Source organism: Mercenaria mercenaria, chromosome 13, assembly GCF_021730395.1.
Source record: "Mercenaria mercenaria strain notata chromosome 13, MADL_Memer_1, whole genome shotgun sequence".
Taxonomy (NCBI): domain Eukaryota; kingdom Metazoa; phylum Mollusca; class Bivalvia; order Venerida; family Veneridae; genus Mercenaria; species Mercenaria mercenaria.
In genome coordinates this window covers 46,314,147-46,380,180 of record NC_069373.1, presented here as the reverse complement: position 1 = coordinate 46,380,180, position 66,034 = coordinate 46,314,147, and the positions used below count along the sequence as shown (strand labels likewise).

Sequence of the window (66,034 nt, the reverse complement as noted above, 5' to 3'; positions counted from 1 at the left end):
AACATTACATGAAGATTCATAAGTGTAATTAACAGAAGTCCGACGTGACCTCAAAAGTGAGTGTGTGGCTTTAACAATCAAAAAGTAGACATTAAACTTGATTTCAAACGTAGATATTGACTTGATGAATTTTTACCGTGGGAATTTAAAAACAGTTTATATTTATCAACCTTATAGACGGTAAAAACAGCTTTCAAGGACAAATTCAATGTCATTCGCTCTTATTCAATTTTTTTTTAAGATTGCTAAATACATCTTAACTACTGTATGAAAACATTTTAAACATAAAAAAAATGTGTACATAGACCAGTATACAGAGACAAACATATAGATGGTTGGAATAAGTCCAGAAGGGGTGAGGCCTTCTACCCTGTAACTGCTTAACCTTCATCGGCTTGTGATTTTGCCTTTGCGACCAGTGCAGACCAAGGCTGATCATGGTCTGTACTGGGCGCTATTCAGTTAGTAAATTTTCAGTGAACACCCATTTGATAACAAGTGGTACTGCCCAAACTGAATATTGGAGTTTAGAAATTTAGCAGGTTAAGGGTTAAACAGTGTAATTAGATAAAATTAAGTCCATGGAATTTTACAAATAGTAGTTATCCTGTGGCTCAGAGGCTACGTTTCGAATTTCAAGGTCTTTTTCGTCGTCGGTTCAATTCCCGGACTCATTTGTTTTATATGAAAACTGAAAATGTTTCATTTTCTATGTTTCGTCCATCAATGTTAACAACTATGGTGCTGGGCACGACTGATTCTGCCACTGTGACATCAAGATCCGCACTGTTCGCTATTCAGTCAGTATCTTTTTGGTAAACACCCTTTTTAACAGTTAATGTTACTGTCCAAATAAAAGATGAACACATTCATTATAGAAATTTAGCAGGGTAAGGGTTAAGTGTGAAAATGATTAATCGCTATCTTGCTTTTTATGTGTTATGACTTTGTTTGTTCATGTTTAAATTGCTTTAAGGTCACCTGAACAAAAGGTCTTTAGGATAGACTGATGGTCTAGCGGCCGTCGTCAACACTTAAAAACCTTCTCTTAAACTTATGTTCACAATTTCCACACTTGATTACCTTTCATTCTAAAAAGTGTGGGCCTAAATACTAGATTTGCGGGTTTGTTAATGAACAAAACGTTAAAAGGTATATACAAATGAATTTTGTCTTGCTGAAGTATACGACCAGTCAAACTACGACGCTTTTGTAAGTCGTACTATAAAGAATTTGAGGAAAAAAAAGTTGAATACGGTTTTTCAAATTTAAGGGCTGCTTCAAAGTGCATAAGGATTCCACTTAAAATATATTAATATACAGACAAGACATGTATCTAGTATCTATATTCTAAAATAAAGGCATAACTTAAGAAAAAATAATCCAACATGGAAGTCCCGGCAATATGCGTGTACAAACTTACATCTGTATTGTATTAAATCTATAGGAGGAGAGGAATACATAAGGTACACAATCATACAGTATTGTGATTATTTTAAAAAGAGGCACAACGCCAGAAAAATAGATATGACTAGGTTCATGGGAAATGAAGGGAAAATGAGAGAGGAACTGAGTACACAAAGTACAACTGAAGCTGTGATATTTAATTTATTAAGTCCAAAAGGGCCATAACTCAGGAAAAGAATCGTCGGATATAAAAGTCACGACAATTCCTCAGAGATTCATTTAAATCTCATGGAAAGGGCAGGAGTTTTAATAACAAGGTATCAATGTAACTATGATACAATAAAGTAAAAACGGGAATATTAACTCAAGATATAAAAATCAGACTTGATAGTCTCGACAATATGTGCATGTCCACTTCAAGTTGATGGTGTGTACCAAGTTTCATTTGCTGGATAAAAACTGTATGAGGTGTTTAGAATATATTTTGACTGCATTTTTTGTAATTTTAGAAGAAAAGCAACACAAAGCTATCATGTCGTTTTTTGAGGCCTACTGTTCAATGCCTATCGAAGGATGCATTGAGGGTTTTATTTGTCATATCATACTGTAACAGAAATAAAAGACTAACGTATACTCATTCGGTCAGTTACTCAACATTCGTGCATTCATGAACTCACTCAACATCCGTACATGTATTATGTACTTACTCGGTCACTTACTCAATATCCGTACATGTATTATGTCCTCACTCGGTCACTTACTCAACACCCGTACATTCATGTTCTCAATCGGCCAGTTACTAAACATTCGTGAATTCATGTTCTCACTCAACATCCGTACATGTATTCATGTACTCACTCGGTCAGTTACTCAACATTCGTGCATTAATATACTAACTCAACAGCAGTACATGTATCAAGCACTCACTCAGTCAGTTACTCAACATTCATACATTCATGTACTCTCTCAACTTACTCACTTGATTTGCAACTTTCAGCTTTTAGCTAGTTTCATCTTGAACAGAGATTTTATTCATCTGCGTTGTATAAAAACAAATTCTAATATATATATTGTCTCTTGTAGTTCTATTTAGAACGGTCATTTACAATTGTTGTATGCTGCATGTAAATTTATATGTTTGTAAATGAATGAGAATTAAAAAAACTATAAAACTAAAACTACACAAATCGTACTTTCGCGAATAGCGGCATTTTCTCTTTAAGATTAAATTGCTGACACAGGGTATTAAAAACAAATTTGAAAAATATAATAATTCTGAAATTAAGTATTACCTTTGTTTAATAAATGAAAAATGTCACATTTATAACCTACCTTTATAAAAATGTTGATGGAAAAGTAAGTCTTGTGCTTGGCCATCATAACATAAATTGTCCCATTGTTTCTTTGAATAATTTTACATCTTCATCTGAAATAAGTACAGTACAATCTAACACTATATGTATACAGTAAGGAAATATACGAAAACATTAGTTTTTTTTTTAATTTTGACAAATTTGAATTATAAGCATTTCAAAACTATTCATATCTCTACAATTCTTTAGTTAATAAAGTTTTGATTATTATAGAAGTGCAGGAAGTGCTAAAAGTTACTTAGTATATCTGTAGGAGTCTGCATGTTCAAATGTAATTGAAAAACAAATTCATGCATGACCTGAAAAATGATTATTATACCATTTATAGTCATTCAGCGTGAATTTGTTGACATTTTAGTGAATGATCAGCTGCTTCGTTCAGACCCTTGTCCTCTTCCAGAAAAATTTGGCTTACTTAGGAAACACTGTTTTCCGAAAGTATTATTGTTCATAAAATGTTGACATATACCTTTCTGTATTGTTGGTCGCCTTCATACGTTCCTTGCTAAATTAGAAATATTCGAGCACTGGAATACGCCAAGCACAGGTTCCAACACTTTACATATCTGAACCGTTATTTCCAAGGTGTATATTTCTATTCATCTGAAACAAACACAAACATGAATTCAAGTTTTTTAAACTATTCATTTCTCCAAACGTTTTGATATCATTTTTAATAATTTAGATGTTTCAAGTATCATAGAAATATTGTAGTTAACAAGTATGTCTGTAGGTCTACTTCACATAGATCTGTTGATGTGTAAATGTAGTTGAAAAATTAATGCATGGCATGAAAAATGATAGCAAAATTGTTTATGAAATATTGACATATACCTTGTTGTACTGTTGGTCGCCCCCTTACATTCCATACAAAACTAGAAATAAGCGAGCACTGGAAATACGCCGAGCACAGGTTCCAACACTACAATTCTAAACTGGATTTTTACATTCATCTGGAACAAAAGCAAGATTACTTTTTTTGTGTAAAAATGAGTTTTTTAGTGCTGACCAGCTGATTCGTTTAAACTCTCGGCCAGTCATACATATATGCAGAGGTTTTCTTACACTCTTCTTCCCTGCAGAATACTGCTTTTTCAGTTGTGCATGAATAAACTATACATGTCCTAAAAATACGTCCTTCTCAACCCAGGAAATGCTTTAAAACGGTCACGAAGGAGTAGGTTTCAAACGACTGATTATCAGCCTTGTTACTAGACTAGCTCCTAGGCTATGATATATCTTTTTTACATTTTATGATTGAATATAATGAACTGAGCCAGTCTATATCCTATGTCCAATATCATAGCCTGATAATTTCAACTTCATTTCCTGTTAAAATCTCTAAAATAGACTGGCTTTTTTTCTCTATGAAATTGAATTCGTCAAAAACAGGGAAATATGTAGAAATATATTTATTATCAGTTTAGTGGCTAGTCTACCTTTTTACGAACTCATATCAGTATTGTGTTGCAAAAGAATTGAACCACTTACCTTCATTCTTAGAAGAGAAAGATGACTTGTCAAATATGTCAACACATGCAAGACCTTTTGTCTCATAAACATCCGAGGAAAATAGTTCAAATTTGCAGTCGTGCATTATATTCAAATACATAACCTATTGCAACAGTTTTACGTTAAGCGCCGAAATTTACGTACTCCATAAGAAGCCTGATCACACAACTACGCCCAGAAACAACATTTCTGGGAAAATAAATTACTGAAATTTACATTTTATTCTGTGAATTACTTTGTGAATGGGACCATTTCTAAAGATAAAATTGACACATCTGACTTTTATGTGCGCTGCCCTTGTAATGAGATTAAGGATTTTTGTTTTATTTACACATGTATGTCAAATCAGTGTAGAAATGATGATATTTACATGAAAAAATGAAACAATATAAATTGTCTTAATGATATGTGTTAATGGAATTTATTTTAAAATTGATTGCTCGTAGGAAGTATATATTTATTTAGGTAAGTGCTGGCGTGTAGTAGCTGTCGATGTTGAAAAAACATGACCTCCTAAAACCATTTTTTACTGTCTTTCGTGCGAATTTTCAGGTAAAAATTGACCCTTTTTTAAAGATAAATATTGCAAAAGGGCCTAGATTTATATATTTCAGTGACATTATAGCTATTGCTATATATCTACTAATATAATTACAAAAAAAGCCATAGTGAAACGAGGTATATATATTATTTCAGTTTTTAACAAAGCAGAAAAATAGCTCTCTTTTTTTCAATAGACATGTGATATTGTGTATTTAAGTCAAAATAAATAACAAAGAAAATGGTTGACCTCAAACTTTGAGTTGAAAAGAATGCTGATACTAATTATACCGTATGAAATAATTCAAAACTTTTGAAATTGTGATAAATTACTCGCTCTTGGGGAAGAAATACTAACAATGAATTCAGTAGGCGGAAAAATCTCAATGTTTGACATTAAAAATTTAGGTGATTTTATACGAGCCACTCTTTATCTCAAAATCTTGTTCAGTAATTTTGAAAAAAAAAAAAACAAACAAAAAAAAAAAAAAACTTCGAAAAAAAAGTACATGTAAGAAGTAGCAAGTCAAAAATACAAATTTTTATTCGATTATTTTTTTATATTTTATTTAGATTTGTATGATGAATTAGAGATACATTTTATGCAAAATCGTATTTGAAAACAAATTCAAGTGTAAAATCATCATTATCAATGCAAAATAAAATTTCCGAAATTTACCAAAACTTCAAACTTGTTCAAACCGGAAATTACAAAAATATATTTAGCTTGGTCCTTTGAATAACACATCTATCATGATGATACTGCATATGATCGAAAGAGACGGATTATGTATTTGATCGAAAAACGACTATTTCATCGAAACACGTAAAACAAACAAAATTACTTATAATTTTGAAAACCAACATAGTTGCTTTGCGACCAGCATGGGTCCAGACCAGCCTGCGCGTCAGGGTCCATGCTGTTCGCTTACGGTTTCTCTAATTGCAATAGGCTTTGAAAGCGAACAGCATGGATGCGCCAGCTGGTCTGAATCCATGCTTGTCACAAGGCCACAATGTTGGTTTTCTCATGGCGCGGCTCATTTGAAATCGTGCCAACTTCTAAACGGGTATACTAGACCCAGATTTCATGCATGTATATGTTAATACGAATAATTATACAGTAGTTCGGTTTGAAGGTCAGCGATGTTTTCTTGTTTTTATTTACTTTTGATAATTAAACGGTTCATTATTTATGTAATGTTAACAAATCAGTATGATTCAATAAAAATATATATACATTTATATGTGTAGGAGTTTATGATAAATTTCAGCAAAACAAAAATAATTACTGCCTTATTAGCCGTGATAGTACATGTAAGTATAAGCATTGTTATGCGTGTGTGTGTGTGCGTGCGTGCGTGCGTGCGTGCGTGTGTGCATGTGTGTGTGCGTGCGTGTGTGTGTGTGTGTGTGTGTGTCCGTGCGTGCGTGCATGCGTGTGTCATGATCTTATTTTTTGTAGAATTTTACTCTATAAATTTTCATCTTTAACATAACATGTGAATCCATATAGTCTCTTGGGAGACAAGATAAAGTTAAATAATACGGAAGTCGGCTGCGTATTGTTATATCATTTTTGCAAATAAGTATAAAATATTTTTGAAAACACAGTCAATGTGTTGTATATATTTGCAAATTAAATAATAACATTCTATCTAATGTTTGACTGATAAAAAAACATGGTTAAATAACTTTATTACTTTCATATAGGCTACAAAACCCATAATAACATACAATTTACATAATACAAGATATAGCAAAGCAGTGGTGGACATGACACTATGCGAATTTTTCTTTAAATCGGAATTTAAAATTCTGTTTTGGAGAAGGTCAGAAATAGAGATGACAAAATTCTGTCCTCTGACCTTTTAGGTACTGATAATATGTGTGACACTGTTTAAGATAAAAAAGTTGTAAACGTTTTTTTTGTGTTTTTCTTTCTTTTCTTTTTCTTTTTATTTTGTCATTTGTTTTTTTTTTTGCTTTAACTAAATACTTAACTAATTTGAAAGATGTAGCGCAAAGTAATAATGCAAAAATTAACATTAACAGTAAATTGTTAAAGATTTGACACTCCTTGCAGTAACTACTTCTACTAAGTGTTTGTTTTACCTGTACCTCAGTGTCATTTTAGTTTGCGTGAAAAAACTCATAGATATTTCTGAAATTATCAAAATACTGTTACTCTTTCTGAAAGTGTAAAGTCGGTATATAATATACACATTTACACACATGAATCAATATTCTAACACGACTTGCAAAATAACCTACATATATATAGAGCAAAATCTATCTCGAGTTATTCTGCAATAAACCACTCGCGTGCAATGACGTCATCCGATCCTGGTTGCGTATGTCGGTCGTAAAAAGTAGTTACCAAATTTTCTAACACTGTTGATACTAGTATGTCGTGTTAGAATCGAAATAATAAGTTCCCAAGTGTGATTTATCGTAGAATAACCCGACTTTTTCGTTCTGATGCGAAACAATGTATCACTTAGGCCTAAGGCCTTCGTGATATATTCTTACGCATTAGAACTCAAAACTCGGGTTATTCTACGATAAACCACGTTTGGGAACTTATTATTTCTTAAACAACACATATTACGTCTGTCTATACATATTTACATGTAACACATATCAATATATAATTACAAAGACTACGAAGAAAAGTATACTCATTCATTCCACATATACTTTTACATATAATGATGTAACACATATAGTATAATAACAAAGAAGATATGTGACTAACAAAAACAGAACAAAACAAAACAGATAACCTTTAAGGAAAGGAGACAAAAGAGAAAAGTTAGCTGAATGAGTTTCATTCCGACGAGATGGTACGAAAATTCAGCATTTTTTGTTTCAAAATTTTTGGTAACTTTTACCGAAAACCGAAAGCGTAAGAGATTACTTAGTTTGCCGAAATTCGATGCTTTAAACAAAAGTCATGTCAGAATGTTTGTATAAAGATGAAAACAAAATGTTTTGAAAATTATATGCCCTACAAAATTGTTTTTCTAATTTCAAAAGCATTATGTATGAATTTTCCCAAATTTCGTACTATATTTTGATTTTCTGAATTTAAAAGTTCTACGAATTTGAACATTTTCGGTTTGTGCCAGTAAAATTTAGGTATGAATTGTTTTCTAAAGTCCTTATATATTTGACACTCTATTACAAAGTGTTTTACATACAGTACATTTTTATCATCTACAGGAATACTAACTGGTCTAACCCACCTTCCGGTAACCTGTAACTTGTGAGAAGAAACTCCTAAACGCGTAATTGACTGGCAAAATATATTAGAATTGAAACAACTAAGATACGGTTGAAACCTTAACGTCGAAAGTTCTACTTGAATTATTTAATCTTGAATTCCAGTTTTGAATAAACTAGTCACATAGTAGTTGTTTAACTAAATACAAGAAGACATCTAGATGTCTCACACCTTGAAATGTCCAAGAGAAAAGCTAAAGAACACAGTAAATCTTTAACCAAAGAACACCAATTACGTACATTGTTTAAATAAAGATCATCCTTTATAAAGTTAAATGTCATAAAAACATACTAATTATGACTAAGTTATAGTATTTTAACCAGTATTTTATTACACATATGAACTGTTCTAAAACAGACACGACCTAATTCACCATTGTGTACACTTTTTAACGCCTAAAAGTTTCTTACAAAATTGCATGTGTACTCTTTCAACTGATGGATCATTAACAAAACAACGGACTTCACTTGAGTTATTTAATATGGGTGATACAAGCTTATCAAATAGGTCCAAGTATGAATGTATTTTTATGTAAGTATATATTTAACTTAAATATCGCTTTTTGTGCTTGGCCAGCAAGCGTAATTTGCGTTGTGCTAAGTGAACCTCCACAGATAAATATAATCCCCAAATACCAATTTTTTTAACAATTTCTATGGGCTGGCCATCATATAAACACTACGTATTTCTAGAAATAACTCCTCCTTTACTAAAATAAAGACTTTTGTTTTTTCAACATTGACCTTAACTTTACAAGTCCTACAATAATTATGTAGTAGGCTGATATTATTTTGTAATTCTTCTGATAAATTTGCAAATACCATTATATCATCTGCATAAAACAATAAAATACTTTAAAATATACTATCATTTATTCCACTGGCGTCACTATTTATAAATACATTTTCTAAGTCGTTGATGAACATAGAAAATAAAAAGGGAGATAAACATTCCCCTTGTCTGACGCCTAACATACAATTATATTCTTCATTTAAATTATTATTAACTCTACATTTCACTGATTTATAATAGATTTTACTAAGTCTAAAATTTACCTCTTAAACCTAATTGTATTAATTTGTACCATAAGGTTTTCCTTACGACATATTTAAAGGCCTTAGTGTAGTCCACAAATAATGTGTACAATTGCTTCCCCTGATGCAGAGCATGTAAAATTAAACCATTTTCATACAGATATGTTATCTACAGTACTCATTTTATACAGCCTCGATTAAAACGTTGTTATTCTCCCCCCAAGCTTTCAATATGTTACTTATTAATCGAATAAAAGTTTTCCAATACAATTTAGCAGGGTAATACCACGATGATTTTCAACATTATTTATGCTCCCTTTGTATAACATATCCTTCTGACCATCGTTCATTTCATATATTTTGTAAAACAAAGAATACAAAACAGATATTAGAATATGCTTGCCGTGCATAAAAAACATTGATAATTATATCTGTTAGTCTTTAGCTCTTTAACTGCCACATGTAGTATTTCATCCATGGAAATTTGACAATGCAGTCCCCGAAAAAGATAAAATGTAAGTGTAGATTTCCCGGAAGCACAGAGCACCCCAAACGCAGCCATAGAGCCACGCATCGCAAAGTACGCCTACAATAAAAAGAAGCTGTAACGGAAAAATATTGTAGACGGGTTGCTTCAAAAATCCAACAATAAGTACATTATAAATAAATGAAAATACAAAAAAATGGGGGTGGGGTGGAAGGGGGTAGATAAAAGTGTCGGATGTAGGGGGGGGGGGGGGGGGTGAACATTATCTTAAACTTTTTTTTCATAGCGATTTACAAACTGGATAACGTCTTCATCTGGACAGAAAAAATCTATCATTTAGATTATTTACAATTTTAAAATACTGCTCATAAGCCGATAAAAGAATATTTGATTGTTTTAGCCAAGGTAATTCTGTACGTTTGATAAACCGGAAGTGATGGCGTAACGTCATTTATCCGGAAAACGTAAAGTTAAAATTATGATATTAAAACATCTGACACATAAAATAATTCAACATAATGTCTTAAAATAAGCGTGAAATGTGCGGTTCACTTTAATCATGGTCAAATATCACAAAAATAAGCACACGGACCTATACATTTTATTTCACCAAACTATAGGCCATATGTTTATTTACAACTGTGAGAAGTTTCATTAAAATCTACCTTGTAGAAAAATTTCTATTCGCGAAAATGTTATGTAAGTTATGATTTTCCCATAAACTCCCATTATGAAAAATTGCGTGAGGTCCAAACTTTTCAAATCAGTATAACAAAAAATCAGGCATTTGCTGAATTTTCTAAGTACATTTTGAAGTTTTAAAAACTCAGAGTTTTATCAAATTCTACATTGTAGAAAAAATTTCAATCCGAACGTGCAGAACCACCTTAACATTATCCAGTTTGTATCGCGCTTTAACAATTCATTTGGTTTTTTTCTTTATCAAAATTATATATACATTTTCTCAACAATGTTATGTATTTGGATCTTGCATTTACCATATTTTTTCTATTGACATCAGTTGTATAATGTCTGTATTTATGTCAGAATAATTTGCATATCTGAAATACTGATGACGTAACACATAAGCACATATAGTGTTTGACTTCCTTTTTATACTATCGTTGCTATATTTATTGTCGAAATTCTTGTTAAATATAGGATTTGGGTCATTTATGGACAATTTGGGTTAATTATGGTGTTTGCTGGATCTCAGCATCACACATTATATTATATACAATAGTTAAAGGGAACCAACTATTTGTTAGAGCAAGTACTCGTTGTAAAATACTATGTTCGATTTTGGACCAATCAGAAACAAGTTCTATAAATAGCACCAATCAAAGCTCACTTCTGCTGAGGAATAAATAGGAAGATAGATGACAGAGAGATCTTTCTGTGTCCAGTGATCGAAGATTCAACTAATAACTTATCCCAGTACCTTGATAAGGAAGTTATTGCAACTACACAGATCAATATATTGAGTCACGGTTGAACGCTGAAAATACAGAATTATTTAGTGTTTTATCATCCAGCTCTTCACCTTCCGATATTTGACAACTGTATACAAATTCTTGAATCTATTTTTAGTTATGTTGCTTCTTCATTTATCAAAAAGGTAAAATTAGGTAAAGACTTTTGAATGTAATCAGCCGTGGTATAACGAGGAATGCTATGAGAAACAACAATTGTTTTACAAGTACCTAAATAAATTGTCAGGATACGAGTTATATGACCCAGGGAAATGCCTACGTCTTAAGTATCTTGAACAATGAATTGGGTCCAATCGCTAATGTCTTAGGCAGAATGTCTTTTGTTAAAAATTACAGCTGGTGAGACCATATATCTCGTATACAAAGATTCGTGTACCAATGATTCGTAAATGATTTCAATTATGAGCTAGATAATTTCAGCACATTCAATATGTTTGGTATATGATTGTTGAATTGAGGTGAGTTTGTTCTTAAATATTTCTTTGGATATTATATGAGCCGCGCCATGAGAAAACCAACATAGCGGCTTTGCGACCAGCATGGATCCAGACCAGCCTGCGCATCCGCGCAGTCTGGTCAGGATCCAGCTGCTGTTTGCTAACGGTTTCTCTAATTGCTATAGGCTCACATGAATTCAGTATTGTGCTGAACACTTAAATTACCTGCTTATTTCACATCAACATAAAAAATAGAAATGACTGAGAATTTATTTTATGTTAAAAAAATTAAATGACGATTGAAAACATTTCCAAATACATGTTATTCAAAACATATATCAAAAGTTGATATTCTTCTATCATAATTTGTGTGTTAATGTTAGATGTGTGCGTTATCATGTGCCAAAAATAAATAGAAATAATCTTTCATCATTTTTTTTTTACCGAAACCATGATCATGGTTAGGAAATGTTCTGATTAGTAGCTGTCCAAATTGTGTATTAGAAGTGAATTACAGTGGCTTTTACTTAAACAGAACAGTTTTCACAAACTGACATATTTAGCTTCAGAAATAAATAATAATAATAATACCATATACTTAAAATACATATCATCTAATAATACATGCGTATGTCTATTTATTAAAAATGAAGCATATTAAGTGCAGGAAATGCGGATCTTTAATTAGACCAGCAAATTATATTGACCATTTAAGATGCTGCAAAGAGAAAGAGGTAAGGACGTTTATTATAAATTAAATACAGAAATGAATTGTTAAATGAGTATTACGTTGGATTGAAAGTTATTGTATTAGATATAGATGATAACTTAGTTTGTGTGTTTTTTTAATTGTGTTCGTTGTTGAAAATGATCCATTAGTCGGAAAAACAACCTATAAAAATGTGAATTTATTTCACTTTCATAAACAAATCTAAGATTTCTTGTATTCCTTTCCCCATTCATGAAAACCATTATTTTTGTTTTATTATATCACCCACCCACTTGGTATATTGCTTTGCGCGTGGCGGTCGCGTCGATTGATCGGTCCGTAGAGTAAACGGCTTCCGCCCAATAACTGGAAAACCATTTGATCCAGGGCCTTTAATGTAGCATAATTGGAAAAACAAAATAGATTGACCTCTGACTTTTTTGGACCAGAAAGTCAGAGGTCAATGTCACAGGGAGGGACCTGAACCTCGAAAACGGTTTCCGCGCAATAACTGGAGAACTACTTGACCCAGTACCTTCAAACTTTGAAGCATGATTGAATTTACAAAGCTTTTTGGTCAGAAGGTCAAAGGTCAAGGTCACAGAGGGCCGAAGCTTGAACTGGTTTCTGCTTAATTACTGGAGAATCACTTTACACAGGACTTTCAAACTTAATAGCATGACTGGGCTTATGAAGATGAAGTTAATGAAACCGTAGCCCAGTTGTTAACGTCTCTGAACTTGGAATTACTTGTCCCCCCACACACCAATGTGGGTTCAACCCTCACTCGGGGCGTCGCATTCTTCATGTGAGGAAGCCATCCAGCTGTCTTACGGAAGGCCGGTATTTCTACGCAGGTGCCCGCCCTTGAGTAAATAATGGACGGACGGGCACCTGGGGTCTTCCTTCACCACTTTAGCTGGAAAGTCGCCATATGACCTGTAATGGTGCCGGTGCGACGTTAAATCTAACAGAAAATGATGAACTCTATAGTGTTTGATGTCAGTAGGTCAAATGTCCAGGTAACTGGGGACCGAACCTTGAAAACGAGTTCCGCCCAATAACTTCAAAACCACTTAACCCAGAACCTTCAAACATTGGGGTAAGTAGATCAAAGATCAAGGTCACATGGGCCTGAGCCTTGTAAACGGTTTCCGCCCTATAACATTAGAACCAGTCGACACAAAACATTCCAGCTTTGTAGCATGAGTAGAGTAATGAAGTTGATGACCCCTCTTAATTTGGGGGTAGTAGCGGGGGCATGTACGTTTAACAAACATCTCTTGTTAGCATTTAAATTAAACTTCCACTTGTAGCAATATTCCAGTAACACATCTAGACCATATTGGAGTTCCGGTTTTGCATATAATCATGCAATAATAAAAGTAATTTGAACATTCCTAAATAAATGTCCTTTTAACATCAAGGTATCCTCTGAATATTAATGAAAAGATACATTTTTAAATGATGCATTAGCAAATTAAATCAATTTTCAAATAGAAATAAAACCGTGATGAAACAAAAGAACAGACGTAACAAAGACGAAACCGTCTTAAACATGGAAAAAATGAAATCGCCTTACAAAATTAAACGAAAAGGAATCGCCTTAAAAACTGGGAAAAAATAAACTGCCTCAGAAAATTGGGAAAAATGAAAACACCTTAGAAAAAGAAGAAAAATGAATTCGCCTCAGAAAATGGGAAAATGAAACCGCCTTAGAAAATAGGAAAAAATGAAAACGCTTTAGAAATTGACAAAAAAAATATGTAAATGAAAACGCCTTAGAGAATGAGACAAAAATGAAACCGCCTGTGAAAACTTAAAAACAGTACGCCCCGTTAAGACTTGTAATTTTTGTGCATATACCATTATCATGCGGTTGATACGCATTTTCATTTTTAGGACAATTTATTGTAAATATATAGCGTCAGGTCTTTCCCTTTGTACTTTAGTACCCATTTCTAGTTCTTTAATACCTTTAAAACAAGTCTCTGTACTTAACTACCAACGTTTTGTATTTTACTTATCACTTCTGATACTTAAATACCAATTCTGGTACATTCTATTCACGTTTTCAGTTACTTATTACCCTTTTCTGGTATTCTTATACATATTTCTGGTACTTTATTTACCCTTTTTGTACTTTAATAGCCCTTCGGACACTTTAATGCCTACAGTCCTCTTTAATAACGCTTTTTTGGAACTTTATAACTCCTTTCTGGTACTCCAGTAGATCAAAACACGAACAATCCGAAATATCAGATTAACCATATACACTTTTGCCTGAGTTATTTTACTTTAGTTGTTTGAATTGTACAATTTCCCATTCCACATCATTTATAAATAATTCATTTCGCGTTAAAACGATCTGAAAATTGACAGAGGAGTGTGAGAACAGTGCGAATACTCAAAATGCCATAATATTATGGTATTTAGATTCTGAAAAATTACCGTTTAAGAGAAATTATCATGATCATTTTCCATTTGTTTGTTGCGATTATATGTAATAATCTGGTTGATTGCAATTACTAAAACAATTTGTCATCAAAGCTAAATACTGGGCGTGAGGTAATGACTTACGTAACTATATAAATAAAACAACATTCGCAACGTTTCGAAATGTTGTATTTTCTCGACAATGTTCTTGGAGCGGCATTAAACGGTTAGACACATGGTGAACTATTATTTCAATTTAAGGTGTACTACTGCAAAATGTTTTATAATATTTTATCATAATTTTAGAGGAACATAATTTAAGAGAAATCACTTTGGAAAAGAAGTAATTGGGCTTTTTTCTAAATTGAGTGAAATCTCCAGACATAATTCAGACAATATTTGAAATTTCGGCTGAATGGTGTTAAAGACGGCGGTATTACAATAATGAATACACTCGATTTCTTAAAAAGCAAAGCAGTTAATGCTGGATATTATTTTCCTTACCTGTGTCCGCTTTTCTGTCAAATTCGAAAATGAGTCACAAAATATATTTGATTAAGGTGATATCGGCATGTTTCGTATGGATACTTCTGGAACAATTAGCTTATAGCCTTCAAGAAAATACAACTATGAAACGGGCTACAAGTGCTACAGATGGAGCGATTATTCCTGCAGATTCGCTCTTGAGTGGTTCGAATGACACAAAGTCGGAATGGGAAGAACGTTCATATACTGAGTCGTTTTTAATGAAACGCGCTGGACGAAAAATAAACATAAAGAAACTTATGCTGGAATATTCAACTGTTTGTCCTATTCAACGATCATGTGATGTCAATTTTGAAGAGAAGTATCTGTTTAGCGGAAATACAAATGGTAAACCAGCCTTCTCGGGTAGGTGAAATATGGATCTTGTGTTTTTTGCTACCCGCTGTTCAGAGGTTCATGTTTAAAGATATTCCCCAGTATTATTTGATAAAAAGATGATATTTCATGGCTGGCTTTTCATATTGAATTTATAAATCGTGTTGAATAAATGATAAAATGCGAGGCTGTGCCGAGCATTTTTAACGGTTAGCACTATACTTTGCGGAAAAACAAGATCAAACAACACGAAACCACTGAAAGAAAGGGTTGTTTAGATGAAAATTGAACGTCATACAAACATGTATATTACTCTACAAAACAATTGTCAATTAATTGATATATACATTGAATTCCGGAAATGGACTACATGAAGGGCCCACACTTTCGGAAAGTTCAACGCCTTCACAAATACACCATTTTTCAAAGAACTGTTACATATCTTCGTTTTGCTGCATTTGCAATAATATCCAAGTGCTGAAATTTCTACATTCCAGGTGGAACATAGTTTTCATTATTTGGTCACTTTTATGTAATGGACAGGTATATTGATGGTAAAGATAGTGTTTGTTTACCAAATATTTCTGTGTTTGATGATATACTCCTAAATCTTAATCATTTAATCAACGAGTTTAAGGAAAGACACAGATGTAACATTCTTTCAATCACAAGTTAGCGTTCCAAGCTGAAACATCAAAATTTCTTAATGCTAATAGTAAATATGTGCTGCTGCTGTAAGTCATGTATTCATTAAAGAGCTTTAAGGAGAGTAATTGCTGGAGTAGTCTATGGTATGCTTTTGTTTCAGATAGGAATAAAGCTCACGTGATTTTTTTTGTACAGAAATGGACTTTTTTATTCGCTTCAGATTGTACAGACTGCATGTGTAGTCGCAGCTGTGTTGAATATGGCAACTGTTGCCCCGGAACACACTTTGGATATGTTAATCATGATGAATGTCTCAACACAATTCTGCATCCAAAAGAGAAGATTGATGCCTTCTACATGGTTGGCAAATGCCTAAATAATTACACTGGAAACAACAGTGTTATTGAATTATGCGAAATGAAGGTCCGTCCTTGTACTTCCAGAGAATCCGGACTTATTTACAAGAACAAGTATTGCGCACAGTGTAATGCAGAAACTGACTGCGTCAATTGGAAGCTTAACGTGGGCTGCCAGGTATACAAATCACCGTTCAGAGAGTTTGTCTCATTAGCTGATATGAAAGCTGCTTTAGATCAGTCACATTGTGTAATTCAGTATCAACGACCCGTCGGCACTGATGTTGGTTTTTCTTGTGGTTGGCCTGATTCTTTTAAAGAAGTCCGTATTAACAGATGCAACGTAACGGGGTTATGGCGTCAGTTTGATGGTGACATAAACTGGGCTTGTGAGAACTTTATAGTACCATATAAGGAGTTTAAAAATGTCTTCTGTTATATATGCAATCCCAGCCATGGAAACTCTCAAAATATGTCCCTGATCGATAATTGTGAAATGCATGAAAACACGATATCTTTAGCATGTAAAACTTTTCCGGCCTCGGATAGGCTAAAACCATTTAAAAACATTTATTGCTATGCATGTAGTTATGGACATAAATATTTAAAGAGCTCATGGACTAAAGTCGCTTACTTGAGAGAAATATCTGAAACGAACGATCACGTGAATCTGTCAACGCAAGTGAATTTATCACTTGTATTTCCGTATGAAAGTAACGTTAACGATGTCAACAAGTTTGTGCATGAGACATTACAAGACACATTTGAATTTGTAGACATGAATAGGAAGCCACATAGAGAAACCAAAATCAATTACAACATTTCAAGTATTGACAAAATAATAGATCACTATATATCGGTCTGTGGAAAAGGAACTCTTTGCATGTATGATGGCAATACGGACAAAGTGTACGGTAATCCTGTTTGTGGCCACTGCAAGTGTGAAAATGACTGTGCTGAAAATGAGACATGTTGTCTTGATATAATACTTTCTAAGGAACCATTTTCATGTTTGCAAACTGAGAAATTTCCTATACTTCGCAAGAATGATACAGAAATAAGAAATCGTTACGATTGGTTTGCAGGACATAAAACGTATATGGTAATAGACACCTGTTTAAATGAAACTCATCAGTTATCATATAATTGTTCTTCACTTAAGGGTACCTCTGATTTCTTTGCTGATATACCTATTAGCACCAATGGTTTCGTTGCGTATAGAAATATTTACTGTTATGCTTGCAACAACAATTACGTCAAAGACATCACTTTGGAGTTTCAGGCATACTGCGGGACATATATTGAACACGAGTTGTTCACAGACTTATCACAGTTGTTAAAAGCAATTAAATTGTATTGCCATACGGTGTCATTTGTTCCTGTGAAAGGCAAAGTATGTGCGAGAGAGTACGACGCGTTGAAAGCTGGTTTAATCGTTGGTGAGAAATACGAAAGAATGAAAGAACATCCATCAAATTTTGAATTCAGAAAGATACAATATGTATCAGTATATCCATGGGAGTTGTTTGAACCAGTAAAAGATGTCTATTCGTCATGCAACATGTCGGGATTTCTGAAAGAATCTGATATTCTTGTCAATGACATTTGCGAGAACGAATCGGTAACATTACTTTCTCTTCCTGAATACCGTATCGAAAACAAGGTGTATAAAAATTTTGCTTGTTTTCTTTGTAATCCGGATTTTCATTTACATGATATGGACTCAAGCAAGGTTATATCTGACTGTCGTTTAGATAGTTCTGTGAAATTGTACGAGAAGGATGACAATCTTGAAGAGTTGTGCACGACATCACAGAGATATGATATATGGTTTCCTTACAAAAACATGTACTGCGCAGAATGTAACCTTCCCCCATGGCAAATAGTAAGTCGTCTCGATAATTCATTTTAGATATAATTTATTTCATGTACAATTTTCTTGTATCGCCGAATGAAGACGAAAATGGCGTGCGATGGTACTTACTTGAACGGTAAATGTCGATTGCCATTTCCGATCCGCTGCCTTAATGTTTCCGGTCCTATCTAATATAACTTTAATCTATGAAAAAAGTAAAGAATTGCAATATCTTATTTTCTACAGAGTTATTTTCTCGTAAGCGCACAAGCTCTACAGAGAGAACTATTCGATGCTAAAAATAATTTTCATGTAATGGGGGAGACATACTAGTTTAGTGCTGTCCATCTGTCTGTTTATCAGTATGTCCGTTTGTCTGTCCGTCCGTTCGTCTGTCTATCTGTAAGTATGTGACAAAGTTTGTCCACACAACTCCTCCGACACCACTGGACGGAATTACATCAAATTTCTTATAAGTAATTTTTGTTACGCCTAAGTATGCATATCATTGGCATTCTTTCGGTTCGGTGATTTTCAGCGGAATAATGGTCCTTGATTTGTCAAATTTTATGTTTTGGCCACTTCTCTTATATTATTAGGCGAATTTCCACAAAAGAAGGATAAATATCAAACAGGGAATGCCACGTTCCAAAACGAAACTCACAGCACGCAGTCTTACGGAACTGACGTTCTATTGTTTTTATTTTAACACAGGTCGACGTTGTGGCCCTTGATGTATTAAGCCCTGAAAAGGTCAAACCAGCCTACAAATACATTTTCTCCATTACACCAGAAGACTATGCACATATAGATGCTGCTGCAAAAGAAGACAATGTGCCGAAATGCCGTAGAGGAACTTATGATTATAATTTGGTAAAGTCTCATCTTTATTAAATTGACAGCTAAGATTTATACTATATCATTCCAATAAGCCTAAATGTAAGACGATACTTACATTTATAACTTGAGAATATCTCTTCTTTATTAAATTGACAGCTAGGATTTTTTTGTTGGATTTAACGTCGCACCGACACATGATAAGTCATATGGCGACTTTCCAGCTTTAATTGTGGAGGAAGACCCCAGGTGCCCCTCTGTGCATTATTTCATCACGAGCGGGCACTTGGGTAGAACCACCGACCTTCCGTAAGCCAGCTGGATGGCTTCCTCACATGAAGAATTCAACGCCCCGAGTGAGGCTCGAACCCACATCGATGAAGGGCAAGTGGTGCTAGGATTTATACTTTTTAATTTCAATATGCTGAAATGTAAGAAGATACGTACGATTATAATATGGAAATATCTCTTCTTTATTAAATTGACAGCTAGAATTTACACTATTTAATTTCAGTATGCCGAAATGTAAGAAGTTACTTCCGATTATAATATGGAAATATCTCTTCTTTATTAAATTGACAGCTAGAATTTACACTATTTAATTTCAATATGCCGAAATGTAAGAAGTTACTTCCGATTATAATATGGAAATATCTCTTCTTTATTAAATTGACAGCTAGAATTTACACTATTTAATTTCAATATGCCGAAATGTAAGAAGATACTTACGATTATAATATGGAAATATCTCTTCTTTATTAAACTGACACCTAGGATTTATACTTATACTTGCTTAAAATATTTTGAAATGCTAGACGAAACTTACTATTATAATCTGGGAATATCCCTTCTTTATTACATTGATAGCTAGGATTTATACTTTATAATTCCAGTAGGTGATACTTACGATTATAATTTGTTAACATTTTATCTTAATTAAAGTGATCACAAGCATTGATAAAATATAACATCGATATGCCGAAATATCCTGACGGAGACAAATTATTCATAAAGAAGCTAAATAGGCCTTTGTTGTTTCTTAGTTTAACTAAACATTATTTTGACTAGGACCACACACCGCTTTTCACGGAATTGCACTCTGGTATACCATAGGACGTTCCATTTACAATGCGTAATGAACACATCTGTTGTATTTTAGTACTTGCAACATGTACACATATTGAGTTCTGCTCAGCGAACATGAGGGCATAAACAGTATCATGCATTTCCATTTTCGTCCACGAATGGATCGTTCAAACCGTGCCCGCAACATTTTCATTTTTACAATATTTTAGAGTTTCCACTTTTTCTATGCCATTCATCTGAATTTATTATATCAAGTGTAAACCCAACCCACTAAATAAATCAGAGATGCTGTACCTAAAACGTATTTGTTTTTACTTTCTTTCAGAACGATTGTCGCCCAGTGTACTGCAAAAAAGCCTATCAACTTTTTAATTTTACGTGTAAACCACTCCTTGAAACGGCTTCCGGTCATTTATATGATTTTTTTTTAAAACTGTTTGTAAGAGAATTGAATGGATTGCAGGAAAACTCCAGCGTCGACGTTAAGATATACCTCGAGGAGTTGTGTTCAGATATTGGCAAAATGATAACAAATCAATTTGGAGAAACAACCGAGTTTTATATACGAGAGCAACAATGTCAAGCGTCTTCTCCATGCAATTTATTTCAGAATACTAGTTACACTGAAGGTCCGCTTGTAGACTTAACTCAGACTGAATATATAAATTTGTTTCTTGTTGTAGCTATTGAATATACAGAAACAATTACGGCAGTCAGAACTAATCTTATTAACGCATTAAGGCGGAGGTATTACATAACTGACCATTTTGATGTTGATGGTAATTCGTATTCAGTTGTTTTAGAAACAATTCCAACGGCCAAAGGTGAGTGGTTCTACAATGAATCTTGTACATCTCCACTCAAATATTTGATGAAAACGTATGATATTGAATTTTCTTATTATAAAGTCGATAGGTTCTTGCTCTGTGCTTATGTAAAACTAAACCTCAGTGAGGCAAATTTTTATCAAGGTGCCCTTGTTGTGTCTGTTAAAGATACAAATGTCACATTTCCTGAAAGTGAATTTAAAGTGATCGATGACTATATCGTTATTTGTGAAGACGATTACAACATGAAAACTAGGAAAATGACAGATGAAAATCGTATGCTGAAGTCTGAAAGTATATCATATTTACTGAATACTTTTACATTAATCTGCACAGCTATTTCCCTTGTCTGCCTGTTCCTTACATTCACCACATATTGCTTGTTCTCCACTTTGCGCACAGTGCCAGGGAAGAGTCTAATGCTTTTGTGTTTTTCACTTTTTTGCTCCCAAACTTCCCTACAGTTTGGTATCAATGGTGCACGCAAGACAATGTTGTGTGTATTCACAGGGGTTTGCATACACTATTTTTGGATTGCCTCTTTTTGCGCTATGCACATTTGCTCTTTTCACATGTTTAAAGTTTTCTATTTCAACGACATGTTACATCAATTACCAAACAATGACAGCAGATTATTCATGAAATATTTACTTTATTTCATTTTGTCCCCAAGTGCGCTCGTTCTGATAACGGTGGTAATCAGTATTTTCAACTTGGATACATCTTTCATTGGATATGGCGCAAGTTACTGTTTCATCTCAGATTTTTATATCTTTGTTGGCACTTTTCTAACCCCAGCATGTTTCATATTTCTGAATAATATTATCTTCTTCTCTTTAGCTTTTCACAAAATAAGATCTTCACCAGATGTTCAAAGCACACAAGACAAAAGTAATTTGTATATTTTTCTGAAACTTTGTACAATCGTAGGTATTGCTTGGCCGTTACTTATCGTTGATAATGTGTTAGATGTCTCTTGGCTTTCATTTCTAGTTTCTGGGATAAATTCACTGCAAGGTGTTTTTATTTTCGGCTCTTTCGTTTTAAACAGAAGAGTCGTCCATTTGTATAAGTCTGCCTTGACGAATACATCAGTTAAAAGATCGGTAATCAGATCAACACCACGTTCAAGCTACAGTGGCAATACCAGCTTGTAATCGCCTGGAAAGTAAATGTGTTTTGAGCTGTGAAACAAGCTTTGCGGAATAAAGAGTTCAATCTATCATAATATAACTTCAAAGTAAGGAATTTACTCTACATCTGTCAGAAATCAACGTAACGAAAGCATGATTTGATCAGCCTTTTTGCCGTTATTTAAGAAAGTGACACATTTTCATTGATCTAATTTACCTATTTTTAACAATATTCCAGTTATACTAACTATAGTTTTGTATTTGTTGGATATCTTTTAGTGTCAAGTTTCGATTACAAACTATAATCTTAAAAGTTTCATTTTTTTAGTTGAAAAAGCAAATGTAGATGTGCTGACAGATTGTGATAGACCTGGAATTCTCCCTCTTATCACATGTCTAGGGACATACATTAGTTCCTTAATCATTCGTATTGCTATGTTTCCATGTCAAAAGGTGAAATAAGCTCTTATCTCTCTCACTATACCTTACTAAGCCGGAAATATCTCAAAAAAGAGTTTTCACCCTGTGAGAAAGACCGGTCCTTTAATGTTATACCTTGTGAGAAAACATTTTCCTCTATGTTCGTATCATGCGAGAAAGTATTGTCCTTCGTGATTGTACAATGTGAGAAAGTATGGTCTTCCGTGTTCGTACCCTGTGAGAAAGTATGGTCCTTCGAGTTTGTACCATGCGAGAAAGTATGGTCCTCAGTATACGTACCCTGTGAGAAAGTATGGTCCTTCGTGATTGTACAATTCGAGAAAGTATGGCCCTCCGTGTTCGTACCCTGTGAGAAAGTATGGTCCTTCTTGTTCGTACCATGTGAGAAAGTATTGTCCTTCATGTTTGTACCATGCGAAAAAGTACGGAACTCCGTGTTCGTACGCTGTGAGAAAGTATGGCCCTTCATCATTGTACCATCCGCGAAAGTATGGTCCTCCGTGTACGTACCCTATGAGAAAGTATTGCCCTTCGTGATTGTACCATGCGAGAAAGTATGGTCCTCCGTGTGTGTGCCCAGTGAGAAAGTATCTCCCTTTGAGATTGTACCATGCAAGAAAGTATGGTCCTCCGTGTACGTGCCCTGTGAGAAGTATGGCCCTTTGAGATTGTACCATGCGGGAAAGTATGGTCCTCCGTGTACGTGCCCTGTGAGAAGTATAGCTCTTTGAGAATGTACCATGCGGGAATGTATGGTCCTCCGTGTGCGTGCCCTTTGAGAAGGTATGGCCCTTTGAGATTGTACCATGCGGGAAAGTATGGTCCTCCGTGTGCGTGCCTAGTGAGAAAGTATGTCCCTTTGAGATTGTACCATGCAAGAAAGTATGGTCCTCCGTGTACGTGCCCTGTGAGAAGTATGGCCCTTTGAGATTGTACCATGCGGGAAAGTATGGTCCTCCGTATGCGTGCCCTTTGAGAAGGTATGTCCCTTTGAGATTGCATCAAGAGAAAACGGATGGCAGTATGGTCCTCCGAGAGGTTAGCATGTTCCTTTAGGAAATGAATACTGCCATTCAAAGAGGGTCGAGTTATAACTGTAGTCAGTAGTGAATGAATATCATATTTACTTATAATGTCAATAGCAAATTTATTAAAAGGCCATGGCCTGAAGTGGTTATTAGCACGACTAAACTTATATTGCGCGAGGGCGTAGCCCTTTTGCCAATATGGGTCCAGGAGCCGTTCAATGAGTTACTTATTATATACCTCAACACAACGCTTGAATCAGTTAATTACATAAAATATTGACATTTACATTTTAAAAGGGGTAAAATGACATCAATAATAACGTCGTTCATCACTTGGTGGGTTATATCACTTCCGGTTGTCTGGTGTGGGTTACAGGATTCTGTCTTATGCAGTTTTGTTACTGCATTTGTACTTATAGTAAGGCATTTAATAAGTTGTGTATAATATTGTTGATGCTGGAATAAACTGCCAGTGACATAAGTTGTATATATATATTTGTAATTGAAGCTATGTTCTAATTAATGTTATTTTTTTTTTCATGCAGAAATAAACTTATTTCCTTTTATACTTGATTGCTATATGAAAGTAATTGCCAGTATTTTGTCGTCTAGATATTTGACAGGACGATAATTGATACTAAATATCGCCCCAGCAAATGTTCTATTACCAACATTTTTGGCATAGCTGAACTTTATTATAGTAATGGTTTCTGTCTTTTTTTCTGGGATTTATGCTTATATAACATTTGCGATAAACGTGCTAATTGAATAAGAGCAAAGCATTTCATGTCTGATTTGCACATTATGTTTGCGCAAATATTAGTTCACGAATAAAACTTAAATTCCAATAAAAATTTCCTGTTCATGGTTTGCACCAAGATTTCGAAAACAGCTGTTTTCAATATGATGTAGTAAGAAATTGAACGTTTTAAGGCAAAGAAAATCTCCTATATAAGTGAAGCCCCCCCCCCGCACCCCTCCCCTAAATGCCAGACATCTTAATCTCCAATAAACAGGATCCCGTCTGGTCCAGTCTGATAAGGGTCCATAAAAAACCCCTGTAGACTTGACATGTAGTCCATGTCTGAGGATCACAAATTTTATTGATATGTAAAGATAATTGTTTTTTCCTGTGTTTTAGCTTTTTTTTCAGAATATACACAAAATTATTTTAGTTGATAGTATAAAACCTGTCTTAACACTTTACAGCGTCGTGATTTTTTCTATGTAAATAATATCATTTTATTTCTTATTGTATAGGACTAACATTGAAACCAGTGGCTTAAACTTAACATAAACATTTTTTACCATTTGACTTCTATAAGTGTATGCGACCGTTTTCCATGTTAATTCTGTGTCATTTTATAAGTTACTGACAAATGCTGTTTAAAGGGTACATTTATAATTGTGTTGTGATGCACATATTACAGTCTCTTGTAGCTTTTTTATAAAAAGCGGCTTTATACTGTGTTTTATTTGTTTTATTGTATTATATTGTAAATTGTACATATATGGAAGAGACAGAAACATATAAATATATACTCTAGTATACTAATTTTCAAGGGGAGGTAATGCCCCCAATATTGTTTTTCTCTATTTGTCGGAGACCTAGAACTGTATTTACAAGATAGCTTAAATTCCGGTTCAAATATAGATGATGTAGTTTTTATAATGATGTTATTTGCCGATGATATGGCCATCATAGGAAAGTCACCTGCAGAAGTACAACATCATTTGGACCCGCTTTGTTCTTACTGCAATACTTGGGGAATTAAAGTTAATAGAGGAAAAACTAAAATTATGGTTTTTCGTAAGCGAGGGCGTTTGTTGCCCAATGAAAACTGGACCTATGATGGACAGCATATCGAGGTTGTAGATGATTTTAATTATTTGGGCACAGTGTTTAATTACACTGGTAATTATGCACTAAACCACGAATATTTAGTCGGTAGAGCACTTAAAGCTTTAAATACATTGTTAAATAAGTGTAAAGATTACGATCTAAAACCACACATTATGTGCCAATTATTTGATGTCTTTGTAGGTTCTATATTATGTTACTCATGTGAAGTATGGGGCTATACAAAATCAAAAGAAATAGAACGAATACATCTGAAATTTTGCAAACGGTTATTACAAGTTAAAATTAACACGTGCTCAGCTTTTGTATTTGGGGAACTCGGTAGATATCAATTATATATTAATAGATATGTACGGATTATAAAGTACTGGTTAAAATTATCAAGAACAAATAATATATTGTTAAAAGTTGCATATATGCAATCACTTGAAGATAGTAATTAAGGATATTGTAATTGGGTTACTGATGTTAGAAAACTTTTAACTAATTATGGATTTGCAGATATTTTTAACGATGTACACAATGTAAACATTAATGTATTTGTGCAAGTATTTAAATGTAGAGTTATAGATACATTTAAACAGGAATGGTTTGCATCCTTAAGCAGTAGTACTATTCTTGATATGTATAAAACATTAAACTATGAATTTCAGTATGAAAAATATTTGAACATGTTACAAAAGAAGAATCGTTTATATTTTTTGTAAGCTGCGTATGTCTGCCCATCCTTTAAGGATCCAAACTGGCAGATATGCATGAAACAATACAACACGTAATGAATGTTACTGTATATTTTGTAACCAACTTGATATTGAAGACGAGTATCTTTTTGTTTGTATATACCCATGTTATACTCTTATTAGACAAAAATACATTAAGCGTTATTACTATATTCACCCATCTGTGTTCAAATATCATCAATTGTTAAACTCTGATAATAAGTTTGAATTGATAAAGCTGTGCAATTATGTCAAGGAAGCATTGTGTATTCGTAATGCTATTTTGAATAATTCTGCTTAATATGTTCATCCTCTGTTACCATATCATATACTTCTAGCTTCATATTATTATCATAAGTATGTACATGTTCAATCCTTATTTCTTCTATCATACGACTAAATGTTTCATTTGTATGTTACACTATTACCATGTATATACACGTGACATGTTAAAAATGTTTAAAGATGTGTTTAGACGATGTACTTATGTATAAGTCTTAATAAAAGTATGTTCTGTTCTGTTCTGTTCTGTAATTAACATAATTATTTCAAACACAGTGAGAGAAATGATAAGTATTTTTATTTAATTATTGTGATCTTTTTATAAGTATCAAAATAAAACCAGAAAAAAATGATAATTGTAATTCAAAGGTGCCTGAATGCATTTTCTTTTATTTTTAATAAAATATCCAATAATAATGAGATATTATTGTAAAAAAATGAATAAAAACACTGTTGTATCTTAACACTTTGCTTGTTTATCCCTAATTTAATCAGGCTTACTTTAACTCTTATAAAGGATGAGAACTGGTTTGCTATAAAGGTGAGAAATATCACCTGCAATTTATGTACTGCACAGTAGCTATACAGTAGCTTATAATGATAAACAGAAGCAGGCCTATGAATAGTCCAGTCTTGTATATTGGCTCTATTTCCAATACGTAGACCATATCATCCCCATAGGTCACATACCTGGCATACCAGAATCGGTGTCTTTAAAATAGCAGATGCAAAGAAGTTACAGCTGTGTAACGAATGGCATTTGCAATTTACGATAAAATGTCATTTAGAATGTCAAATAAGAACCAAAAGTCAGTTTTGAAAATTAAGTGACTACGGAACTTCTGATCGTAGTGATGATGATGTATTAAATTTTCACGACAGATATTTAAAAGGTGAATTTCAGGAAATTTTCGATGAGTCAGACATTGAAAGTTCAGAAAAAGAAGTCCTACAATTAAAGCCAAATTCGAGCAGACGACCATTTCTTCTATTGAATGCTTTTTAAGCATGGTTTCGATTATCTGCTTTCGTATTTATTTAACTTCTTGAATACTTGTATGAATACAGTTATTTGGTTAGATTCTTTGGTTAGAGTGAAAGTGATATTGTTCCTATATTCAACAGAAGGAATGAAAAAAATCCATGGAATCACAGGAGTACTGTTCTTCTTCAACAAGCTTAATAAATGGGTGGAAAACTACAAAGAATACACTGAAAAACAAGCTGATTTCCATAAAGATACGAGTAGGATGAAGTTACTCCAATAATGAAAATTGTTTTCGTTGACAACACAAAAGCTTCCGCTTTATTAAGGGGTATTTGGTATTTTATGATTGTCGGTATTAAATGGAAAATTATCAAATATTTAGTAAGGGCAAAAATGTGTTAAATCAAAATTAAAGTAAATGAACACTATCACTGACAGTTTTTTGTTGTTTTAGGAGTTAGACAAGGGAGTGCGTATCTTCCCTTCTTTTTAGTATGGATTTTAACACGCACGCATACACACAAAGACACGCGCGCGCAAGCACACACACACACACACACACGCACACAATTAGGTGTTTAGAAGAGCTGGTAGGCTTCCTTAAAACTTACACTGCTGTAGCAATGATCTAGTTAGGAATTGTAACCAAAACTACTAGGCAAACGGGAGGAGTTATAATGAATATGAAATATGCTTTCAGGACAAGCTCTTGAGACAATTTTTAGCTTAAAGATATCCCCAATGGTCTTCTTTCACGTAACTATTTTATCTTTAGGTATTTACTTCAAATGTATAAAATCCTCATCAAATGTATTTAATTTTACTAAATATATAAATTACGTTTGTATAAAGACCTACATTCATTATTAAATGTCATTTAGTAACAACTGCGTGTTTTTAGCGGTAGTGCACATTCTATAAATATATACAGTATGTACTGTTTCATACCTAATGCATTGTACTGTTAATACCGATAAAAATATTAAATTAATGTTTACATAAATTAATAGGTCATTAAATATGAAGTTTGGATGTAGCATACTGTGAAATTATCCCGCGCGAAACAGTCCTTTTTCACGTTTGCGCGAAATTTCATGTCAACGAATTTAAATGATTTCACAGTACCTTTAATAAATGCATACCCTTTGCACCGAAACTCTTGTTAGAACTGTTTGATTAGAATTGTTTGATAAGAACTATAAATTGCACCAAACTTAAACTATTCCACAAAGGTCATTTGCTTTAATAGTAATGGTTTGAAATTCAAATTGTTGGAAACGCATCCTAGGTACTAAAGTATGCAATGAGAACACATTTGTAGAATTTCATTTATGTTTAGACCATAAGTTTCTCAGAAGACTAATTACAGATATGAGTGTCTTCCTGAGCCTACTGGGTAAAATATATAAAATTCTTATTATAAAAAATAAACTTCTATGAAATGTTGCTTAATCACGATATTGGAAGTGTCAACATTTTTTTCATTCACTTGTAAAACAACGTTTAACAGACAATAGGTATAATCGTACATTTTAGTGAGTCCTCATGATCTCTTGTTATGGTTATATAATTACAACTATTACTCAATTCATAGATTTGCGCGTTTCTGGTTGGCTGCTTTAGCACACGTGACCAACTTTCATTTCTTAATGAAGCCATCACGTATTCATTAGATGTAATTAATATTCATAATTTTACGGACTACTTTTTCGTTTCTGAAAAAAATGTTGGATTTTTTTCAAAGAGGAAACAAATGGAAGAAGTTTTTATTGTTGTAATTATAAGAATTGAGTGGTATTTTTCTGCGGTTCATCTATGTATGAACTATCAGGAAGTGTACACCTAATTTTTACATAAACACCTTTGGTGTTTATGCAAATTAGGTGTAAACTTCCTGACAGTTCATACATCGATGAACCGCAGAAAAATACCATTCAATTCTTAAATAGCAGCTGTTGCGGGTCGTGTCAGAAAATAGTAATTGGACTGCATAAACAGATATTCGCCGATATTAGTTTGATACACTAGAGTTTACTTAGAAACTATTTGTATAAGTACTTAACTTACTCTTTGAAATAGAAACCCCTTTTCACGTTGTATGTATGGAGCTTGCCAAAAAGGATCGAAATGAGATATCAGCCGTAATGTAATTAATAACATCTTACTCCAAGATCTGACACGTGAATTTTGATATTACATTACTCTGTCACAGTCAAGTCTGATATATGGAACATATACGTTCATATGTATATGTATTAACTTGCAGATTTTATTAAAGCAAGGCCAACATTCATAATAATTTTCAACTTTAAACTGTTTACACAACTTGAATAAATAATTTTGCTAGAGCCTCACATTTACAATTATATGAACAATTATCAACTGAACTGAGTGCATTCATGAGTGGAAAATATTGATAGTAGAATGTTGTATGTTTTTTTTTCACATTATAAAATCTTTAATAACGTTTTCTTCAGGTCAGTTTTTATTAGGGTTTTGATATTAAAGCTTATAATAAAGAGCGTGCCAGTCTCTTTTAGTCAGATTTTTCACGAGGTTTAGACTTTTGGCTAGTGTTGGATTTTGAATTTACTAAACTCGAAAGTGTTGAAAGTACTTTGCTCTATTGAATTTATCTAGCTGTGGAAACTTTTGATATAGACTGTAATTGGGGAATGCAAAATATCAGTGAAAAAACTGGCACTATAATAGTTGTCCAGTGTGCTTCAGATATTTTAGATGGTCAGTTCTTAAATATCAGATATTTCTGTTTTTACATGGAGAGAAGGAAAAACATAAATGTATTTAGTAAATTGGTGCACTTAGCTATCATTTCACACTGAAAAAAAAAACAACTGTAAAGATGAATGAATTTGAATTTTTAGGTACGATCTCTATGCTATCGAGATAACGTTGACAACAAATGGTTGAAACTAAAATAAAAATTATTATTAGTTTCGACGATGGTATCGTTTCAGTTTTAATAGTTAATAAGTAACGTTGTTCTGGTATAAACGACCTCTGTTTTTAGATAGAGAAAAGTGGAAACTTCACAGGTCGCTCAACACAACAAAAACGAAAATGTTGCAGGCTCGGTTTGATTGAGCCTGTTCATGGACGGTAGTGGAGATGCATGCTACCGTCCACGCCCTCTAGCCCCGGGTTGAGCAGAACTCAACATTTACACATGCTAAAAGTACAAAAAGCAATTTAGAGACGTCCGCAGATGTATTCAAACGGCGATGAACATGGAACCTTCAATGATACACGTGTTGAGGCGTGTAATTCCATGAAGAGCGGCATTTGGTCCCCAGATAAAATAATGGGTTTGCCCAAAACGAGAAAACAATGGACAGAACTTAACAAACTGAAATTTAGGAAGGGGATCTGAGGTTATGGAGCCTGCGTATCACAGGAACTGTCAAAAGACAAAATTAAAAAACAAGCACCATATCTTCCAGTTTCCAGCTATCACAATATTTTTCTAGCTCGTAATTCATTATCCATATTTATTTCTATCATCGAAATATGATATTAAACACATTTTAAACATACATGTATTTACTTTTAAATTGATAATCTCAAAAACCGCTCTGTTTACATTGATACTCACCTGGAGAGAAAGAAAGGTGATTATGACCCTAAAACTATTCGAAGTAGCTCATTGCAGCGTTGGAGCGGTCTTCTGCGCATGCCCGGAAGTGATTATCTAATGTCGCGTACGGCAAAAATGAGCAAATTATTGCATGTTCGCACGCATTTAGTGTATAATATGTATGTTATACTGACTAGAGGTTAGGGTTAGTATCACCATGGTTACAAAATATATACATTTAAAGTACCTTCAGTTCAAATTGCTTCAATCCGGCATATACCCGAGTCTGTAATTTATACCGGCGTCCAACCCTGCATTGCGTCACAGCCAAAACTATTACTCAACTAATTACAATACTTAAAACTCGTTAATGCCTTTGATTTTATATTTAGAAAAAACAACAAATAAAGTAGTTGTCCAAAAAAAGATAAACAAAACACTACTTTCAGTGCTGCACGTGATATAATATGACCAGTGACATAAAGGGAGGTAATCAAAAACAAAAGATTCAATAAAAATTTCAATTAACTAAACCCGATATTCAAACGTTTGACAAAAATATGAGAAAACAATTATGGAAAGTAAAATTTAACAAACAAAATGGTGTCTTTCATGTTCGTTACAAAAATTGATGCAGTCAATTATGAAACAAACGCCTATATGAGCCTTTAACTCTTGACTTAACTGTTGTACATGTTGGCCTTACAATATTCATTATGCTTCCTTAATGCCTTTTTGAATATAATGTGACCATAAATTATGTCAGTTACCAAAATTTACGATTTGCTTACCATTACTGCTTTATGATTTATGATACCATATAAAATCCACCGAATTAAATTTGATTGTTTTTGTTTATTTGTGTAAAATATTACTGTTCAAAATCAATGCCTAAATGTAACTAAATCTTGATACCACTATTTACAGAAATTTAATGTTATCATGCGATGTTAAAATATTTTAGATATGGAACTTTATAGCTGGGGTTAAAATTGAAACGTCTTATTAAATCAAGGTAAAATGTATTGTTATTTATTACGCATATAATTACACTGAAGTACGCGAAATTAAGAAAAATGTTAAAGTCACGCGAAATATTAAATACTAGTTCTTTAACACCGATTGTTGAAGCATCTTAAGTTTGGATCAGTACATCCTGGTTTTAAAACTTACTATCTAGTCAATTATAACAATAACATCACAGTCTCAAAAGATAACAACTATGCAGTAATTTGACCACAATTAAGAAATGATTTTTAGCAAAACAGTGCTTTTATCACTATTTATACACGATGGGTGGTTATACGTCGGGCGTAATAATTTTACGAGGGCGCAGCGGGTGTAAATAGTGATAAAGCTATGCCTCTTTTTATGACAGGTAATGAAAATAGTCCTTCAAACTACAGACCTATATCTTTAATCAGTGTGTTGGTAATGTTATGGAAAGAGTTATGTTTAAACATATTTACAATCATCTATTTGCTAACATGTTAATTTACGAAAGGCAGTCAGTTTCTTTGCCAGGGTACTCTACTGTATATTATATCAGCTGTTAGACATTTATCACCAACTCTCTTTCGATAATAAAATCCCAACATGTATGGCTTTTTGTGACATTTTAAAAGTCTTCGACCGTGTCTGGCATAATGGAATCCTTTTTTAATTAAAACAAAGCGGAATTAATGGGCTTCCCAAACCTTCTCTTTACTTTGATAATGTTAGATACGGACTTGCCAGGGTAGAACCAGTCATGTCTTAGTAGGGGATCAAGCACAAGACCCTGACTTAAAGGGGTAATCCAATCCTTATGGTATTTTAGTCATTAAATGGCCTTATAAAGGTAAAACGCTATTCATTGCTTTCTTTCTAAAATAAGCACTAGTTATATACTCTTTTAATTTTAATATATTTTAATGTTAAAAATATTTAATGGAATATATTTTATGAAAAGGCATCTGAAGATGTCGATTGGCATTTTACTCAAGATACTTACTTTTGTCGGCAGAATCTGGGACACAACATTAATTTCAAGTGTCTATGATCTGTTCAACAGTAAGCAATTAAATACGATTGACTTTCATTAATTAATGTATCACCGATAAATCGACCTCGGTCGTTGTGGATTAATACCCTGTCACCAAGGTGATCTAGCAAGGTGTCAGCGATATGACAAGAATATGTGTACATATCAGCCGCCGACGCACTTCATTATGAATTGACAATTGGCGAGGAATGGCAGCTGTATCTTATTTATCCTTTACAAAAATTTACGAGTTCTGCATTTTGCCGCTCTTCGAAAGGGGCGGGTGCTGCCCCTGTCGACCCAGCTCCTACGTCCTTGATATGATATATTATTCAAGTTAAACTAATGGGAAATTTACATTGCACATTCATATGAGGTATAATAACTGGGGATATCGTCAAGGATGTAAATAATAATCCTTGATAGTTTGCTGGATTCGATATCACTCAGGCTGCGCTCTCACGATATAATTACTTCCTATCTGTATTTGAAACACAACAAACCACTGTTTTGAAATATTATTTCTTTCAAAAGAAACTGTTCTCTGTTCAGATCCATTTTTATATAGTTTCCAGATTTTCATCCATCCATATACATGTACCTACCTCTCACTAAACATCAAGGACACGTAAAGGTAAGTGGGCGTTCTGTATTATTACTAGTACTTTAACAACTTATTTCCGTCACTCAAACGAGTTGCTGTATTAAGTTAATTGAACTTTACCATCTTAAGTTAGTCCAGAAAGGCAGTACTACTACTTCTTCCAATTCTTCGATCTTCCTTTATGAAGGGAGTGTATATATAAATTCAGACAATGCATTTTTGAGTATCGTTTTACGTTCTCATATATAGAGTTTTGATATAAGGAAATAAATGTCACTGTAGTTATGTGGTGGGTAAAATTATATTGTTCTGATTTAACTTCCTTATTTTTTTTCCTACCCTGTTACATGTTGAGATAATTATTTCTATTTTACATTACATGGAAGCAGTGTGGTTTCTTTACAATTTCCGTGAAAATAGCTATAGACAGAGTTTTAATAGTTGACATATTTATTGTTATATTATTTGATATACTGAGATAGTGTTACAAACATTGGAACAAACAGTATCAAGTTGTTTAAAAAAGATCTCTGAAAATAGTTGTGAATGTACTGAGACTGGACATCTTAGCCAGAAAAACATAACATTGATGTCAGTTTTTGTTTGCAAAATAGAAGAGAAAATCAAACTGTATGTAAAACCATGGATTCACATAAAGACAATTCAATTTTGAATAAACTGAATGACGAAGAAGTGATCCGACAAATTCCGCTAATAATATATCTGACAATACTTAGTATATCTGGGATTGCTGGAAATTCTTTGGTGTGTTATGTATTTGCAAAGAAGTGTTCGATTTCTACATACCACATTTTTATAACTGTTCTTTCAATAATTGATCTGTTGACATGCTGTGTTGCTCTGCCGCTTCAACTGAGTTTGCAGTTTTGGCAGTATACTTTCGACAGTGTATATCATTGCAAGTTCGCGTTATTTCTAAATACATGGACAACAATTACATCTGTCGTGCTATTGCTCTGCGTTGCCTTTGACAGATACCGCAGGGTGTGTGCACCATTTAGTTGGCAAGTTTCGCTCAGAGCGGCAAAACGTATATGCGCAGTTTCACCAGCTATTGGGCTTGCATGTTCTTGGATTTCTCCAATAATCTATGGTATACAGAAAAGAGAACACAGTTTTTATAACATAACAATATCTCGATGTGGTGTAACAGAGGATATGAAAGAAACATTATTTCCGCTGATAAACAATATAGTTTTTGCAGTTCTCTTTCTAGGAGCTTTAACCGGTATCATCAGTTTTTACTGCCGTATAACAGTGCGTGTTAAACAGCAGATGAAATGGAAATACAGGTCTAAGGGTGGAATTGAAATCCGTGAAAAAGAAATCGAAATGACTTCTGTATCTAAAGAAACAGTTGAAAAACAAACAGACGAGATATACGGATTGGATAGTACCACAGCTGAAGACAATGATACACCGGATTCCGTTTCAACAAATAAAGACAGAGGGATCAAACAAGACACTCTCGAGATCAAGAGAAACTGGAACGACGACAAGAACAAAACTTCATCTCCAAATGTTAATTTATCAAGGTCAAAGAGCAACAGAACGACATTGATAATGTTAATAGTTTCCATAGCCTTCATAATCTCATATGTTCCACTGATTTCGTTACTTCTGATCCGATCATTGAACAAAACTTTCGTGGCCTCTTTGAATGATGTGGATAGATCCGTGTATAAGTTTTTTCTGAAGTCGTACTATCTAAACAGCGCTGTCAATCCTGTGATATATGGAATACTTGATGCTAGGTTTAGAAAGTCATGTAAATTACTATGTTCGCGTAGGCACGTGTTGAAGATAAGAAAATAATGAAAGGTTTACAAATCGAGGAACAACAATGAATACAATTCTAAAAGAAGTATCAGTTTATTAAAAATGCTTGTAGTGATTCTACTCAAGTTTACTTAAGAAATAATATATTGCGGAACCAAGTTTGAACATGTCGAAACAATACGATGAGGTTACACGCTTGCGGAATAATTTAAGGAGAGCGTTGCACGAGCGGCGTATAACCGACTCGTATTGCTGAGATATATTTTATATACGATTTTGATTCTAATATGTATTTTACGTAAACATGTAGAAGGCACTATTTCATGACGCATGTGTAGCGCCAAATAGAGCAGATCAACGTGACGTCAACGGGTAGCAGAGTTTAAACAAAGTTAAAATGCGGGAAGTACCATGACCCACGGAATATCTTAGGAATACGTAGACGTCAAACGCTAAATGATAGATAACAGTGTATGTGAATTTAGTGTAACACCGGTCTGTCATATTAATTCTAAAACGTATTTTATATAAAGTTATAGATCAAATGTGGTAGCAATATTTCTCGGCGCCTGTATGGTGCCAAAAATATGTCGACCCGACATCAATTGTTTTCGTGTTTTAACAGGAATGTGCTTGGTATTTTTTTTTTAATTTAAATTTAAATTTTAGCGTCCGTCTCGCTATGCACCCTGTATCAGCAGAAAGAAAAGAAGTAGTACTGTTTTGTTTGTTTGGACTTACCAGTAGAGGTATCCGAAGGCAGTGAGAGGGTTTGCTTTAAGTCTTTGCAAACTTTAAAATTTGAAGATTTTCGGGTACATTCATGTATGACTCAGCAAAAACTGTCATTGAATTAATAAATCAAACCAAAGAGTATTGCCAGACAGTTAAAGACATATCCCGTTTCCTCATTCAGTCAGTGCATGTCGGCAGCAGTCAGTTTTAGTCGGTTATTCGATTTCAACTACACTTTGAATGAAACATTATTCGTATCCGTTTATGTCCTTGTCCATAGGAACAAGAAATAGCATATATGCAATCACTTGAAGATATTAATTAAGGATATTGTAATTGGGTTACTGATGTTAGAAAACTTTTAACTAATTATGGATTTGCAGATATTTTTAACGATGTACACAATGTAAACATTAATGTATTTGTGCAAGTATTTAAATGTAGAGTTATAGATACATTTAAACAGGAATGGTTTGCATCCTTAAGCAATAGTACTATTCTTGATATGTATAAAACATTAAACTATGGATTTCAGTATGAAAAATATTTGAACATGTTACAAAAGAAGAATCGTTTATATTTTTGTAAGCTGCGTATGTCTGCCCATCCTTTAAGGATCAAAACTGGCAGACATGCAAGAAACATTACACCACGTAATGAACGTTACTGTATATTTTGTAACCAACTTGATATTGAAGACGAGTATCTTTTTGTTTGTATATGCCCATGTTATACTCTTATTAGACAAAAATACATTAAGCGTTATTAATATATTCGCCCATCTGTGTTCAAATACCATCAATTGTTAAACTCTGATAATAAGTTTGAATTGATAAAGCTGTGCAATTATGTCAAGGAAGCATTATGTATTCGTAATGCTATTTTAGATAATTCTGCTTAATATATTCATCGTCTGTTAACCATATCATATACTTCTAGCTTCATATTATTATCATAAGTATGTACATGTTCAATTCATATTTCTTCTATCATATGACTAAATGTTTCATTTGTATGTTACACTATTACCGTGTATATACACGTGACATGTTAAAACGTTTAAAGATGTGTTAAGACGATGTACGTGTGTATATGTATAAGTCTTAATAAAAAAAAACTGTTCTGTTCTGTTCTGTTCTGTAATTGCTCAGTCATGTTAAGTAATGCCTGACCAATTAAATTATAACTCTTACAGCAAAGCAATTTTCACACTTTTAGAAAACTATCACTTTTATTTAATAAAAAATAAAATAATTATTTAAAACACAGTGAGACAAATGACAAGTATCTTTTTATTCAATTATTATGATCTTTTTATAAGTAACAAAATAAAACCAGAAAAAATGATCATTGTAATTGAAAAGTGCCTGAATGCATTTTCTTTTATTTTTAATAAAATATCCAGCAATAAAGAGATATTATTATAAAAAAAAAATGAATAAAAACACTGTTGTATCTTATCACTTTGTTTGTTTAGCCCTAATTTAATCAGGCTTTCTAAACTCTTATAAAGGATGAGAACTGATTTGCTATAAAGGTGAGAAATATCACCTGCAATTTATGTACTGTACAGTAGCTATACAGTAGCTTATAATGATAAACAGAAGCAGGCCTATCAATAGTCCAGTCTTGTATATTGGCTCTACTGCCAATACGCAGACCTTATCATCCCCATAGGCCACATACCTGGCATACCAGAATCAGTGTCTTTAAAATAGCAGATGCAAAGACGTTACAGCTGTGTAACGTATGACATTTGCAATTTACGATAAAATGTCATTTAGAATGTCAAATAAGAACCAAAAGTCAGTTTTGAAAATTAGCTGACTGACTACAGAACTTCTGATCGTAGTGATGATAATGTATTAAACTTTCACGACAGATATTTAAAAGGTGAATTTTAGGAAATTTTCGATGAGTCAGACAGTGAAAGTTCAGAAAAAGAAGTCCTATAATTAAAGCCAAATTCGAGCAGACGACCATTTCTTCTGTTGAATGCTTTTTAAGCATGGTTTCGATTATCTGCTTTCGTATTTATTCAACTTCTTGAATACTTGTATGAATACAGTTATTTGGTTAGATACTTGGAGTGAAAGTGATATTGTTCCTATATTCAACAGAAGGAATGGAAAGAATCCATTTAATCACAGGAGTACTGCTCTTCTTCAACAAGCTTAATAAATGGGTAGAAAACTACAAAGAATACACTGAAAAGCAGGCTGATTTCCATAAAGATACGAGTAGGATGAAGTTACTCCAATAATGAAAAATTGTATTGTGCTTTCGTTGACAACACGAAAGCTTTCGCTTTTGTTAAGGGGTATTTTATGATTGTCGGTATTAGATGGAAAATTATCAAATATTTAGTAAGGGCAAAAATGTGTTAAATCAAAATTAAAGTAAATGAACACTATCACTGACAGTTGTTTGTTGTTTTAGGAGTTAGACAAGGGAAGGTGTATCTTCCCTTCTTTTTAGTATGTATTTTAATGATATAGAGCAAACCATTGTTTTAATAGGAGCAGAATGCACTGATACAGGAACACTGAAACTGTTTATTCTTGTACGCTAACAATATATTTTGCTTTCAAAAAGGTGATGACCTGCAGCGTCCAATCGATATCTTAAACAAATATCGCTTTAATTGGAAACTGTCTGTAAATCTGAAGAAAAGTTAAAGAAATCAGACGCACGCATACACGCAAAGACACGCGCGCGCAAGCACGCAAGCACAAACACACACACACGCACGCACGCACACACACACACACACACACACACACACACATAGGTGTTTAGAAGAGCTGGTAGGCTTCCTTAAAACTTACACTGCTGTAGCAATGATCTAGTTAGGAATTGTAACCAAAAAATACTAGGCAAACGAGGGAAGTTATAATGAATATGAAATATGCTTTCAGGACAAGCTCTTGAGACAATTTTTAGCTAAAAGATATCCCCCCATGGTCTTTTTTCACTTAACTATTTCATCTTTAGGTATTTACTTCAAATGTATAAAATCCTCATCAAATGTATTTAATTTTACTAAATATATAAATTACGTTTGTATAAAGAGCTACATTCATTATTAAATGTCATTTAGTAACAGCTGCGTGTTAAAAACAGTTTTAGCGGTAGTGCACATTCTATAAATATATACAGTATGTACTGTTTCATACCTAATGCATTGTACTGTTAATACACATATAAATATTAAATTAATGTTTACATAAATTATATAAAGTAATAGGTCATTAAATATGAAATTTGGATGTAGCATACCTTTAATAAATGCATACCCTTTGCACCGAAACTCTTGCTAGAACTGTTTGATTAGAACTGTTTGATAAGAACTATAAATTGCACCAAACTTAAACTATTCCTCACAGATCATTTGCTTTAATAGTAATGGTTTGAAAACCAAATTGTTGTAAACGCACCCTAGGTGTTAAAGTACGCAATGAGAATACATTTGTAGAATTTAATTTATGTTTAGACCTATCACTATAAATTTCTCAGAAGACCAATTACAGATATGAGTGTCTTCCATAGCCTATTGGGTAAAATATATAAAATTCTTATTATCAAAAACAAACTTCTATGAAATGTGACTTAATCACGATATTGGAAGTGTCAACATTTTTTCATTCACTTGTAAAACAACGTTTAACAGACAATAGGTACTTTGTAAACGTACATCTTAGTGAGTCTTCCTGATCTCTTGTTATGGTTGTATAGCAGCTGTTGCGGGTCGTGTCAAAATATAGTAATATTATTTTCTACAAAATTGGACTGCATAAACAGATATTCGCCGATATTAGTTTGATACACCAGAATTTACTTGGAAACTATTTGTAAAAGTACTTAACTTACTCTTTAAAATAGAAACCCCTTTTCACGTTGTATGTATGGAGCTTGCCAAAAAGGATCGAAATGTAGATATCAGCCGTAATGTAATTAATAACATCTTACTCAAAGATCTGACACGTGAAATTTGCTATTACATTACTCTGTCACAGTCAAGTCTGATATATGGAAAATTATAATACATTCATATTCATGCTGCAAATATGGCCAGATAAGTAGCTTAAAACTGATAGTAGGTGGTCTATGAATGTGCACATCAACTTCTGCATACCAAAATATTCGTCAGAATCTGTAGTTTTCAGAACTGCCTGATGCCAGTTTCTAGACACTGGGCAAATTCCTCAAATTCAAGATGGCTGCCAAGATGGCCGCTGATACATGAAAATGACATCCTATATATAGAATCGCAAAATAAAAGCGTTCAAATGTTGTAAATGCATTTGGAATTATTATAAAAGAAGTTATAAATCTACACAATTATATGCATAAATCGATAAGAAATAAAAATTTTGACACATTTTATACCAATTTTATATGGAATAAAATGTGATAAATACTATTTTCTGAACATACGGTCAATATACTTTGTTTATGTGCTTCCATTTACTGTTACTGTTGTACCTTACACTATGCAATCCCGAGTTGATCAAGTGATAATATATTGTAATAACATTATCATTTTGTTAAAGGGTACATCTAGATTATTGAAAACATATATATTTTAGTGGGTGGGGTAATGCAATATAAAATATATTTAATGATAGGTGAAATCAGAAACAAATTAATAATTATCTTTTGTAATGTATACATCCTTCTATATATTATCATTATCAAAATAATGTAAAGTACGATATATATATTTAGACGACAATGTAAAAATATCAAGTTTATTTTAAAAAAATGGCCGCCAAGATGGCTACCTCAATTTTTTTTAACTGACTTATAGTATATACTAGCAACAACTCCTTTGAAGAATATGCTTCAGCTTGTTGATTTCTTCACGTGATACCAGTTGTACATCAGTTGATTGTTCAAATGCATTTTGATTTACAGAGTAGATTGTAATGTTTTCGGACATTTATAAAATAAATGAAACAGCATAATGGTGTATAAATGCATACCAGATATAGGTTGTAAATGTAAATATTTGTATACATATCTAATGAATAAATAATTATTAACAGTAGCATGTTACAATATTAGCTCATCTAAGTACAAAGTGCTCAAGTTCAGCTATTGTGACCGCTGAACTAGCCGGCGTCTGTCCGTCCACAATTTCCTATAAACCACATCTCCTCCTAAACCACCGTGCCAATTTTGATGAAACTTCATAGGATGTTCCTTGGATAGCAATTTTCAAAATTGTTTAACGGAATATATTGAATTCCATACAGAAGTCTTGTTGCTATGGCAACCGGAAGGAAAAAATTTAAAATTCTTCTCGTCCAAAACCACAGGTCTTCTGGCTTTGATATCTAGTATAGCATTATCTAGTGCTCTTCTACCAAGAGTGTTTAAATTGTCCATCTAAGGTAAATATAGCCCCACTCTGGGGCCAATTGGTTAATAAATACGTATGGGGGAAAACTTTTAAAATCTTCTTGTCCAAAACTGAAGGACCCTGGGCTTTGAAATTTAATATGTATATATATCATCATCTAGTGGTTCTCTACAAAGATTCTTCAAATTATATCCATAGGATCAAATATTGCCCCGCCCTTGGGATCATATGGTTTATACAGACTTATATAGGGAAAACTATGCAAATCTTCATGTACAAAACCACGGGGCCTCGGGCTTTGATATTTTGTATGAGCATGATCTTGTGGTCTTCTAACAATATTGTTAAAACCAACTCCAGGGGTCAAATATCGCCCGCCCTGGGGGTCACATGGTTAATATAGACATTTTTAGGGAAAACTTTGAAAAAAGTTTGGTACAAAATCACATGGCCTAGGGCTTTGATATTTGGTATGTAGCATTATCTAGCGGTTCTCTACAAAAATTGTTCAAAGGATCCATAGGATCAAAAATGGCCCCGCCCTTGGGGTCACATGGTTTTTATAGACTTATATTGATGAAAAACTTTGAAAATCATATTGTCTAAAACCACAGGGTATAAGGCTTGTAGTAGTATGTAGTATCATTTAGTGGGCCTCTAACAAGACTTTTCAATTATATCACAAGATCAAATATGTGGCCGGGGGTCACATGGTTCATACAAACTTGTATAGAGAAAACTATGTAAATCTTCATGTACAAAACCACAGGGCCTTTGGCTTTGATATTTTGTTTGAAGCACCATCTAGTGGACTTCTAACTATATTGTTCAATAATCTCCTAGGGTTAAATTTGGCACCGCCCTGGGTGGCACATGGTTTATATAGACTTGTTTAGGGAAAACTTTGAAAATATTTTGGTACAAAATCACATGGCCTAGGGCTTTGACATTAGTTATGTAGCATCGTGTAGTAGTCCTTTACCAAGATTGTTCAAATTATACACTTGGAGTTAAAACTGGCCCCGCCCCGGGAGCACATGGTATAAAACGACTTCGACAGAGAAAAACCTTTACAAAATACTTAAATCATACTGACTAGAGTAAAGATATTGTGTATGTGGCATGCTCTTGAGGTTCTCTACCAAGATTGTTCAAATCACGACCCTGAGGTCAATATATGCACCAGCCAGGGAGTCCCTTGATTTTCGTTGATATGGGAAAAATCTTTTTGTCCAAAACCATAAAGCCATTTGGTGTTTGGCATTGTCTACTATCAAATTTGTTCAGTGCATGACTCTGGGGTCAAAATTGACTGCACTCCGGAGTCAACTGTTCTTACTTTAGCTTATATAGGGAAAAGCCTTTAAAAATCTTTTTTGGAAGCCATAAGTCCCAATGCTTAGATATTTGGTATGTGGCATGTTCTATTCGTTCTCTACCAAGATTGTTCAAATCGTGAACCTGGGGTCAATCTAGGATACGCCCGGGTTGTCCCTTATTTTACATAGACTTATTTGTTTTGAAGCAATCGCATAGAAATTTGGACCACAGGTATAATGTTTGATACAGATTTTAATAGTCATCTTGAATAGGAAAGAAAGAAAGAAGTCCGATTCCATGGCAAAGTCGAAAACTATACAAGGTAACCATGTTAAGTCTCTTGAAAGTGCTGACTGCATTTTATTGACGGTATGGCAGTTTTTTCAATGCTTGAGACACCAGCTTTGTTACCCACATTCTGGGATATGGCAAAATTATTCCTTGAACATATATTGGTAAAGTCAAGATGTGTATCTGGAGTGAAGCAGATACATATCATTTTTTATAAATACAATTGCAAGCACCAGAATGAAAAAAGGTGACATACACACATCTAAAAATGTATATTTACAACGACAAAATAGAGTTCAAAAAGATTAGAAAAGTTTTCTCCTCCTAAACGAACAACATAAAGGAATCCTTGCTCGTTCAATTATACAGAGTATATACTGTAAAATGCAAGGAACAGTCTCACTAACAATGGAGTATTAATTAAACCTTGATGGGCAAGGTGATAAAGCAATCGAAAATTCTGTTGACAGTAACCATGTCATAAATGACTTGGAATCTAATCATGAAGAAACCCAAAAACCTTCAATCTACATAAAACAGTACGATGTTCCTATCAGTTAATAGTATGGCGGAATGCAGAGTCTTCGGTTATGATTACAATAGGGAGAATAAATACTTGAAACATAAATTGATGATACAGCCAGTAGCTGCTCCAGAGATTTTGTGATGGCAATACAGGAGCATATAGACCATGGTATTCGTACTGATGACCGAACTAATATTATGCCTGATTGTTACAGTTCAGATTCATTCAGGTGTATGTTACTTCTTTGAAAGAATCAACTTTTCTGTTTTTTGATATATTTGACTATGCAGAAATGTTTATTAATTGAACAGAAGTAACAACTTCTTACAAGTAAACTTAAACTAACTAACACAATATCGCCTATGTGTGTTCTTGGCATGCATTTTGTACAAATCTTCCATCAACAGATTTCATGATTTCAGACAGTATCTCATGAAATTTCGTCATATTTTATCAAATACATATTTTAATCATAGGAAATGAGGACTGATGTAGCATTTGCGCTGGCAGTGCAGGAGATACAAAGACATGACATTGTGTAAAAAACATGCTGAAGATTTTAGCCTGCATCGTGTGTGACCGTGATTCAGATGACTCAAAACATATATGTCAGATTGTATCAGTCAACATTTGTTCAAATGTATATGAGTTGTTATTTTTGTAAAATGAACTTACAAGAAGTGTTCTCATTTTACTAATTTATTTTTCAATCTTGAATGTAAAAAATACAGACATACATACGTAATTTAAAAGTATTTAAATTACTCTAGGATAAAATACTAGATATATATGTTCTACGCTGTTTTATGAAAAGAAAAATAATGTATCGGTCAGTTAACGAAATGTTGTACAAAGAAGAAGGTGTTTAGCAAGCTTTTGAAAGCAGCTAGCGTGTGAGCTTCCCTGATCTTGACTGGATTGAGTTCAAAAACTTTGGAGCAGTGAATGAAAAGGTGCGATTGCCATACATCATGGTTTTAGTTTTGGCATAACCAGTGACAGCGTGTCTTGTGATCTTAGGTTTCTGACCGGTTTATACACGTCATATCAGGGGATTGATTGTGTAAAGCCTTAAACGTGTTGGTTAGAACCTTGTTCTTTGCCCTGTATTTCACTGGCAACGAATGGAATTCCTTCGGAATCGATGTTATATGATTGTGACGGGGCGTCTTAGTGATGACGCTAGCTGCCGTGTTCTGGACATGTTGCAACTTGTTAACATAGATATAAGTTACTACAGAGCGGTACATGTATTTTATTTCTACAGAAACAACTTATGTTTTACGAGTATACTTCAAATTGCAAATACATATTTTGCATGATTGTGTGTATTTGACGGATGCAAAGATACCACAGATATTCCTACATAATGTTCTAAATGGCCTCCTTCAACATAAGTATTTTCTACCTTTTGTGCTGATATAATTACTTCATACTTGATGTAATTATAGCAGTAGAATATGTAGAAACACGATTCCTTAAAAAACAAATAAATACAATTAATTTTTGTTGTTTGTTTTTTTCAGTGTACAAGAATGAGTAAAATGTACACAAAATACACATCGTGTATGCTAGTGACTAAGATTACTTAAATCATATAATGCCAGTTTGTATCTGTCAACATTTGTTAATTGTATGCTGTTTTTTTAATTTAAAATTAACATTCTAAAGGTCATTCATCCATATTTTAAAAAGATATCATTGCAGAGCAGTATTCCATCTTTTAATGATGTTATAAGATCTCACAAGCTTACAAGTAAACTTAAAATGTAGAAGACATTATTACGTATGTTTTATTTGAATAATTTTACATTCTAATTTTACCTGAGTAATTCAATCAGCATCTTATGTAATTGCTGCAAACTTTTCTATAAAATGTGGTTTTAATTTTCGAATTAACATTTCAGTTTGTTTTAATTACTTTATAGAAAGAGTTAAGAAACATATGTTTACTAAAACATCGAACCTTGTCATAATGTAAAAATAATATATCTTTTATTATTTGCAGATTAACCACACCCATCATTATTTAACTTAGTTTTAGTATTGTCGGTATGTAACAAATTTTCATCGTGTAATAATACTTTGTCACGTGTTTGTTTTATCCAGAAGGAACAGTTTGGACATTAAAAACCTGCAACTTTACTTAACATGACTTTGAAAGTATTACACTATAATCTTATATAAGTGTACGTAGATTTACCCCACCCACTTAGCTGTTTACTTAGCACTTAATTGTTAGGTTAATAGATAATAAATAAATTAAAAGCTGTCATGTAAAATACTGAAGATATAGTTTATGACATTTCTGAACATAATAAAGCACATAATCCGTAAAATATAATCAAGCAATTAAAAGTGATAGAATTATTAAAGGAATGTATCTAAAGCATTAAATTTTTCTTTCAATTTAGCAATCAATATCCTCCATATTTTGTAAGAATATATTTCAATTTACTTGAAGATAAAATATATTATGTTTTAATCTATTCTGCAACGGAAACTTGTATCAAATTAGGACCATGCCTATAAAATTGAAATATATTGTCAAGTCAGTTTATATAGTATGATTTTTTATTTTCGGCGGCCATATTGGTGGCCATCTTGAATTTAAGCACTTTGCCCACCACTTGGATTCTGGCATCAACTGGTTTTGGAAACTTAAGACTGTCACAAACATTTTGGTATATAGTTTGCGATGTCCACATTCGTAGACCACGTACACCCCATGAAAGTGAACTCGTTTGCGACAGTATATGTATATGTATTAACCTTTCAGATTTTATTAAGCAATGCCAACATTCACATTATTTTTCAACTTTAAGGTAGAACGCGACACTTTGCGAACTTTCGAGTAGCGTCTTGAAATTTTGCATGTGTAAAGTTGACCATATTTCAAACAAGATGCAGTTTATTTTATACCAATAGAGCCGACCAGTTTTTGTACACGAGATGTCAAAGTTGACCACCAAAGCCCGTTTTTGAAACTGACGTTGCCGCGTATCCTTGGCAACTGTTACGGGTACTGCAACGGCACCAGCCAACACATTTTCTTAAATTATACATTATCCGACGGGAATTGGTTTTTCCTTTTTGTTGATGTAAAAATCATTGTTTTACACCGACAAATATTTGAAAAATGGAAAGAAAATCGCCGTTTTTGACTAAAAATTGACGTTCAGTTTCGCAGCATTTTTCGGCTTTAAACTGAACGTCAATTTTTAGTCAATAACGGCGATTTTCTTTCCATTTTTCAAATATTTGTCGGTGTAAAACAATGATTTTTACATCACCATAAAGGAAAAACCAATTTCCGTCGAATAATGTATAATTTAAGAAAATTTGTTGGCTGGTGCCGTTGCAGTACCCGTAAAAGTTGCCAAGGATACGCGGCAACGTCAGTTTTAGAAACGGGCTTTGGTGGTCAACTTTGACGTCTCGTGTACAAAAACTGGTCGGCTCTATTGGTATAAAATAAACTGCATCTTGTTTGAAATATGGTCAATTTTACACATGCAAAATTTCAAGACGCTACTCGAAAGTTCGCAAAGTGTCGCGTTCTACCTTAAACTGTTTACACAACTTGAAAAAATATTTTTGCTAGAGCCTCACATTTACAATTATATGAACAATTATCAACTGAACTGAGTGCATTCACGAGTGGAAAATATTGATAGTAAAATGTTGTATGTTTTTTTTTCCACATTATAAAATCTTTAATAACGTTTTCTTCAGGTCAGTTCTTATTATGATTTTGCTATTAAAGCTTATAATAAAGAGCGTGTCAGTCTCTTTTACTCAGATTTTTTTTCATGAGGTTTAGACTTTTGGCTAGTCTTGGATTTTGAAATATTTCTGTTTTTACATGGAGAGAAGGAAAAACATAAATATGTTTAGTAAATTGGCGCACTTAGCTATCATTTCACACTGAAAAATAACCTGTAAAGATGAATGAATTTGAATTTTAGGTACGATCTCTATACTACCGAGATAACGTTGACAACAAGTGGTTGAAACTAAAATAGAAATTGTTATTAGTTTCGACGATGGTATCGTTTTAATTCTAATAGTTAATAAGTAACGTTTTCTGGTATAAACGACCTCTGTTTTTAGATATCATGTATATATTATCTTCCAATTTCCAGCTATCACACTATTTTGCTAGCTGGTAATTCATTATCCATATCTATTTCTATCATCGACATATGATAAATTCGATGTTACAGATGTACCTTACACTTTTTTAAGCGACCAAGAGTCTATCCTTAATGTAAATAGGGTAATTGAAAAGCTTGAGAGATCTCAACAGACTCAATGTGATGTTGCTGCTATTTTTAGTAACTGGTGTGAAATTGTAAAGAATAATATGTATAAATCGTTACCTTTTGTCAAAATTGGCGGTAAGAAAGTCCGTAAAAAGCGCCGTCCGGGTAAACCTTGGTGGTCAAACACACTGACTAAGCTATGGAATGACATGTGTGGTAAGGAACGTAGTTGGCTGAATTGTACTAATAGAAATGAAAAATTGCATTTGAAGTCTATCTATGTTTCCAGTCGTAGAGTGTTTGATAGAGAAGTCCAAAGAGCCAAGCGTCTGTACTGGTTCTCTCTGCAAAATGGACTCCTAAATGATTGTAATGTTGATTGTAATTCTTTTTGGAAATCCATTGGAAAAATCGGTATAGCAAATGCTAAGAGTAATCAAATTCCCTTAGAAATTGTATGTGAGGATGGTTCTGTATCAACAAATATTCAAGATGTTCTAAATACTAGTAGATGGAAACATGATTTTAGTTCACTTTTTGACAATGCTAATATTCAACCCCAGTCAACTGAAGGTGATAACCAGTATAATGATGAATCACAGTATAGCTTTAATGAAAGTATATTTGTATTTGAAGTTAAGAAAGCTGTTGAGAGTGCTAATCTTGGAAAGGCGTTTGGTATTGATAATATTCATGTTGAGGTCTTACGAAATGATTTTTCAGTATATTTTCTTCATGTGCTGTATAATGTATGCTTCATCTCTGGAGTTATCCCGGTAATTTGGAATAAATGCATTATTAATCCGATTCCGAAATCGGCCACTGCTGATCCAAGAAATCCACTCTCATACAGAGGCATATCGTTAAAATCTGCTATGTATAAGATATACTGTATGATATTAAATGCAAGACTTAGTTCTTGGGCCGAAAATTATGACAAGTTAGAAGATCAGCAGAATGGTTTTCGTAGAAAACGTAGCACGATTGATCATGTTTCATCTCTATGTAATATAAATGAAACAAGAATAAAGCTTAAGTTATCTACCTTTGCATCGTTCATTGATTTTAAAAAAGCGCATGATTTTATAAATAGAGATAAGTTGTGGTGACACATTTCAGATGCTGGAATATCAGGAAAAATGTTAAATGCTGTAAAATCATTATATACATCTGTGTCTTCAGCAGTTAGAGTTGGCAATTTTTGCACAGATTGGTTTGATGTTAATATTGGACTGCGTCAAGGTTGTGTGTTATCTCCGTTATTGTTTAATATGTATATAAACAACCTGGTAGTATATCTAAAATCTTTGGATATTGGAATTGATATTGACGGAGAAAAAGTTTGCATTCTTCTGGCATAGTCCTCCTAGCAGAAAATTCTCAAGATTTACAAACCATGTTGAATGCCTTGAAAAATTGGTGTAATCTGAATGATATGCATATAATTTGTAATAAGAGCAAGGTTGTTCATTTTAGACCAACAGCTGTTGATCGTAGTAACATTATTTTTACATGTGGTGAAGATATTATTGAAATTGTAGATAAATATACCTTACTTGGGCTTGGACTTAATGAGCACCTTGACTTTCACATAACAGCTAAATTTGTTGCCCAGAGTGCGAGCCGTGCACTTGGTTTGGTAATTGCTAAATGCAAATCAATTGGTGGAGTCCCGTATAATGTGTATACAAAACTGTTCGACTCCATTGTTTGGCCTGTTATAAATTACGGTGCCGCAGTATGGGGCTGTCGGTCATTCTCTTTCATCAACGCTGTTCATAATCGGGCTATGAGGTTCTTTTTGGGTGTTGGAAAGTATACCCCATGCAGCGTTGGTGGGAGAGATGGCCTGGCAGCCTACAGTTGTCCGCCAGTGGAAAAGTGTGATTAATTTTTGGGCTCGGCTGTGTAATACAGGTAATGTTCGTATGAATAAGCGACTCGCACTATGGGCAGCATCTAGGGCTACCAACTCTCGTAAAACTTGGTACACAGTAGTAAAGGCTAAACTGATTGAATGTCATTTGCATATGTATTGTGATATTAGGAATCCTGCTCCTAAGCAATATATTACTGAGACAGTCTGTAAATCACTCATGGACAAGTTTGTAAATGATTGGAAGGAAAGTTTAAGCAGTCAAGTTGGTAATTCGAGAAAAGGTAGAAATAAGCTTTGAACATATTGTACTTTCAAAAGAGAACTTAGTGTAGAAAAATATTGTCAAATGATATTACCACCTTCACACAGATCGGCATACTGTAAATTTAGGTGTGGGGTAGCACCAATCAGACTGGAAACTGGTCGGTATGAGAATTAAGCCATTGAAGGTAGAAAATGTCCATTTTGTGATACCGTTGAGACAGAGTCACATGTATTGTTAAACTGCTACTTGTATGATGACTTACGAAAAAGTCTGTTTGAAAAAAGCTTTATCTGTAAATCCCCTGTTTGAAAATATGCCAGAATCCGAAAAACTAGCATTTATTTTTACAAATAAGGAGACAATTAGATCATGTGCCAGAACCTGTTTTCTTATTCTTAATAGAAGAAAGTCTTATCTTTGTAAATAATGTCATTATAATTCTTAACCTAGTCTACTATATATACGTTTTAGCTCATCTAATAAGTTAACAGTTGACTTTAAAATCAGTTTCTACATCTTAGATTCTGTTATATATATTATTCTACAAAGGCAAAAGAGGCCCCTTCTTGCTGTGGCGCATTTGGAATGCACGACTCTGAAGCAATTTCATGAATTTATTAGCTCGTCTTTTCGAAGGATATATAGAGCTATTGCATTCGCCCATGCGGATAAAGTCAAGTGTCTGTGTTACTGGCTATTGACTTGAAATCTAAATAGGTGTTGATTATCAAAGTGTACGCCAGGAGAGACAATCATCATAACTATATTTGAATTTGACAGAATTATGCCCCTTTAATTGTAACGTAGGGTTTCTGAAAAGTTACATATTATTGTCACTATTAAAGCTTTTGACTCGAAGCTTAAAGTAGTAATTATCATAGTCTACACCAGGAGAAACAACCTCCATAACTCTATTTGAATTTTGGTAGAATTATGCCTCTTTTTAAACTCTTAATTCAGAGTCAGGCACTGAGAAAGGTCAAGCGTGCTGTATATTGGTTGCATTTGTGGTTTCTGAGTGGTGGGTCCCAGGTGTATTGGAGCAAGCGGTGTCACAGCTGATACAGTCTCTTATAGTCCTACTTATAGAGCGGCTATGTACTTAGTTTTATTTATGTATAATTGAATTGTAAACTTACGTTTGCGTATAGATAATACTCAAATAAAGAATAAAACAATACATGCATGCACAACACAACACAACCACAACATAGTACACACATACACACAACCAGTACACACACGCACACACACAAGCACACACACACAAACATGCACCACTTGAAATGAACGCAACACAAAATACAACACAATACACTTGCAACAGTTTTACTGTGATTTTAATAGTGTAATGTACTATTTTTAAATAGTCTCTTGTAATTCTATATAGAATGGCCATTTACTTGTATGATATGTATTATTTTTATTGTTTATATATGTGTATAAAATGTAAATGGATGAGACTCTAATAAATAAATAAATAAATAAATATGATATCAAACACGTTTTAAACATACATCTCAAAAACCGCTCTTTTACATTGATACTCACCTGAAGAGAAAGAATGGTGATAATCATGCACTCCGTCTGACCCTAAACCTATTCGAAGTAGCTCATTGCAGAGTTGGAGCGGTCTTCTGCGCATGCCCGGAAGTGATTCTCTAATGTCACGTACGGCAAAAATGAGCAAATTATTGCATGTTCGAATAAGATGACCAGTGCCACAAAGGGAGGTGATCAAAAACAAAAGATTCAATAAAAATTTCTATCAACTAAACCCGATATTCAAACGTTTGACAAAAATATGGGAAAAAATACGGAAAGTAAAATTTAACAAACAAAATGGTGTATTTCATGTTCGTTACAAAAATTGATGCAGTCATAAATTATTATGAAACAAATGCCTATATGAGCCTTTAACTCATGACTTAACTGTTGTACATGTTGGCCTTACAATATTCATTATACTTCCTTAATGCCTTTTTGAATATAATGTGATCATAAATTATGTCAGTTACCAAAATTTACGATTTGCTTACAATTACTCCTTTAGGATTTATGATACCATATAAAATCCACCGAATTAAATTTAATGGTTTTTGTTTATTTGTGTAAAATATTTACTGTTCAAAATCAATGCCTAAATGTAACTAAATCTTGATACCGCTATTTACAGAAATTTAATGTTATTATGCGATGTTAAAATATTTTAGATATGGAACTTTATAGCTGGGGTTAAAAGTGAAACGTCATATTAAATCAAGGTAAAATGTATTGTTATTTATTACACATATAATTACACTGAAGTAGGCGAAATTAAGAAAAATGTTAAAGTCACGAAACATGAACAACTAGTTCTTTAACACCGATTGTAGCGATTGTAGAAGCACCTTAGGTTTGGATTAGTACATCCTGGTTTTAAAATTTACTATCTGGACAATTATAACAATAACAACACAGTCGCAAAAGATAACAACTATGCAGTAATTTGACCACAATTAAGAAATAATTTTTAGCAAAACAGTGCTTTTATCACTATTTATACACGATGGGTGGTTATACGTCGGGCGTAATAATTTTACGAGGGCGCAGCGGGTGTAAATAGTGATAAAGCTATGCCTCTTTTTATGAAAGGTAATGAAAATAGTCCTTCAAACTACATACCTATATCTTTAATCAGTGTGTTGGTAAGGTTATGGAAAGAGTTATGTTTAAACATATTTACAATCATCTATTTGCTAACATGTTAATTTACGAAAGGCAGTCAGTTTCTTTGCCAGGGCACTCTACTGTATATTATATCAGCTGTTAGACATTTATCACCAAAGCTCTTTCGATAATAAAATCCCAACATGATGTATGTTTTTTTGTGACATTTTAAAAGTCTTCGACCGTGTCTGGCATGATGGAATCCATTTTGAATTAAAACAAAAAAGGAATTAATGGGCTTCTTAAACCTTCTCTTTACTTTGATATTGTTAGATACGGACAATGTCTTACCAGGGTATAGCAAGTCATGTCTATGTAGGGGATCGAGCACAAGACCCTGACTTAAAGAGGTAATCCAATCCTTATGGCATTTTAGTCATTAAATGGCATTATAAAGGTAAAACGCTATTCATTGCTTTCTTTCTAAAATAAGCACTAGTTATATACTCGAATTTTAATATATTTTAATGTTAAAAATATTTAATGGAATATATATTATGAAAAGACATCTAAAGATGTCGATTTGCATTTTACCCAGGATACTTAGTAGAATCTGAGACACAACATTAATTTCAAGTGTCTATAATCTGTTCGACAGTAAGCAATTAAATACGATTGACTTTCATTAATTAATGTATCTCTTATAAATCGTTTCTGCGGGGCGTGAAGATACAGCGACCTCGGTCGTTGTGGATTAATACCCTGTTACCAAAGTGATCTGGCAAGGTGTCAGCGGTAAGACACGCCGATGCACTTCATTATGAATTGACAACTGGCAGGGGATGGCAGCTGTATCTTATTTATCCTTTACAAAAATTTACGAGTTCTGCATTTTGCTCTTCGAAAGGGGCGGGTGCTGCCCCTGTCGCCCCAGCTCCTACGTCCTTGATATGATATATTTTTCAAGTTAAACTAATGGGCAATTTGCATTGCATATTTATGTGAGGTATAATAATTGGGGATATCGTCAAGGATGTACATAATAATCCTTGATAGTGTGCTGGATTCGATACAACTCGGGCTGCGCTCTCACGATATAATTCCTTTCCATCTGTATTCCAAACACAACAAATCACTGTTTTGAAATATTATTTCTTTCAAAAGAAACTGTTCTTTGTTTCATATAATAGTATGACAATTAAGATCCATTTTATATAGTTTCCAGATTTTCATCCATCCGTGGACCTACTTCTCACTAAACATCAAGGACACGTAAAGGAAAGTGGGCGTTCTGTATTATTACTAGTACTTTAACAACTTATTTCCGTCACTCAAACGAGTTGATGTATTAAGTTAATTGAACTTTACCATCTTAAGTTAGTCCAGAAAGGCAGTACTACTACTTCTTCCAATTCTTCGATCGTCCTTTATGAAGGGAGTGTATGTATTAATTCAGACAATGCATTTTTGAGTATCGTTCTACGTTCTCATATATAGACTTCTGATATAAGGAAATAAATGTCATTGTAAAGATGTGGTGGAAAAAATATATTTTTATGATTTAACTTCCTTATTTTTTTCCTTCCCTGTTACATGTTGAGAGATAATTATTCCTATTTTCGGAAAACAGTTCATGGAAGCATTGTGGTTTCTATACAATTTCCATGAAAATAGCTATAGCCAGAGTTTTAGTAGTTGACACATATATATTGTTATATCATTTGATATACTGAGATAGTGTTGCAAACATTGGAAAAAAAACAGTTTCAAGTTGTTTAGAAAAGATCTCTGAAAATAGTTGTGAATGTACTGAGACTGGACATCTTAGTCAGAAAAACATAACATTGATGTCAGTTTTTGTTTGCAAAATAGAAGAGAAAAATCAAACTGTATGTAAAACCATGGATTCACATAAGGACAATTCAACTTTGAATAAACTGAATGACGAAGAAGTGATCCGACAAATTCCGCTAATAATATATCTGACAATACTTTGTATATCTGGGATTGCTGGAAATTCTTTGGTGTGTTATGTATTTGCAAAGAAGTATTCGATTTCTACATACCACATTTTTATAACTGTTCTTTCTATAGTTGATCTGTTGACATGCTGTGTTGCTCTGCCGCTTCAACTGAGTTTGCAGTTTTGGCAGTATACTTTCGACAGTGTATATCATTGCAAGTTCGCGTTATTTCTAAATACATGGACAACAATTACATCTGGCGTCCTATTGCTCTGCGTTGCCTTTGACAGATACCGCAGGGTGTGTGCACCATTTAGTTGGCAAGTTTCACTCAGAGCGGCAAAACGTATATGTGCAGTTTCACCAGTTATTGGGCTTGCATGTTCGTGGATTTCTCCAATAATCTATGGAATACAGAAAAGAGAACATAGTATTTATAATTTGACAATATTTCAATGCGGTGTAACAGAGGATATGAAAGAAACATTATTTCCGCTGATAAACAATATAGTTTTTGCAATTCTCTTTCTTGGAGCTTTGATCGGTATCATCAGTTTTTACTGCCGTATAGCAGTGCGTGTTAAACAGCAGATGAAATGGAAATACAGGTCTAAGGGTGGAATTGAAATCCGCGAAACAGAAATTGAAATGACTCCTGTATCTGTATCTAAAGAAACAGTTGAAGAACAAACAGACGAGATATACGGAGTGGACAGTGCCACAGCAGAAGACAATGGTACACCAGAATCCATTCCAGCAAACAAAGACAGAGGGATGAGACAAGACACTCTCGAAATCAAGGGAAATGGGAACGTCGACAAGAACAAAATTTCATCTCCAAGTGTTGATTTATCAAAGTCAAAGAGATACAGAACGACATGGATAATGTTTATAGTTTCCATAGCCTTCATAATCTCATATGTTCCACTGATTTCGTTACTTCTGATCCGATCATTGAACAAAACTTTCGTGGCCTCTTTGAGTGACTTAGATAGATCCGTGTACAAGTTTTTTCTGAGGTCATACTTTCTAAACGGTGCTATCAATCCTGTGATATATGGAATACTTGATGCTAGGTTTAGAAAGTCATGTAAATTGCTATGTTCGTGTAGGCACGTGTTGAAGATAAGAAACTTAATGCAAGGTCAAACAAGGAACAACAATGAATAAAATTCTAACAAAAGTATTCGTTTATTAAACATGCTTGTAGCGATTCTACTTTTACTTAAGAACTAATATATTGCAGAACCATGTTTGAACATATCGAATCAATACGAAGAGGTTATACGTTTGCGGAATAATTTCATGAGGGCGATGCCCGGGTGAATTATACATACGGCGTATAACCGATGTATATTGTTGAGATATGTTATAACATGGTTCTTTTATATATCATTTCGATTCTTACGTAAACATGTAAAACGCACTATTTCATGGCTCATGTATGGCGCCAAATAAAATAGATCAACATGACGTCAACGGGAAACAGTGTTTAAACAATGTTAAAATACGGGAAGTATCATGTCCACGGAATGTCTTAGGAATACGTAGACGTCAAACGCTTAATGATAGATAACAGTGTATGTGAATTTAGTGTAACACCGGTCTGTCATATCAATTCTAAAACGTATTTTGTATAAAGTTGTAGATAAATGTGATAGCAATATTTCTCGGCGCCTGTATGGTGCCAAAAATATGTCGACCCGACGTCAATTTTTTTCGTGTTTTAACAGGAATGTGCTTGCTTTTTTTTCATATTAGAGTTTTTATTTTGTACTTTATCTATGATATAGATATGTTGTAGTAATCTTCTAATTTTCATGGATCTTTTATTTGAAATGCATTTTGGTATGTTTTAGGATAAAATGCATTGCTTCAAATGAATGTATTACTAAGTCTAAAATTAAGAACGCATCAAATTTATTTTTCTACGTGTTGTCATTCATTCCGACATTTATTAGAGTAAATTTCGGTGCACAAATCAAATGCACACTGGAGACAAGGTTTCTTTAAATGTTAGCGTCCGTTTTGCTATGCACCGTGTATCAGCAGAAAGAAAAAAAAATGTAGTATTATTTTGTTTGTTTGGACTTACCAGTAGAGGTATCCGAAGGCTGTGAGAGGGTTTGCTTTAAGTCTTCGCGAACTTTAAAATTTGAAGATTTTCAGGTACATTCATGTACGACTCAGCAAAAACTGTCACTGAATTAATAAATCAAACCAAAGTAGATTGCCAGACAGGTAAACACATATCCCATTTTCTCATTTAGTCAGTGCATGTCGGCAGCAGTCAGTTTTAGTCGGTTATCCGATTCCAACTACACTTTGAATGAAATATTGTTCGTATCCGTTTATGTCCTTGTCCATAGGAACAAGAAATAGTTTACTTTTACACACTTATGCAAAATGAACAGTAGCAGTTTACCCTGTCCGTGAATTAAAATAAATCCAGTATTTTTCTTTTAGGAATTACACAAATTTTCTTTCCTCGATTCGCATTACTCTTCAGATATGGTGGCCGTATCAATACATGTGATATTACTCCGCTATTAAACAATAAGAAAGTTTGTAACATACGTTGCGACGTTTCAAAATATACAACTCTATAAGTGTTTACATATCAAAATTAAAAAATAAACGATTTAATCCTGATTTTTTGGTAGAAAATATTCCTGACAAATATTTCTTGTGGATATTATTATTGGCACACTTTGTTTATGCGCATTGGCTTTTGGGCTACCAGTGTGGAATATCAAATCAGAAAAAAATGAAAAGTACAAGTATTTTTGTCTTTTTGAAAATCACAAGAAAGCAGAAAGGCATAACTTAAAAAGAAATTTTGTTAGTTTTTTTCTGTAAGATGAGTTTTATTTCATCAAGTTACCTTCGAAAATAATATTCTCACTCGTGGCTCCGCCACTAATGAAAATACTATTTCGAAGTAAAAGTACATCTTCGCACAAAACAAAACAAGTATCCACTATATATTTGTCATAATAAAACAAAGTCAGTGAAATAAAATAATATCTAAAAAGTTCCCATAACTTGTATTTCTATCAATATCTGAAACATGTCTTGAGTCCATGCGATCAATCAAGGAAGATAACCTAGTTAGGAACAAATAAATCTATAAAGAAATTATGGGTCAGTAACTAGTTGTAAAATACATAAAATAATATTTGTTTCAGAATTCACTTCACCTCACCCTTCTTTGATATCGTACAATGATTATCTTGACAAATGATTTAACATAAATATAAATCGAAAATCCTCTTTGGGCAAAGAAAGAAAAACACCGTATGATTTCAAACAGAGGAGTTTTAAAGTCTATCAACTATAACTGCCATACGAACGATCACGTGAAAGAAGTAATAATCAGCAGATTAGATACTGGCCATTTTCTTGTGAAGTCATGTACCGTCGAACAACTAGACGCTTATTAATTAAAGGGAAAGAAAGCGTCTCAATACTGTATGTTCTTTCTAGGTCAGAAGGAAACAACTCACAGGGCCTCTGATTGGTTAATGTACAGGGTTGAAAATATATAGGGTTGAAAATGTATATGGAATTCCGTGGTGTATATATCCATATAAAGTTGTTTCTATTGGTATGATATGTGTTGAATGTGTTTGAAAACTATCTAATTTCATAAATTAATATTTCAATCAATGATAACTGGCTAAAATCATTAGGAATAATGCATTTTGGATGACAGATATGTATGTTCTACCAATAGAACATTTTTATGAAAAATAAAATAGATCAATACCGGACTACGGAAAACCGAGTTGAAAGAGAAAAGTGCCCAAAAGTGATGGTCAATTGGTATATTTCTTGCAGTTTTACGATTTGCCTTGGATAGTTCTTTCAAGGTGGCTTTAAAAGTTTAAATGTTAAAGCCGCGATCTCACTGTCACTGTTTGGTATCTCGGTTCATCCCGGTTCAGTGATCCGGGATAAACATTTAACCTTGTTGAACTGGCGTACAACCTTGACGATTCCGTAAACGTCTTTTCTGATTGTTGTTTTGACATTTCTCTTGCTGATTCTGGGTAAATTCTTCACTATTGCAGTTAGAATATCTCTGTGATTTGACCAACTGAGATCTTTACTTAAAGTGACACCGGTGTAATTTGATAATTATGCTATGAAATAACTGTGTAATTGTAAATACCTGTTTTTTCTCTTTCAAACAGTCTCTACTACCCTATATTTATCTGGGTTGAACATCATTGACCAGTCCTTTTCCTATGCTTCTAAGGAACGGAGATCATTTTGCAGATTTTGTGTAACAAGTTAGGATTTTCGCTTAAGACACACAATGGTGTTATATGCAAAAATCTACTGTTACTTTTAATGTAGTCGGTAAATAGTTAAGGTAAATCAGGAAGGGAGGGGCCTATTGCTGAATACTGAGGAACTGCAACGAGAACAGGTAGAATGCATGAGGGACAGCCGTCAACAACGACACTTTGGGATCTGTCTTTGAGTAATGCCTTTGTGCTCTCTGATGCTAATGGATGGACTCCCAGTGGAGTTTATTTATGTATTATTTTATGGTGGTCAACCTTATCGAAAGCGTTAGCAAATTGCATTACCATAATTGTCAGTTTGCTGGCCATTCTCTAGATTCCCGATGACCTCTTGTGTAAAAGTTATAAGTTTTGTTTCACAGATAAGCTCTGAACTAAATCAATATTGGTTATGACTGAATAGATCATTTCTGTCAAAGAAGGACGTGATGTTAGAAACCAAAATATGTTCCAGCATTTCATAAGCCATGCATGCTAAGGATATAGGTCTATGGTTGCTAGCCTCGAAATTTTTGGCCTTCCTTGTATACTGTAGCGAAGCGTCTGCAATATTCCATCTACTGGGGTTTCACCGGTTTTAAGCGATAGTTTGGATATATCTTTCGATAACTACAATTAATCCTTTGTGAATCTCCTTGAGTAGTCTTTCAGAGGCCTTATTAGGATTTCACCCGTTCAATTACTTAACCATGCCATTTCCTACTTTGTTCCTTAAAATGGGATTACGCACTTCGTTGTACATAAGACGAAATTTAACCAAAGAAACATGAAATCTGAAAGGAGAAGACCCGGAGATGAGGCTTAATATTGTTATATCATAATGTAAGTAAGACGTTGGTCTTCTAGGACCATACCAGTGTTGACAGCAAAGAAAAATTCCGTTTCTCGAATTCGGGTAAAAACCGTTATTTTCTATGCACATGTGTATATAATTATGTATAAGAAATGTCCGTTTCGGCACTATATTTAGCGTACTGCTGCACCCTAATTCAATGTATCATTTCAAAAGTCTTAGTATCGGCGCAAAGTGTATTTGCCCTGCTACAGTATGATACCTATCTATGATATTTCTGCCGATCAAAAGGCCCAGGAGAAACCCATGCGTGTATAGTTATTAAACAAGCACGGATTGGATTTAACAAGAAAAAATAGGAGCACCCGAAACAGTGGCTTCATATTGTCATGAGGTAATTAAATACCCAGGAGATCGCATTAGGGCTAATATGGTCATCTTGTTTGTGAAACGGTGTTATTCAAAGAACTATGATTGTTGGAATAAAGAGCTTGCATACTAGTGTGACGTTGCGGGATCAAATATATTAGATTCCTTGTGGCAGATACTAGTATGTTAAAGTCTCTACTACCCTACATTTATCTGGGTTGAACTTCATTGACCTGACCTTTTCCTGTCCTGGGGAATGAAGATCATTTTGCAGAATTCGTGTAGTTAGTATTTCCGCATAAGGTACACAATGATGTTATATGCAAATAATCTATTGTAACAATAAAAGCTACAGCTTTGAAACACACATATTTATCATCATTAGATAACTATGTAGGTAAAGAACCATAACTCTCTAACCTGCATATTGTCAGGATTTTGGCCATTTTTTGTACTTAGAAATTTTGAACTGTAACTCATTTCTTTCATACTGTCCAGCACAAACAGACTAGCGATGACACCCGTAGGCGGTGCTCTTGTTTTAAATAAGTAATTGTATAAGAAACAGGTCCGGACGCAGGGTCGGTCTCAGAGGTTCTGTGCCCCTCCCCCATCTCCCTCCCCAACCCACTCACCCAAGTTGAATGAGAAGCTACCTATACTCATCAAAGTTGCATTCAACTATTTTGGAAAAGGAATATTTTCTCATAATTCAGACCCAAATATGCGCCAGATGCCACCATTACATACCTACATTTTAAAACTTACAAGAGCCTCTTGAGCCCCATAAAATAAGTTGGGGTACCCTTCCAATACCTCAAATTTATACCAAAATATGCACCAGAGGCCCCTATTTCATACTCGTATTTCAACAAGTACCCCCCCCCCCTTAAACACGAGCGGAAGACCGCCCCCCCCCCCCCCGTACCTAGTTGATGGCACCTTTGTTCTCTACTTGTTCGTGCCCTACCCCTGCTTATTCAAATATGTTTTGGATCAGGGTCTGAAAAGTTTGAGAGGAAAAGAGTGTTATCAATAATTACTTCATTCAATATGTATGCAAAGGTTACGTTTGATACAAATTGCAGTTCCTTAACTGTACTTTACCATGCCGGAAAAGTTTATTTTAATTCCTGTCAAAAGTTTGAAGTAATTCACTAAAATGATGACTTTTCAAAAAGTAAGGGAAGTAGATAAATATTTCATGCACAATGCACTTCCTCTGAATAAGCTGACGTTTAAGCAAGATCCATTCAATAGTTTTTGAGACACATTGAAGATCCATTAGGCTTTTCGTGAGAAGTACCTGTTGAAAAGTAGTTCTGTTTTAGTTCAGGTGACATCTAAAGGGGCCAAGCGTCACCATTTGAGCAAACTTGGGGGAGGACATATATAATGATGGTACAAAGTTTGATGAAGCTCCATCAAATAATTCATGAGAAAAGGTTATTTAAAAGTATTTCTCTTATAAGCTCTAGTTGCCCTTAAAAGGGACCTGGTGCACGCTTTTGAACAAATTTGGGAGTGGACTTACCATGATGCTACAGACCAAACTTGATACAGATCCATCATTCATTTCATAAAAAGAAGTAAATTAAAGGTATTTTTTAGCTCTAGTGGCACCTTACAGGGACAAAGCGCCACCATTTGTAAAATAAAAACTTAGCAGAGGACATTACAGTGATACTTAAGACCAAGTTCGATAAGATAAATCAAGCGATTCATGAGACTGAAGAAGTCGTTTAAAGGTGTTTCAATTGTTAGCTCCAGTGGTCCCCAAAAAGGGGCCAAGAGCCCGTATTAGAAAATAAACCTCATGAAAGGACCTTATAATGATGCTACAGACAAAGTTAGATGAAGATCAAATAAGCGGCTCATGAGAAGGCGTTGCTTTTTAGCTCTAGTGGCCCTTAAAGGGACCAAGTCAACTCATTCGAACACATTTCTGAGATGACGTAATAATGATGCTGCAGATAATGTTGATGAACATCAATTTTAACATTCCTGAGAAGATGTTGTTTAAAGTTATTTCTATTTTTAGCTCTAGCAGCCCCTTAAAAAGTCAAAGTATCAGCATTTCTACAAAATTGGGGAAAGATCTTATAATGATGCTACAGACCAATTTTGTGAATATCCATCAAGCAGATGATGAGATGTAGTCATTTAAATGTGTTTTGTTTGTATTTTTAGCTCTAGTGGACCCCAAAAATGGGCCAAGTGCCCCAATTCGATCAAATATTGGTGAGGACCTTACATTGATACTACAGGAAAAGTTTGATGAAGATCCAAGTCGTTCATAAGAATAAGTCATTTAAATGTATTTCTATTTTTAACTCTTACGGTTCCTAATAGAGGCAAGCTAAACATTTGAACAAACTTGATAGAGGGCCTTGGTGTAATTCTGGTTAGTAGTTTCAGAGTAGATGTCATCTGAAAAAAGTGTGGACGGACAGACGACGGACAGATGGTGAGCGATAACAATAGCTCACGCACCGAGCACTTCGTGCTCAGGTGAGCTAAATAATAACCAAGGCAGGCATTTGAATTATTGAACATATGTTTGTATTATAATATGGAAGACATTTCTGAAGGGATATGTGAAGTTTCCCACTTAAAAGTGTAGTTACTAAGTATATACTAAGTAGTATAGTTTGTTGAAAAAATTGCACAAAGAAATATAATTTCATAGAAATAATAATAAATGTTCTGGAATGTAGTTATTCAGCTCTTGAGACCATGCGGGAAGGCATGTATGGCGTTTCCAGATATTACCTTGTCGGGTATAGTAAACATAGCGTTGGCACACGACGTCGACGACGACGGACGTAAAGCAATAAATGATGGCCTTGATCATTCTCTTGGTAGTATCCTGGAGAAGTTATATGTGAAGTTTCATTCAGTTTTGATTAGCAATGACCCAGATTTAATGGGCATTTTAAACATGTAATTATTATCGCTTCGAAATTAACTATCCTTCATTAGTTTTATACTTCATTGGTTTCTATTGTATATGTTTTGGCGGGCTTTTGCACGAACATTTCGTGCAATTCTGCCAGTATATATAGGTTTTTTCGCGCTTTATCTCCACTCGAGGTTAAAATTTGGCAGCAAACATACGTTTATGAAGTTATAATGTCCGACCAAGAAAATGGCGACGAAAGATCTTCTGATCTGAGGAAACAAGCTGCGCAGGAATTGAAAGGATTTTTTGACGAGAAATTCGCTGATCTCAAACGTGATCTGAAGGAGGATTCTGAGTGGACAGCTGAAAACGTCAGGAAGAAGGTACGAAGTGATAATTACATTTCATTCGAGAGCATTTCTAATAAGAAACAGTTTCAATTTAATTCTGAAATTTCGGATTTGCTTGACACTACTAAGAAAGCCATAAGTCTCAGAAACGCCTCTAAAGCTCAAGAGTATTTGAATGAAGCTCAGCAAAAATTACATCATAGAAATAAGTTGATTAGAATCGCAGATTCCTCACCGTCTGGATGGTCCACGATAGCAGAGTATGAGCAAATAAATGTTGCCAGTGACTCCGACGATGATAAAAAGATATGTAGGGCTGAGGAGAGGGCCAAGGCAAAATTGGAAAAATCCAAGAAGTTTGACACAACCCCCGACCATACCGAAGAATATTCCTCCGGCCAATAATCGATAGCGGTCAGATTTTCTATATAGAAATAAGAAGGGCATGTACACATTTTACTTAATAACAAAATTACTAAAAATAAGAAACCTTAGGTGCAAACATATTACCAAAGTTCAACATTTGATTCATCACAATGTTTTTTTAAATTAAATTTTATCTTAATTTTTGATTCGTTCTTCGCATGAAGTTTGATGCCATCATTTCGTCATTTTTTCCCTTCTTTGTTTCCATATAAAATGTGCAAAAATCTCATACATGCGTTTCTTCAAAGCATTTTTTTGTATAAAACCATTGATATGAAAGCTTAGGTGCAAGAACTTTCCTACTCTCATTGAATTTATCTTTTGAATGATATTTATTTCATTTTTGTGAAATAAAAATTTGATTCGTTCTCAGACGGTTTATTTCCACTAATTTCGAAGAAAAATTAACTTCAGCGCGAAGTTGTTGTTGTAGCGTCATAAGCAGACGATATTATAGTATGCCGCGTGAACATGCGGTATTGTGATCAAAAGGTTAAAGTAATGATTTAATCATTTAATGTAATTTTACCTCGCGAGTAATTCATTTTGTGTTAATATCACAAAAACAATATAAGATAAATATTGCATTTTAATATTTCGGTTCTAAAAAGAAAGAGATACGCATTTCTTCTTATGTTGTTGTTCTCACCTTATTTCATATACATTTAAATATCAAGAGTCAATTATGCCAATTATGTCAATTAAACATTAAAAGAGATAGCTTTCCTATCGACCCTTGGATCACAAATGCAAACTGTCGTAAAAAAGTAAATACAGAATTTTTTGTACATATTTTACTTAATATATTTGAGTAAATAAATTTCAAGGTCCGCCTTGATCAATTAAAGCTGGAAAATATGTCCGGAGCATTTTTTTTTGTGTACAAGAATGTTTTTGCAATGCGAATTATATCTGCATTTAAAACAGAATTGAATTTTACTTCAGTAACTTAATGATATATTTTTGTTTCGTGAACATTTTACCTGGTTTCATGATCTTTTCAGTTATCATAAATGTCGTCGTGATTAACTTACTTTCATAATTTATTGTACATGTTCAATTCAAGATAATTTTACATGAAACAAATTTCTATATAGAAGTAATAAAATGTTGTATGCATCACGCATAAATACTTTTTATTGGACCTGTAATAAAACTTGCCAATTACCTCTAAATAAGGAACGTTAAAACAACACAGACGATTATAATACTGATAAGGCTATAATTGCGTTTTGAATTTAATACGGGTATTTGTTTTGTAATTACAAGGTAAAATTATCATGCGATTTTAATCTTTCGCATATTTTTTATTTTGCAAACAGTTTTCATATATTGGTGGAATATGTGTAGTTATATTAAAATGAATAATGTCTGCCTGGATACGGCAAAATACCTGTACCACGCTGATTGCCACTATCTTTTTTTTTTTTTTTTTAAATTTTACAAACATACCATAATTTTCGATTCACTAAACTTCCTATTTTGTCTATATGTTAAGAATTACTGAATTGATATACGTGTGATGTTCAACCATTTCAGATTAAAATAATTCAAAACCTATACCTGTGTAATTATAAATTGTAAACAGCTGTTTAAAAAAAAAACAACAACAACAAAATAACTTACGTATGTATTTTTGTGACATAAGAATGGACGTGGTAGTGGCAGCAGGTATACATATCAATCAGACAATTTTAAAATATATTCGTCAAGTTTATTAGTATTTTGTGACTTCCCTGTTTGATATTTGTCTTTGTTTTCCTTTTTTGGACAAGAATGTGTTATGGCCGTAAAAGTTATAAAATCGGATAAAACATGGTTCGATCTTCTTTTTTTGTTGTGTGTGTGTGAGGGGAGGGAAGGGGGGAGGGGGGGGGGAGGGGGGTGCGAAGGGGCGGTGGTACCTAGGTCTTTTACACATATTATACTTAAAGACAGCGTTATTTAAAACAGTGTAAAATCAG

The 66,034-nt window shown here is 33.7% G+C and overlaps 3 protein-coding genes across 4 annotated transcripts; all 3 read left to right on the top strand.

Annotated features, from left to right (window-relative positions):
• The first annotated feature begins 14,890 nt into the window (after window positions 1-14,890).
• LOC123528518 (uncharacterized) lies at window positions 14,891-25,232 on the top strand. 2 transcript variants are annotated; one of them, XR_008366766.1, is made up of 5 exons: window positions 14,891-15,605; window positions 16,444-18,464; window positions 19,149-19,307; window positions 20,683-23,541; window positions 23,609-25,232. XR_008366766.1 is itself a non-coding variant. In XM_045308280.2 (4 exons), exons 1-4 carry the CDS (start codon window positions 15,248-15,250, stop codon window positions 22,339-22,341), a joined length of 4,197 nt encoding a protein of 1,398 aa, XP_045164215.2. In that variant the 5' UTR covers window positions 14,891-15,247; the 3' UTR covers window positions 22,342-25,232. The 2 variants fall into 2 exon arrangements, 1 of the variants encoding a protein (XP_045164215.2); XM_045308280.2 differs by having other exon boundaries at window positions 20,683-25,232.
• An 8,999-nt stretch (window positions 25,233-34,231) lies between these two features.
• On the top strand, window positions 34,232-36,500 carry LOC123528517 (alpha-2A adrenergic receptor-like). Its single transcript, XM_045308279.2, has one exon. It carries the CDS (start codon window positions 34,501-34,503, stop codon window positions 35,692-35,694), a length of 1,194 nt encoding a protein of 397 aa, XP_045164214.2. The 5' UTR covers window positions 34,232-34,500; the 3' UTR covers window positions 35,695-36,500.
• An 18,891-nt stretch (window positions 36,501-55,391) lies between these two features.
• LOC123530354 (uncharacterized) lies at window positions 55,392-62,692 on the top strand. The gene is made up of 2 exons (XM_045311123.2): window positions 55,392-56,007; window positions 62,583-62,692. Exons 1-2 carry the CDS (start codon window positions 55,392-55,394, stop codon window positions 62,690-62,692), a joined length of 726 nt encoding a protein of 241 aa, XP_045167058.2.
• Window positions 62,693-66,034: the final 3,342 nt, after the last annotated feature.

Bases quoted from the DNA above. Each gene is read 5' to 3' on its own strand.
- LOC123528517 (XM_045308279.2), top strand. From the start codon at position 34,501: ATGGATTCACATAAAGACAATTCAATTTTGAATAAACTGAATGACGAA.
- LOC123528518 (XM_045308280.2), top strand. From the start codon at position 15,248: ATGAGTCACAAAATATATTTGATTAAGGTGATATCGGCATGTTTCGTA. The intron at 18,465-19,148 runs GTAAGTCGTCTC...ATTTTAACACAG, and splicing joins ACCTTCCCCCATGGCAAATA to GTCGACGTTGTGGCCCTTGA. The intron at 19,308-20,682 runs GTAAAGTCTCAT...ACTTTCTTTCAG, and splicing joins GAACTTATGATTATAATTTG to AACGATTGTCGCCCAGTGTA.
- LOC123530354 (XM_045311123.2), top strand. From the start codon at position 55,392: ATGAAAGAAACATTATTTCCGCTGATAAACAATATAGTTTTTGCAATT. The intron at 56,008-62,582 runs GTAAATTGCTAT...TTGTATTTTTAG, and splicing joins TGCTAGGTTTAGAAAGTCAT to CTCTAGTGGACCCCAAAAAT.